The following is a 61,048-nucleotide window of genomic DNA, read 5'->3' on the forward strand; positions in this document are numbered from 1 at the left end:
TTCTATTAGTAAATATAGTACTCTTATATATATATAAGTATATAGGGAATTATTTTCTAATCTAAAAAACTAAAAAGAAAATAATTAGAGATAATTAGAATAAAGTTTAATAAACTTATTAAATTTTTTAGTATTTAGAGATTAAATTACTAACCCCCTTTAAGAAATAAGAAGTTAGCTTAATTATTATTATTAACTTTTATAGATTAAGAGGAGAATTTACTTATTTTTTAGTAGATTTTTAAGCTTTTTATTTTATTCTTTTTATTTTAGATCTATAAAATAAATAAGAAGTCCTTTCTTTTTTTTTTTTTAAAATTATAAACCTTAAAACTATAGAGTTATATAGCTATAGTAGCTCTATACACCCTTAGGCGCGTATACGCCGCTGCGTTATATAGCTCTCGGCCACCGGGCCTACGACCATTTCAGTATTCTACTGAGAGGACCATGGGGGGCTCAAGTTAGACAGCCAGGGGTCTGACTTCATATCGCCGCAGGACCCAGTTGATCACTCCAACTGAAAACGGCTGAAAGGGAGCAAGGCGTTAGATGAGCGGGTGAGAGTCCTACCCCTGGCCTTGGAGTCTGGCATACTCGACACAGCCTCCCAGACTGGGATCGCCATCGTCCATCTCGGACTTGTCATCATCATGAGATAGGATGGAGTTGATGTCCACGTTACTCTCTTCGCGCTCATGCGCAAGCTCGCCACCGGGAAGCTCGCCCGCCCCGTCGAGTTCTTCGTTGTGAGTCACCAGTGACAGGGCTGTCTCCATGCTTTTCCATAATGTCGGCCGTTGGCGCGCCATAATCATCAGTGAATGAATCTTCGGGTCGTAAAGTGGTGACGATTGTATCAGAATGAATTCGAGCCAACTTCAATCTCTCCGCACCAAAGATCGTCCTGTCCACAACCTTGTAGCCGCTGCTACCATCCCGAGTCTCCATGCAACCAGAAGCCTCGAGTTGACCTTTCTGATGGGTCAGATAGTGTTAGGCAACGGTCAGGAGCTGCTCAATGGGCGCCAATGAGCGGTAAAGGGGTGGGAGATGGCTGAGGGGGGCAAAGTGACGTTCAACCCCCACCAACATTTGCTGCGGCAGCGGCTGCTACTTCGCAATGAGTTGCGCCGTCTCCTCCCTCTGCTCGATCCGCAGAGTATCCACCTAAGCGTTGAAGCTACCGGCAACTTGAGATGATGGAGCAGCCCATCATCGCCAAACAGAGCTGGCGCCATCGACCACGTTACCTGGCGAGACGGAATCCGAGTGACGAAGTCGCTTGTCGGCGTACTCCCCGGCGAAAGACTTGACGAAAGCTCGCCCTTACGAGTCGACGGAAGCGAAAGCATTGTCGCAGCTTGAAGTATCGGGACGACGCGCGGATTTGACTGGCTAATCTGTCGAACAACCCGCGGAGCCCTGTCCTGGCTGACCTGTACGGAAATCTCAAGCTACTGGTGACCTTCCGGACCAGTATTCTCGAGGACTCACAGCGGACTATCGCATGTTCCTAGATATAAAGCCTGTAGCTCGGAGGTGGAGGGGGGCGCGAGTTCCGGAACGCGCTGGAATTGTGCTCACCGGGGGGATCTCTGCGGCGCCCATGCGCTTCATTCGGCGCGATGTCAGCTTCCTAGACTTATATCAAACAGCCCGGTCCGATCGTGGAAATTCACTCTTTCAATCAAGCTCTCCGTTCCGTTGGGTGAATCTGCCAAGCCGCATCCACATTGTACGATCCTCAACGCCGCGGTTCGTGTCCTTCTCGACGAGGGCGAGTTTCAACACGAGCGGGTCAAGAATCCGAGCCCATCCGAATTCTCCTTAAATCGCTGCCATCCCACTAGACATGATGCGCGAAAAAGCTGCGCCAAGTGTGACCGTTAGACAGGTTGCCAGATAGACCATTAAACGGGAGGGATGGAGATACTTGCCAAGTCGCCGATGGCTTTGGGGCCAACGTCAACCCATCTCTCCGACTCAACCCGCATGCCACCGAGGACCTCTTGCGTCATCTGAGCATATTCTCTCGCGAAGTTTGACGAACAGAGAGGAGTTGGTGCATCGGAAAGGATAAGTGTTCGAGACCGAATTAGAAGGCGAAGAGCTGAAAAGAACAGGTGGTTAATCACACAGCGGACACTAAGCTGCGACATGAGTGTTTCTTCGCTTCTGGGTGATCATGTAGGCTAATGAGCCGTGCCAGTCGAGTTCTGATTGTCCGTTTCACCCACATCATCGTCGTCGGCGGTGGCCTGGTCCGGGATGTCGTCGTGGCGCATCTCATGCAGGACAACGTTCATTTGCCGATCCTCAAAGGTGACAGCAATACAGGGCCCTCAAGGAGTATCTAAAGGTTTGCACAACGAGTCTTCCTGAAAGATTTTCGTATACTTTGCTTATTCTGGAGGGTCTTGGCCATGTCGGTGACATACTTGCTCTCGTTTCCGGTAACTTCGCGCTTTTGACGCACTGGGTCTCCTTATGCTCGGCAGGAACCATTTGCGGGGTGTTGCTGGGGCCATCTTAAGCAGCTGTGATTCTATTGGTGGCGACCTGCGCAAGGCCGAGACATTGGAGGTAAGCACGTTTGTGTGACACTGGGATGGTTGACAACATCTGGGATTGACACCTAGGCGATGGTTCAAGGTTCAATACAGTTGGAAAATTCGAGTGAAATTGAAGCGTCGAGGACTGCGGTTTCCACTAGAGCAGCAAAGGGCAAGTACAACGCCGAAGAGTTTTGAGCAGTCCTAGCGTCTGGTGTTGTGAGCTGCACGAGAGGGTCCGCATTCGGCTGAAGAGCGATGTCGGCGATGCTCTCAGGCTGCGTGTGTATTCCGGATCCCATGGCTGTCGAGCACGCGGCAAGGCCATAGGGCGCCAATAGAGATGCTGGTCAGATATTGAACCGAAATTAGGAGAACTCGTCGCAAAGTTTAATGGGCACTGGTCGTTACTGTCTGGAGCTCAAGAAAGACGGTTCGGAGACCTTGCAGACTTTGCAGACGCAGCGAGAGACACCAACATAGTTTCGCATATGCTGTAACAACATTTTGCTGATACCTGTGCCTTTCAATTTTTGAGACTTTTACCCCAGACCGCAGATATCCTAAGCTCTGTACGCTGACTACAACTCCAGCTCCGCACGCCAGAACCCACCCTTGGTTGCAAGCATGAGGACACTTGTGTAATGTCTTTTATGAGAGAGAGTTCCTCTAATGATCAACCATGTCGCGAGATAGTCATACCATACGATCAGCGCTCAATCCGCGTCAGCATGACGAGCTTGCTGTCTAGATCTTCTCCCCGGCCAGCACATGGGTTTTCGAGCCCTCGCGTCTCCGAAGTTCACAGGACTAAGTTGAAGCTGCCAGCCAACGGATGGTCATGAGGGAGAAGGAGCATAATGGTATTGTGGAAGAATATCGGGGGTGCGAGGACATAAATAGGTGAATGAGCCTTGCTGATTATCTACTGAAGGGAACGCTACAAATAGGGGCACTCTATCTTTCCCGTCAGGTGCCGTCCTTGTTCATGTTCAATTTTACCTCTACTTTCACTTTTCCTTCGAACTTTTCCTTTTACTTTTACCTCCACCTTCACCCTCAAGTTCATACTAAACTGTCTGTTACACTTATCCTTTTTTTGATCTCGTTTGTACCCTCCACATCTTCTGACTTGGAGGGAAAATGAACTCTGCTCACCAAACAGATAAGCTGCCGCCTGCAGCTGTCAAGTAAACTCCTCCGGCTGCAGAGCTGGAGTCTTGGTGTAAGTACCACAATGGCCGATCACGGACGAACCTTTGGAGGGAGCCAGCCACCTCGTCTCAGCTGCCGGCGCCTGCTGATTTGGAGCTACGGGCGAGAGCTTCCGATTCTGTGTTGCGAGCGCTCCGCAACCAGTCACTCGAACAACAGTTCCCCTGCATATAACAACGCAGACAAATGCGACGACGATATGGACAGCATGAACGTGAAACACCGCTCCCTTGCCTCAAACATCATGAAGGCGGCTGGAAATCTCGATGAAGACAGCACGGTAGAGGGTCCTAGCGACAATGACGGTGCAGAACATGCTGGAGATGACGGTTAGTAGCAATTCCCTTAAGTGACAGACGACCGACTCTAACAAGGAACCATAGAAGTACTCAATCCAGACCTATGCAGACCCGCAGACTCCGGATTGATTCGGCAGAAGTAGATCATACACTGCCCCCGGTGTGCTTCTATCGACGGGAGCAAGTTGCTTGCCGTCCTTGACTCCAAAGGTTCCATCGCCATTCCCAAGAACGTACCTTTCTTCGAACTCCCAATCGATAACAGAATCGCGCAGCCCCGAGAAAGAGGAGATCAGGTCTACCATTGTGGTTGCCCAGTCGCCTAATGAACCCTCTGAAGCGAGAGACCCAGGAGACCCGCCGCATCGCGTACGCCATGTGCAGAGCAGTTTGCGACTACTGTCGGAACTCGAATAGCTCTAGGCCCACTTGCGCGCTCTTCATACGGCATAGATTGACCAACGTACGCCTTCACCTTGGAGATCCTGAAGGTCCTGCATTGCGACAATTGCGGCATTGGAGTTCGCAGCGTGCAATCTTATTCAATGAGTTTTCAAACCTCAAAAACACCGTCCCGCGGCCACTGCATCTCTTTGACATGCATAAGGCTGAAGCGCCTTGGTCGTTGAGAAGCAGCTGATGGGCCGGCCTGACGAAGTAGATGAATCACCCTAAAAAACGCGAACAGATCAGCAAACTCGCAGCGCTGCGCTCCATCGACCCTGCCGGGTTTTTCAAAGGATTTCTCGCATTCAATAAAGCCATGAATCACATTTACTCTGGCGTTGGATATTTTATGGACGAGCCGCAGGAGTCCTGGGAGTTGCTGGCGTGGACATTTCCGATCCGCAAGACAGGGAGCAACTTCGCCCACATGCAACTCGACACACAAGTCACCTTGTACAAGGGAACGGCAAAGGATGTTAGATATGGTCAACCACTCTTACCCACTGACTACATCCGCTACTCCTGTATCAACAGAGATTGGGTTTGCCGAGGCGCGCACACGAAAACCCTTCGATGGCGCATACTGCCCATGTTATAGCTGTAGGCAAGGATTACCAAGAAGGCTTCAGCAGATGCGAGCGGCGCGATGCAGCAGTCTTAGTTCATGAAGCACTTCAACACTCCGACCTCCGCATCTCGGGACAGCGTTTCTCGCATCCACCCCGAAGGCGGCTCGGTGCGTCCCACTTTTCCGTAGCTCCAAGCTTGTCATCCGATAACAAGATGTTTGTATCCCAGAGGATCTATCATCCACATTGTGATCGACACTGCTTTACTTTGTGATGAAGGTCCATGAGGATCCTTCCGCAAGAGACGAAATTGGGAGTATGGCTTCCAAAATGGCCGTCGCCTCCAGGCGGCAAACTGCGAAGAAAAAGCTAGAAGGGAAGAAAGACTCATGGCCGTCAACGGATCATCGGCAGCAGAACGTCTCAAGGCCATGAAGAATGTGAGGAACTTCAGAAAGTACGAGTCGCGCTTGAATTTACAGGATGAAGAGACCATTTGGGTTTTTGAACGGGTTGCCTAGTATCTTTCGCAACCCGTTTTGACTCCCTTTTGTCATATCCATTCAGTGCATGGTCAGCTTGGACTTGAGCCATACGTGCCGACGTCTTTGCCACGATGTGTTATGGGGCCGGTCTGCAACACGTCCGATCTTCATTTGCGCAGTCTCCATGGCCTTGGATTGCATCGCAACGCTTTCCGGTCGACCATGGGTGTGTACCTTATACCCGCTGGTGTGACACTCTCTGATCGGGGAAGCCGAATAAATATCTTGTTATTAGACCTCGGCCCGCACGGCTGAAGGCGAGTGACGTATCGGAGACTCTCGTCACCATGTAAGGCCTTGACGCGGGGTTTTGAGTTCGTCGTCTATTTTCAAGATGGATTCCTTTGTATCCCGTCGCGGTGCTGACCGGCGACAGGGTTCATCAGTCTGAAACCTACGGTGAAAGCCCCAAAACAATAGGCCTCATCGGTTCTGTTTCATTGAATCATGGCCTCAAACACGACAGCTTAACCCACCATCAAAGTTCTCAACTTCAATATCGTTGCTCATGGCCTCTACCATCGGCTATCAATGCAAGAGATGGATTTATGTGACACATTGACGAGTACGGCCTTGCTTTTCAGCTTGTGGACGTCTCACCGACTTTCTCTCCATCTTGACAGCTACACGCCGGCAAACCATCCAAAAGGGTCCATCATTGTGCCAATCCTGTCACACTCATGAGGAACCGCAGATTACTTGGACGATCACATGCTGGAAGAGGAAGTGAAGCGGGTGCTCGGCTGTGTTGCCTTTCGAGAGCATGCCGACTATGATTCACAGCCAGTCGTCGACTTCGTCATGGTTGCATGTGCCAAACCGGCAAAGAGCGACAGCATGATCATAGGCGGACAAATCAGCGCGTATGAAAGATGATGCAATTACAGACTTTCGATGAAGCTGCGCTATCGTATGTGACACATCCCTTCCAAGACCCGCCGTTTGCTCTCCAGGCGGCGCGAGAGAAATTCGCAGGATACTTCGACCAGCAGTAGTAGTCAAACCCTTCATAATATCTCACTTTGGACCGGCTGTCACATACGACCATACCCATTGGAAAACTCGGGATCCCGTCCGCCCTCCCATAGATAAGCCAATGAGGGCTGGAGTAGTAGTCGGGTCGGTGACGACCGGCGAATGCCCGGTGTTGTATGTTACTTTTTGGCCTTTTTTGGGTCCTTCTGGCTCGTAAACAGGGGCCTTCGCCATGGCGTCTCGACGACCTTGCTTGCCTATTGTTATGCCCTGCCAGGATTGGCGTCGTGATTCTCATTGCCCCGCAGTATCTATCGGGGTTTTCGCAGCCCATCTGTGATTGGCCACCCCCGACAGCTCACTGCTGCAACAGCCATGCGATCAACAGTGCCCGGCCGCTTTGAGGCGGTGACGATCCACATCACCTGGCTTCCGGACAGCACTGGCATCGGCCCGGACTGAGACTACACCAAGCCGCACATCATCAATCTTGGCATGAAGGCCGTTCATTGGTCCTAACTTTTCTTTCGTCACTGGATGTTATACGACCGTGCCGTACAGTTGCCGGGCTGCTCACTAGCTATTTCCGAGTTTGTCCGGGGACGGAGCGGAGCCGAACTTTGCACTAGCCGGAGAGTTTGTCGCGGCCCACGTGGGTCGGCGGTGACTCGTCCTGATGCAAGTCTGAGGCCTTCGAAACCTTCGGTCTATCCGTTTTTAGGACGACTTCAAAGACCTTTTGAATTGCTTCAGTCACTTCTGGAGGGTCCGTTATGCATGTGAGGGTGTGTCGTGTGCTTGATGAGCGAATGATTTGGTCGCACAGGGACAACCGTCTACGGGCTTCTACCAAGGCAATCATGTGAATATTGATGACGGTCAGGTAAGATGTATCGGTGATATTTTCTTGCACACCCTGGGGGACGAGACATTCATTTCCGCTGTCATTGCCAATGTCCCGATCTTCTCTGCGACGGCGGTCCTGTGATATCTCGCATCTGCGCCATCCAGCCTGGGTATCTGGTTGACTGTGCATGGTGTCAATGATAAGGAGGCTGACGAGGAGGATGACAAGGTGGCCATTGTACATCCCAGTGAGTACATAGACCCACTTCTTGGTTGTGGCTTGGGTGATGGGTTATCAGAAGTTGAAACGTCTTGTCAATGGAGCTGCTGCTATACAACCAATTGACGTCTGTAGAAATAAGGTTTGCGCCGTCGGTAGGAGGACTAGGATGGCAATCACTCATAATGGTTGTGACTGCGTCCCCGATATAATACTTGATCGCCTTCAGAGGGTGCAGAGCTTGCGATGGTTCTCGGGTCGTTTGGTGAGGACCTTGATGTTCCTACAGTCCAGACTCTCAGCGACGGTGCGCTCTTCGCCAACGATATGGACGCTTCAGCTGTCCCAGGCCCCTCAAGGTTACAATCGAAGTTTATTAGTCTTCTTCATGATGACATTCTGGATCTTCATCACCTTACAGGACTCCGGAGATGTCGTGGAGAGTGTAGTATTCTAGAAGCACAAAGCCGGAGAATTACAACCAGCCGTTCTGATCTCCACAGGACGCCGGGAAGTCTTGAGGTAGCAGTAATAAGTGAGTATGGAAAGAGCCTACCCTGATTTGGTGCGCCGTAATAACCGCCTTCGCGTTGCTGAAAGCCTACCTGCTCACTACGAGTGGCCTAGCCCTGAAACTGTCTCGCCCTTCTATCACGCGGGGGTCAAGGCAATGGAATGGGGGACCACACAGGGTGCGATCCGACTGACCTGATGGGCCTGGAGTCCATAGACTGAAATAGCAAAAGCAATGCGATAGACATATCAGCATCTTGCAAAGGTGGTTACACGGGTACCAGAATACACAAGAACCCGGTTAGTCGCTCGGCGTTTCTGAGCGCTTCACTGCACTATAATAAGTTTCAAGAAGTGGACCAATGTACACCGCGGTTTACCCCAAGTATTAGCACATTCACCCACTTATCCAGAAGCTGGGGCCGATCAAAGCTCCCACGGAGGCAGCCGAGGGCGCAGCCATTCCCTCAAGGTAGGAATTTCAAGGTAAGGCAGGTAAGGTGCAACCTATCGGAGATGGTTCGTTTGGGACTCACCTGATAGCAAAGGAGATCCACCAATTCAAATCCTTCGGTCTTTCCGGCATCGACCTTCGGCGCTGGTTGAACTTTTCGTCTTCAGTAAGGCGAGAAGAAGCTTCAGGGCAAAGTAAATATAATGTATAGATAAGCCCGCTTGCATATTTGTATCCATTGCGCACAATGCTGAACTCTATTGCGGTCACTTTCCGTACCAAGTGATGTTGGGGCGAATTTATCATACACCAGGGGGACAGAAAGGTTATGTTCGGTGGGAGAAGGTTTAAGACTTAAATCAACGTAGATGATAATCAACCCACATTTCGTTTTCCCCCAGTCTTTTCTTTGAACAACTCTTCTTCTGCTCCCGTTTCCAACATTTACAAAGCTCTTGAATACTTTGCCCTTGTTGTTTTACTCATTGTGGTATTCGATTCAAAAGTAAACATGGGTCGGTCAAACAAAGACATGAAGAGCACAGATGATACATCTTCTTCTATTTCGCAAAATCGCAAGGGTAACAGAGCAAACCCATCAAAACTTGCACCTTCGCCAATGGAGCGTCCAGCTGCATTTCGCACTACACCTGGGCTTCTGAGGCCTGAAGTCGACGCATCGCTCTCAAAAAACCCTGATTTGAAGAATGGCTTAGCCAGCTATCGACAAAGCTATAACGATAAAAAGCGATCGTTTAGTGAAATGGCGGGTGTAGAGAACACTGCAGACAAGAAAGCAAGATTTGAAGCAGCAACTGAGACGATTGACTCTTTTGTGAATCTGAAAGAAGCTGAGCTGGAGTGTGCGAGAGAGAGGTCGTCAGTGTTGAGAAAGAGTTGGAACGAAGGAAGTCTCGAAATTCCTAACGGAAAATACTACGAACTCCTAGAGGAATCTGAGCGGGATCTGAACTCAATCCTTGGAGAAGTGGCGACGTTGCGTTCTGAGAAGAACAAGATTGTTGGTGAACTTACCGACATATCTTTATTCCAACAAGAAGTTCAAGCTGCCCGCAGTCGGGACTGGAGTTATATCGATCTCCTGATCTCAAGATATTTGCCTGTTCACGGCGCTATTAAATCGGTAAAACCCACAAATTCCGATGCTCGCCGGCCTCAGTTCAGAAAAGCTCTTATAGAAGCATCAGGCTCTCTTTCGTCCGATGGGAAATCACTTTGGTGCCCAATTTCAAAAGCCTTTTGGCCAGCAATTGCATTGACCGCCGGACATATTGTTAAAGTCAACGTTGGTGACAATGTCGCATTCGCCCTGTTCGGAACGCCAGAATATGAGAAAAGCCACATTTGGTCCAAGAAGAACGGTATCCTGATGCTCGAGGAGTACGAGGAAGCCTGGGATGCTGGAAGATTTGTCATAGTACCGAAGCTCAGAGACGATGGCTCAGAAGACGAGACACTCAAGATTGTGGTCCTTGACAGAAGTCTACTGGATGAGAAAGCCGCGATTAACAGGCCCTGGGGCAAGGCACTAGACGGCCTAGAACTACAGTTCAAGACAAGTCTTCGGCCTTTAAAACGATACTTGTATTTCAAATTTGTCATGACCATGCTGCGGCGCCAGCGTGGGGAAGCTCCTGGAGCAGCTCAAGACAGACATAAGGCTGGAGATATCGCAAAAAGACTTTGGATGAGCCCGGGAGGTTACTTAAAGGACTCGACTTTGTATGCCTTATCCCGACAGGCTGGGGTAATGGAGGATGAAAAGGCAATTGAGTTTTGGAATCTTATGTCCAAGCCAGAGCCGGTGTCTGAGCTAGCTGAAGAGGTGTCTAAAACCCTCGCACTAACGGCGGAGCTTGGTATGTCACTGCCAGACGAGAAGGGAAAGGGCAGAGAGATCGCCAGTGGTAATTTGGATGATGAGGAGATTGACGAATAGAGGATGAATCCGAGAAGACCCCTGCCACATTTTTGTTGGGACGCGACCAGACGTCTAGCAAGTATGTATTACATTAGCAGAGATTGGTTTCATAAGTCTACAACGAACAAGAGAGTTCTGTCCTTTCCGAATCTTTGCATATACCTATGTGAATACAGTTATTCATTTATTTTCTCACGTCAGATTGACGAAGGGACTGAAACTTGACTGCTCTCGCCCCGTGCTCACTCCTTGTCTCGAAGTCATCAAAAACGTGCACAGCAAGTTGTTCCGTCATCGTCCTGGTGATTCCGAGACAACCTTTCGCACCTTCACCACATTTGCCCGCGCCTGGGACAGACGGGAAGTTGAGAGCCCCAATGGAGCGCATGCCTTGCTTCGGACCAATTGACTACTCAAGTCTGATGAAGAACCGACGGAGCGCATATCACACATCACTCTCCATGGTGGCTGTGCTCCACAGAAGCAGAGGACTTCTGGGCTCGGCCTGTACGTGGTGACATTGGACCTGAAAGTAGCAAAAGGAACTGCCTCGAGGCTGTCATTTGAGACAGTTCTATGGACTTAGGCCTACATGGATACAAGACGGATCTCTCAGAGGGCGAAGAGATGAAAGATTTGCCGACTGAAGTGGACAGGTCGTCAACAGCATGTATCTGAAACCCTCGTACCATGCAGTTCCCACAGAGTTACGCAGACACTTCATGGTTAATGCTGATAGAATAAGTAATATGGTGGACGAGACTGGTTCCACTGGTGTGGCAACAAAGTGTCACCTCCGAGGCCTGCGTACCAGGGCGGATCTTACCACGGCAGTTGAAGTAGTCGACGCAAGAAAGAGTGATATACTGGCCGCTTTACATTTGGTTTCCAACTCGCGTGTACGCCAGAAGTGGGTGTGGCACTGTTCAGCTCAACCATGGACCACGTCTGTCTCGAAATCGACGCTGTAATCCTTCGAGAGGTGAGGGGAAATCAAGAGACCACATGTCTTATGAAGCCTTTGCAGTGGTATGCAAGCTTTCACGATAAGCTGGCCTCTCAGCTCGAAGACTTCCTGTACTCTTTTATCGGTGGTCTCTCAATGATCAGCGGGGCGAAGTTAGCTTCCTCCAATGCAAAACATGCAATTTGATCCAAGCTTCAAAATGAACGGCATTCATCTGGAAACCTCAGTACTTGCTCGTTTGAGCGCCAATGAGCTACCTGTAGAAGCGTCGACTAGTGATATGCTGATACCACAGCGTATTTGGGCTAGCCTCACGGGCGTTGTGATGTCTTATGCAACCGCGGTCGTGTTGTGTGTCCACTTAGAACACCATGGACGAGTTGACTAAGTCACTTAATTCCACCTGGTGAGGGGCGTGCCGTCTGATTCTGACGCCGGGAGTATGTTCTCTGCGAGAACTGTCGCAGCAGCCCGCAAAAGAAGACCTAACCCATTCGGGATTCTCGGGGCCACGAGTGAGGACCCAAACACCATCATGGATGTGACACTGCTCAATAGCATGTCCACTATTGGAGTACTTGTGGCCGAAGTGTGCAGCCCGGTTGCAAAGTCCAGCGTTCCGAGGGGCGGGGCTGTAGGTATCTCCATCTGTTTTCGAGATGAAGGCTGAAGCAAGACTACTCGAGGGGCAGGGCAGAAACAATGCAACAGTTTTCGTAGCCTGCAACCCTCCACTTCAATGACGCCTCGTTGAAAGAAGCAGAAGAGTGCGCAATTCCCCATTGCGTTGAAGGTTTTCTTTATCATACGGCTTGAGATGTGAGCAGGAATTCTACGTATTCCATGTGCATGACAAAATGTACCACGGAATCGGGGTCTCAACTCTTGATGGTCTTGTAGATGAACGCGGCGAAAGCTCTTCTGGCGCTGGCACAAGGTGCCTTTGTATGCGCCAGACGATATGACATAAAAAAGAGGCAAATGTACGAGCTATGTCGCTCGATGCTCTGGAGACCCAGAATTTGTACATGTGTCTCACTCGGGCTTTGGATATGCGCACAATTACCTTGACGACGTCGGACCATTCTCTGAGCTTGGATCAAGCTCGTCAACTTAGGTGGAGACGTGTCTGGGGCCAACATGAAGGTTCACATCACTCAAGCTCTTCCATTGTGATCAGAGTAATACCTTCTATAACTTCGGAAACGAGGGGGAAAGTGGAATTCGTTGGAATTTGAAGTTACGACGTAGTTCTCCCTGGGAGAGGACTGCGACAAATTCGTCCAGTGCGCGGGTATTGCGCTCTTGCTGCCGAGAAAGGTAGTACGGAAGCTTCATTTGGAGGTCGTACGGTCGAACGCGGGCCCTGATCAAATTGATCGGCGAAATGGTAATAGCGCCGGCGGCGGCGGCGGAACGGCATGGGGAAATAGCGGGACCGGGTCCGATTCCATCGGGGCTGATCGCAATGAATGCTAAGGGCCCGACCGTAATGGGTGTGGCTGAATCAAATTAGCGGGGCCGATCACACTAGGGTCGACCATGAAACTGAGGTCGTCGTGAAGACATGAGGCTGTGGATTAAATGAGCGAATGCCCCTGGTGTCATAGAGATGCCCCTGGTGTCATAGAGATGGTCTCTTGTAGAAAATCAGGGATATTCTCAAAAAGTCCCCACGAAACTGGGGACATTCTTCCTGTGGCTACAACCTTGGTTACTTCCAACGCCACCAGCCATGTCGATGCCTGCAGTGAATGCCCGTCTGAGGTTTATTGGTGCCCCAGTCACCCATCATCGCCGCAAGCACCCATGATTGATTCTCCCGCCTCGCCTGTGAAATCTTTCCGCCACCTCGGGGCCCTCCTGAGCAGCTACCCAATCCCCGCCTATCCGCAGCAGCGAACACGGCGATTTCACGACCACGCTTCGCATGGACCCTCGCCTAATTGGGACAGCTTGCCTAGGTAGCAAATTGAGGGGGCTACATAGATGGTCAAATATAACCTTTCTTTTGAAAAGCATAACGGAAACTTCCTAATCTAAGAGATAAGTTTGATATAATAATCTAACTTACTACATTTATCCTACAGATTCCAGCTACTCACTGGGACAATTTAAGAATAGCTGTCAATATATTCCCCAATCTCCATTCTGCCTGAAGTCAGACACCCTTTCACCTCGCCTCTCCATTTCAAGTTCAGACTTCATACTCCAAGGTTGCCAAGTAAATCCTACCGGGAGGTTTCCGTCAGTGAAGCTGGAACCGCTTTTGACATGTGAATACGCTTCGGCGAACTTTGAGGTCGCATACGACTCCGCATTGTGCGTCCAGATCCACTTCCCAAGACTCATAGGCTGCCTGTCGTCCATCTCTTGTACTGTTGCTTCCAAACCCCCTTCACGGTGCAGTTCGCCGCGGTTCACGAAGCCGAGCCTCTGCAAGACTGATACGCGGCGGATCCTTCAAAACAAGTAACAATTAGCGATCAAGGATTCGGGAATAAAATGTGCACTCGGCGGCGGACTTACCTCAATAATTCATGTACTTTGACACCCGCTCGAGGGTCTCCACCGGCCATGCGAAGACACTCCGCTAGAGAAAGAGCATCTTCAAGGGCGGTTGTGACGCCTGAACCTGACGTAGGAATGAACGCATGGGCGCTATCTCCTGCTTGGATAATGCGGCCGTTGGATGTAGTCCACTTTGCCTGCGGCTCTCGGAAACAAAGCTGCCACTCGATAACATTGTTTCCTGGAATGCTTCGGACTGCTTCTCTCATCAACGGGTCCCACCTATCCATATCGGGTAGTCTGGAAATGAGGTCTCCAACGGACACAGTGGAGGACCACTGTTCCTGGGGCGTTGTTCCAGCTTGCTGTTCAATGTCAGTAAGTTGTAGTCCTACCAATTTGGATGGCAAGGGACTCACGGGAAGAGTAATTCCCAGCAAAACGTGATCCGTGCTCGCACTGACAAGACAATGAAAGTCGCGGCTGTACAATGGCCGATGTTAGCTTTGCACTGGGATGGTTGGGGTGCGGACGAATCCGTAAGCTCACCCTGAGTATAGACGCAAATCAGGACGTGATGGTGTCAAATGCTTTGAGAGATTCGGGCTTTTCTCAGGATCAGGACGGTAAAATGAGCGAAAGACCACGGATCCAGTAGGCAAAGCTCTGACGCTCTCACCAATGATGACTTTATGCGACTTGGTGCCTAAACCATCTGCGGCCACGATAATGTCTGCGGTAAATGTACGGCCATCGTCTGTAATCGCAAAACCGGCATCCCCATTTTCGGTGTAATCAACAACGTTGGCTCCAAACGTGATCGGGATTCCTAGCCTACGGCACTGGTCGTGCAGCATGTTCGTGAAGTCTGCTCGGCTCACCATGGCTTTCACTCTCAGCGGCCAGGCTGCATGAGGTGGAACGTCGTTTCTGTTGTACTCCAACTCCTGAGGGGGCATAAGGGGAGCACCATCGAGCCGGCGAAAGGATAAGAAGTTGTCCCAGGCAATCTTCCCGTCATGATATTCTTGCAGCATGCTGGGGTAGCATTTTAGAGTTGCCAAGCCCGATGGTCCGACAAGAAACGAGTCTCCTGTCACTTCTGTTAGTTTTGCGATCCCCAAGTTGACATAGCCCAGTGTAAACTTGCCAACCACCGTAATCTTGTCAGCCTTCTCGACGACACGGACATCGAGACCCTTTCTCCAGCATTCGAGAGCTGTCATATAACCGCAAGGCCCACCCCCAACCACCAATACACTAGTACCAACTGGAGGATAACGCAGGACACCATCCACCACCTCACATCTGTGACAGACCTCAGGCGTGGCAAACTCAGGGACGGACATATTGTGAAGATTTTGCGGTGCTGAGGAATCAGGGGAATCGACGCGAAGGATTTATTTTTACTTAGCTATGACACAAGAAATCGAGCTAAGAATACTCAACCATCTTTCCGGTCTTATATTAAAATTACCGGCAGCATCTAGCAGTAGGTAAGTCTACGATTGTGGGTTCCGGGTACTCACAAGCCACCGAACCTGCGATGGTTCGGGAAATATTCATCCAAATGTGTAGCTAAGTCTGCGAATGTGGGGCTCGGATACTCACAAGCCGCCGAACCTGCGATGGTTCGGGAAATACTTACCCAATTGTCCATGTACATAACTCAACAATCGCATACAATTAAGCAACCACCTTTTTCTCTTGTTCATTATGGATATTTGAGGAAGTAACACGGACGAATTATGCTCTGCTGCGCGCTTGCTCTCCAGCTCGGGGTTGTTAGATTGCAAGGCTTAAATTGGGCGCTTCTTGACCGTAAGGGGCCGCCCCGAATAACCAGATAATCCACCCGAAGACAACTGCGGGCCCTTCGCGATATATTACAGCCGTCTTTACTATTGTCTGCAGCATTGATCATGATAATTATACGGTCTTGCTTCGTTAATTGCCCGCTTTAGGCCTCAGGCGTCGTCCTTTCGAGACCATCCCTGATTTTCTCGGCTTGTGTCATCTTTACTGAAACAATAGGTGTCTTCAACGCTGAGTTCACTATTAATCAACCCTTCCCCTAGAGTCTATTCTCTACACGTAATCCCCGTTAATATTAGAGTATCATCGCCATGAGATCCTAGATCCCTTGTTAGCCTGTCCCGTGAATCTATCGCCCACAGACTGCGCCGCCAATGATTAATGTCTCCTCGGTTTCTCTGTAATGCCACGAATCCCAGACGATAGCCACAATCTGATTCACCAAATATTGTTGTTGCAGAATTGCGAGGAAATGGAACACCTTCCTACATACTCGATGTGGAGCGGTCGTTGATTGATCGACAGCTCACCAGCCAACTCGTCGTCGAAGCCGCCAGGCTCCAGACCAGCAGGTAAGAGGCGACGCAGCAGCCCTTTCAGCAGGGGAATTTGATCCAGAACAGGGTCAGTTTACATTTAGTGGGACCGTCCCTCCGAAGCATCTCATCTCGACGATCGCCACTTACGTCCATGTTGAAAAGCCCATTTGGGACATGATGAAGGCAACCCAGATGTGCGTCGAGGTGGAGGCCCACCGCGTCAGACGCAAGTCAGCACCCGTGTATCAGCAAGATGCACAGACTCTACAACTTCTGAATGAATATCATTGTAGCCCCGAGCACTAACAGGAGTCCGCTGGAAGACAGTAAATCTTTGGCCTTGTTCAGCCACCGGGCCACGCTCTAGTTCAAGGCTCGGTCCACAAAGAGCTTTGCGGCAACCCGAGAGGAGGCCGACGGCTTGAAAACAAGTGTATCCGATCAATGTCTACCAGCGGAGTGGTGGTCAAATAGGTCCGCAGCTTGGCGCGGGAGAAAGATGGGGAATATGCGTGGAAGAGCTTCGGAATCCGAATGAGCTTTCAAGGAACCATTTCCTCGTTTTCTTATGCGTCAGCCGTTCATTCTCCTTCCTTCAGGATGGCAAACATGCCGGCATGACTACAAGCCATGTGTGAGATCTCAAGCTAATTGAACACTTGCGCAGAGCTGCCAATGACAGACACCCAGCCCAAATGCTATTTGAGTTCGCCATCGGGACAGATGCGATCCTGAGGAGCTCGGACGTGGCGCTAGAGTTGGGTATAATTGAGGTGGTGGTGTTGTCATCTTGACAGTACAACGGCAGACACTGTAGCTATCCATGTCGGCATATCGTTTCCAGCCTTGATCTCATCTACCACGTGGATCATGTCCAAATTCCATGCGATTTCGCCCGCAAGAAGCCGGCGCCAACAGTCCATGTCTGGGGTACGCTTCATATTGACGGGGACGTCAGAGTTTCCGTGGGTCCCGTAGATAGTGGTGATGGAGACATTGGCATTGGCGAGTTTCCGGTTGTCGAGAGTCATGACACTTTGGATACCTTGGCCTCAGCTTTGCGGGAATTGATGTGAGCTTTGAGATCCCCCCACACAGCGGTACTTCTCCGTGCATTTGACGATGACAACGAGCCTTTTCGGGTACTCGATGTTCCTTGACTACGGACTCGAAGGTGTCTCGGCGTTAAGTCCGATAGTCTGCATTCCAAGCCGGCGGTGGTGATACGCCAACATGATGGAGGAATGGCTGATGGTACATAGACTCCTCGGAAGTCGGATGGTCAAAAATGCTGTATTTAGCGGAGGCAATGCCAATGATATGAGACACGAGAAGCTTCGGACGAGCCATGTAATTTGGCTGAAGGCAATGGTTGCGCCAACAAAGAAGGAAATGGAAGGAAGGAAGGTCGGTCGCTGAAAGTTTGGTTGAATCGACGAAAGCTTGGTCCCTATCCGTTGGGCTGAAGGCTGTGTGAGGTATCGACAGGCAAAGAGCAGAATCCACGATGAGAAGGGTTTTCCTCAGAGTGCTTCAATGGGCACAATTTTTCCGTTTCTGGTCGACGGTTCATCCACAGTCTGTCATCGTCCGGTCGCACTGGTCAACACCAAGAATAAATCCTGCCATTGACGGTGACCTGCTCCTCGAACACGCCCCTCACATGTTCACCGCGCAATTCGCAGTTACTGCAAATCGCCACGTTTGTACTGAGTGGTCCGTCCGGCATCATCATCCATCGAAATTATGACTACAGCAATCTCAAGCTAATGAAGATCCAACCCGTCGCCACAGATCAGTCATGCGCGGACTACCGGTACTAATGGGCTGCCTGACGATGTTGTTGCATCGATGCAAAAGCTGTCCACCCGTGGATACAGACAATGTGCTAACATGCAGAATGCAGCCACAACAATTGGTATGCTCAAAATGGAGCCCTTCAAGGCTGCAATCATGCGTGCATAAGGTCCCCGACGATCTCAACATCGAACAAGTACGCAAACGTCATTAGTTGGCAAGATGAAGTGGAAAATGGAGTTTCTCATCATCAGTTGCAGGGTTGAATGAACTGAATTTCAAGGCCATAAATTGAGCAGGTGAACTTGCTGTGTTCCGCCCAGGCGCTGCTTTTGTAGACACAACTTGGACAGCGGCCTCCTTGTCTCAACTCTTTATTGTTTCTAGGTCTCCACATCAGGCAGAGAAATTCAAGGAGCAAAGACCAGACCTGAGATGATCGGGTTCCATGGAATATGACATTGGTTAAGTTACCATTCTGTTGCCGATAGCCCTCGCTCTGGCAATCTCTCGGAGTCCCTGTCTGTCCAGGGCTGGACGGTAGCATCAGCATGCAGCTCATTACATCAAGTATCACGAAACGAGTCCCCCGACCTCAGGTGTTGAGAATCTGAGGTGTTCTGGCTGTCTTCCTTGCGGAATATGGCCGGAAGGTGGCCGTAGGCTACCCGAATCAGGCATTACTCGCAGTCGAGATGTTGATGGCCGAAGCGTAGCTTGACGCAGTGCTACATCACTGCGAGGCAACATTTCAGCCTGGGCTCAGACCCATCTGCAGATAAATTGGCAAACAGAGCCAGAATTGGGCCCAGCCGCACCATTGTGGTAGGCATTGAGCCCATTCAAGCACGCAAGGCGAGGTAGCCGATCCAGAATGTGACGTTGTCCCTGTCGAGGCCGAAGTCAATGCGCCTTTCGTGGATAACGTCCAGGTCGGCGCGTCTGTCCTTCTCAGGTCGGTCATGCCCGCCTTTCACTAATCTCTGCAAAAGCACCAGAGGGCGGTATTTTGCTGCAACATCTATGCGGTTAGGTTCTCACATGGCTCTCGTAATCGGAAAGGCAGATATATATCCGAGGTCTCCATGATGTTTGGCGACCATGCGTGGATCCTCTTTTTGGGCCCTGCCGGTAATTTCGGACGAGCCATCCTGAGCATATGTAAACTCGACGACGCGATGACCGTCACGCCTTGGTTCCACACCGACATGTTATTCTCTTGCCAAATTCCCACTCGGGGAGGCGCGATAATGCGTTTCTTTGACGCAAGCCTCCCAAGCAATCTCGTCGCCCATCTCCATGTGTACTCCGGTTTGCATGTCGGCTGGTAGAAGTTGTTGCCCGCCTGCTTGCAATCGACATAGAGCCGGGTGGAGATGGGGTTTGTGGCGTGCACTCGGTGATTCGTGATTTTGCTCGTCTCCTCCTGCTTCGAACCTAAGTCATTGGGGTTGAATGAGATCGTCTTGTGCGTATCTGTGGACAGCAAGTCAGCGGACGGAATGCATAATCCGAAAGTGTTGGAGGCTGGAGATGCTGATTTACCGGGATGACTTTTGTGATGGTCTCGTGCCATGACAGGCAACAATGTTGGGACGACGGTCGACAATTCGGATGCTCTGGATGCAGAGAATCTTTCGAGTACGAGATTTGCGACAGAAGAGGGTTGAGAGCCTTGTCGGCCATCAGTCTCCGGTAGAGATCATCAGCTGGCGCTGCTGGTGTTGATCGAGGAGGAGAAAGACTTGAGTCAGCAGGGGCTTTGTCGCGCTCGATTCGGGCCCAGGGGTCCAGGAAAAGCAACGGCGCTGGTGACCTGACGGGGAGGGAGGGATCTTTGGGCGAGAGTATAAGCGGATGGATGACAACGGTCGGTTGAGTTGTTGATTTTGGTGCCGTGGTGCGGTACAGTGCTGAGCCAAAGGCGAAGGAGGGGTTTTCATCCCGGAGATGCACAGACGGAGGGACGCAGTTGAATGTGCTATGGAAGAATAGCTAGTACCTTTGACGTCGGCTGTTGACGAGAATTGCGAGTGCAAGCGCCCTTATCCTCGGTCAGAATATCTGGCAGGTGCTTTGGCGTACCACAGTGTGATGGAACAGCCGGACAGTGAACGCGACCTTGGTGGTCTGGCGAAGAAAAAGCCAGAACGCTCCGGTGACGTAGTGTTCTGGCCCGAAAAATGCCAGAACGGCCCCGTGACGTAGTGATCTGGCAGTGCGGCTACCTTGGTGGCTCAATGCCGACTTTTGGGCCGCACGAAAGCCCGCACGCGGCGGCCATCGCTCCAGTGTCCCGTCCTCGCCGGGGTGGATGCTGGGCACGGTTTGTTTGCCTGTCGATCGAAAATGCAAGCCGCGCTTTTTTCTGAACCGGGTTGAATCATCCGTTGGTGTCATGAAAGATAATTGTTATGTGCGGTCGCAGGTGCAGGTCGCAGAATTCTACGCTCTCGGGTGGTGGTTCAGGTTCGGCCTTGACGAGCAGAGTCGGACCTGTCGAGAAGCTGCCGGAATTGGAACAGCCAATGTCACGGAGCCCACCATCTTGGGAGCAATCGTCAATGGATGGATTGAGTGATGGAACGGACGCGGCAAGAGCGACATGAGCCTCGTGAGACGTTAATGTCCTGGGGAAAGTCCATTCTCCCAGCATGGGCAGGCGCCTCGCAACTCAATCGATTGCGTGGAGATACGTACTGTTTTGGCGGCCCGGGCGGTCTAATCCAGAAGGTCCAGTGGCGGGCATCTGGGCTGGAAGGTCCGAACCGAGATCCCACACTTCAATGGAGCGGCCAATCAAACCTGGTCGTTCTCCCTCTTTCGGACAGCACGCGCATGGGGGCGCCAGTGCCAGAACATTATTCTGACCACACACCTCGCAAAGTGCATCCGCTCTTTCACTGAGAGGGGCATTACTGGAATTGCGCAGATAAGAAACCCAACCTGGCAGAGCCACCAGTAACATTTTTAAGCAGGCGTAGACAATTGAAGTGGAATCATACAATGAACCAAGGCCGACCCGGAAATCCGGGTGGGATAGTGGAGAGAGGCTGATTGCTATCACCATGTGTGCATGAGGGCAAGGCTGGATGCACAAGTGCGTGGCAGAAGACATCACATCACTTCATGTCGTTAAAAAGTTAACATCTTCACCGCGCCTGTCTTCGCCTCACTATATGTGCACTTGAGCTGGTATTGAGATCCCATGAGTATAGACTAACTGCCGAATTTCTTGCAATCTGCTGCTTTTCCGACCTGCTAAATTTCGGCCCCGTTAACTATTCGAACCGATTAAGTATTCGGCCTCATTAGTTTCTCGACCTTCTGAATTTCTCGACCTTCCGCCGATTTCTCGATCTGGTTAACTTCTCGACTTCCCACTAATTTCTCGACCTGTTAACATTTCGACCTCTTGCTAATTTTACTACCTGCAAAAGTTTAGGATGGGTATTGTTAGGTACAGACCATTCCCACTACTATGAACGAGCAAGCATAGGCTTCAACAGCACCTCGTCTACTTATTTCCCGTCGTCGAACTCTCAGTTGCAGTACCTGCTTTCTCGAATGAAGCACCCTGGTTTTGCCCACACTGGTTATACAGGAGTACCTCGTGCGATTTGTGCATTGCCGCCGTTAATGACCCTCCGCCTCTCCCACCGATATGATCCAAACATGTCACATCATGAATTATTTCAGAACCCCGGCAATAGCCTTGACAAACTCCCTCGTATGGTGCAGTCTCCGAAGTCCGAAATCATCGGGATTAAGCAATAGATTGCGACCGTTCTTGATTTTCGGTATGTGAGCGTGCGCGACACCACCGCTTTATTATTTGCTTTTGAACTTTCAAATTACTGAGAGGGTTGATCTGCAGACGCGCAGTACTCGGGAAAACTCCTTGACGACAGCCATCATCCTACCATCGAGGCGAAGCACATGCACGAGGAGATATACCGATGGCGTTGAGCCAAAGCACGCCAAGACTACCACATGCACGCATAATTATCACGTTTTTTTTATCGCGCTTCGAAAAGCTCGCCGGCCTTTCGCCTCAGGCAGGAGCGACTGGTCCGGACCCCACTGTTCAAGTGGGCAGAGCGTGAGGCGATGCTGTTCACCCCTTCCTTCCGTTCCGAGGTGCCTGCCACAGTGCAGTCGCCAGCACTTGCTTGATCATTACGGGACATGACGTAGTGTTCTGGCTTTTTTTCCGCCATAACACTACGTCACTAGAGCGTTCTGGCTTTTTTCTTTTTTTTCGCCAGCTCCCTGGTGACAAACAGCTTTGCATCGCCCCCTCACTGTCACCCTTCTGACTCCTGGACCGGTCACCAGTGGTCTCCACCAGCCGTTTCTTGGTCCTCGCCCTCGCCCTCGCCCTCGACCTCGACCCGTCTGCGCTTCGACGTCCAGGGCGCACAACACGATCAATTCCACAAGCTCCGATGCTCCCCTCTGTCCCGCTATCGACATTGTCAAGAACGCCGACGCGCGATGGCTTCCCACAGCCCCGTCGGGTTTCTTCCCCAATATCCAAATTCAAACGCTGCGCATCGACAAGTACACTACAAACTCGGCCGATGAGCTAGCTAGGGACAACGGGCACCACAGCAAGGGCAGGCGATACGGTAACAAGAGAGATACATAGAGGTCGTGGACAGGATATCAGGGACGATGCCGGCGGACTGGCTGCTTGGTCATCACCGGCAAGAATCCCAGCCGATGTGTCTCAAGCTTCCGCCACCGCCCATCACCCACAGATAAGGGAACGACGGTATTGCTACTACCTCGCAGCCTGCGCCTTGTGTGATGTAGTTCCCAAGGATGCAGGTCAGAATTGAATATTCTCGCATCTGTTTCAACCGAACCGCTGCAGCGGCGATACCCCTACCATGTGGGTGGCCCTCGATTCGAATACCACCGAACTTTTGGTCACAATAGCCTTCAATTACAATGGTTTTAGCAAGACAGGTCAGTATCAATCCGCCTCGAGACCTCTTTCAACATGGCTTGCCATCAGGGTCTTCTAATGGTCTGCGGAGTCTTTGACAAGGCTTCCAGTTGCCATCCAAGATACCTTGCCGCTCCGTGCGACGTCAAATGCTTTGCGAAGTACTGAACAAGGCCACCGGGACGTCTGCTCGATTGACCGTGCTCCGCATCCGATGCTGATCACCGCTGATACCACAATCACCGAGTGTAACATCGCGGTAACCTTTCTCGACGTGGGCTATCTTCTTGTTGACACCTTGGCCTTGCGAGCCCTCGACTTCAACGGATTCGAAAGTGCATTCATGCATTTGGTCAACCCTTTGCGCAGTCCTCAGCCCCACTCGCTGCTGGCTCCAAGGCCCCTCGAAGATGTCCCTGACGCGGTTCGACGTTTGTGGTGCCCTTGGACGCTCCTCGTGACAACATACTCCCGTCTTCCTCGGTCGTATATAGATGGTTCCCTCGGCAGTATTCTTCGAGTATGGTGCAGTCCATGACGGTTGCCAACAAAACCACCGGGCTGCCTTGCTGAAGCAGGCTGCAGCGAGGAATGGCACCAAGACGACGCTCAAGTCCGAGACTCCTGTTGTGGCCGCGTGCAAGCTGCAGCGCTGTCATTCGTAGCTATGAGAATGGTGGCGATTATTTCCTTCCTTTTCGAGATTCCAAGGCGCTCACGGCAGTGTCGTTCATCTAATTGGGGTCCGTCCGGGCTGTTCTATGATTCGGACCAAGGCTGCAGTCGCCGACACAGACTTGGCACGCTGAACTTCTTTGGGACCCAAATACAATGCTGGCAGGTTTCCCGGGCCGGTGGAGCCTGTCGTGTGAATGAGGACGTCAGTGCCCAGGCTGTACCACACTATCTTCCCCACAAGCAGGACTTTCCCCAAGTGCAATGTCGTTCTTCCCACATCTGCGACTCAGCCAAGAAACTTGGGGCGGGCAATAACATGCCAGAGCCCAGAAACACTCTGCTGGGCTCGTTCTTCACAATGGATGTACTGCTGTCCGACGCTTGCGTCATCTAACTATCAGTAAGTTGCACGCAGTTGCCTACTCGGTGGCTTCGTGTGGCTGCTCCTGAATGTTCTCCTGCCTCCATGGCGGCACGCTTGCAGACGAGAGCCGTGGATGGCCGTGAGATCGAAGGCAAGCTTGCGGACGGCGTCACAAGCTCTGTCGAGGGCGCTCTGAGGACGCTGCTAGAGGTTGCACTGGTTGACGACGGGCTTGGAATGCTTGGCATTGCGGGTGCCGGTCAAAGTTTGTGGTGTTCGATGTGCACACTCGCAGCCAATTCGGCTGGGGCCGCAACTCCATCCATGCCTTGCTGTTCAGATGGTGAACATTCGTGATGTCAAGATCCCGAGATTCTCGCCATCACTGCCCGACCCAAGTACGCTTGCACCATCCAGCAGAGCGGTAAAAAGACCAAGACCTGCTCCCTGCCATCGGACTCCTTCGCTGCCGTCAATGTCCGCGGGGATTGACGACTCTCGAGACACCAAGCATCAGAGCTGTGTCGACGCACCCCGCCTGTAGCGGTACGTACCCTTCAGTGGGTAGGGGCACTGTAGCTAAGCATTTTAGCTGTGGGTAGCGCACGTACGGCTACCCACACCGCTGGGTAGCGCATTTGCGGCTACCCACGCCTCAGCAGCCAGAGGCCTACAATCCTGACGATGATGACAACCATGCAGGCGACTACCATTCGCCAGCGAGAGCACTGGATACCCGACGTTTATGGGGAGAGGTTCTCTGAGATTTGGCGACGAATTTTGAACTCTGGGCGGCGTTTTTCAGGTGTTGGTACGGCGCAGTCTTCCAACCACCAGCTGCGGGGACTGGGATTGTGCTGTCTCTCCAAAGACCTCCCGTCTTTTCGTGACTACCATATGTTCGAACGGATCTCCACGCATTTGATTGGATTTTTCTATGGACATCGTTGTTGTGATTGTGCAAAAAGGCCAACCGTCTCGTCGTGTCGTCGCCGTCTTTGCAAGGCCACTGCTGCAGAGGGGGCTACAGTAGGGTTGGTGGCTTCATGTGGATTTGGCGATGGCGAGGCGAAGAAATCAGCATGCAGCCACTGAACAGGCTTCGTGCCGGCACCTCGGTCTGTGCATTCGCCTCGTGGCTGGCTGCTGCTAGAATCTGGTGGAGCCCGCGGGTGCTGTTGAGTTGGTACCTCCCGATTTTATTAGTATAAATCGGGAGGTATCTACTAAAAGCACTGTACTTACAGAGGGTACCTCCCGATTTTATCAGTATAAATCGGGAGGTATCCACTAAAAGCACTGTACCTACAGAGGGTACCTCCCGATTTTATCACTACAATCGGGAGATACCCTCCAGCCTTTCCAAGCAAGGTACTGTACCTCAGGTATGAAGCCCCCCCTCACCCGCCATTCGCAAAACCACGCAGTGTAATTGGCGCGTCCAATGCACCGTGGCTCCTTTGCGTCGCATGACGTCTGGTGCCTTGATTTGTGTGCAGACTTGTCGGTCTCTTCTCGAGTCGCACGCCTCGATGTGATGGAGACACGGAGCGATGCCGCTTCATGGGGTGGAAAGAGACTTGCAGGGTTGTCCACAGGCATTGAACTGCATTGCAAGCTGGCAGAGCCTCACTTGACGATGAAGGACAAGTCGGGATGCGGCTTCGGTCTTTCCAATGTTTCCAATGGGCACCGTACCTAGGTAGGTACTGCAGTGCGATACCCACCAAAAGATTTTCACGAAGGAGCCGACGAGCTGCGCCGTCCAACTTGGCAAGAAAAAAGGCAGCTGCTGCCTCCCCAAGGGAAGCAAGAGACAATCCAGGTTGCACCAACTGCCGTTTCAGCAACTGCTGATTTAGCAACTGCCGCTTCAGCACCGCGCCCCTGCTCCAAAGGCAAGGCCGTTGACCAAGGCGGTACGTGCCTTCCGCTGGTGCACTTCGCTGTTGCAAAAGCCGGAGCAACGACCATTTCTGCCCTCGATCACCCACCCGCATCCAAGTCCCATCGATGCGGCCGAGTTCTGACGGACGCAGACCTTTCCTGGCAGCTCCAGGACGGACATGACACCCTAAAATAACCCCGACAAAAGAAGAAAGCTGCCAGAACGAAAGCAGCTGTCTGATGAGTCCCCGCATCTGCCAAAACGTCGGTTCTGGACCTCAATCTTTCGAAGCGGCTGCCGAAGCACAACAACCACGTTTCAACGTTCAAAGTTCGCACAATCCTGGGCCGAACATTCGCATTGGTAATTCCTTTCCTCCAAAAGCCTGAGAGCATATTCGTGTCTTCCGCCGGATACTTACCACCCTGAGCAGAGAGCCTCCCCCAACAGAACGCCAGACGAGACAGCGCCATGGCTCCACATGGCATCGCCGTCAATCCGACACTCGCGGAACGTCGCACCGCGGAGCAGCTCACCACCAGCCCTGCCAACGATACCAGCGCCGACGCCCAAGCCGATGGGGACGTTGATAAGGATGGCGTGACAAAGAGACGATGGCGAATATTTGGTATCGCGCACCACCGACCGGACCCCGAAGATGCAACGCGTCTTCAACTATTGTGCTGCCGGCACAACGACCTGCATGGACCGAGCGGAGCAGCATCTTCGCCATGCGCGACAGACGACATGGGCGATGGTACCCATACGTGGGAACCCGAAGCTGTGATCCAGATGGATGCTCCGTCATACTGGAGAGACTATGTCAACCGGGAGGCACCACGACGCGATCTCCACAACCCCGATCTGTGGCATGTCCTGCAGATTAACCGACACTGGAAGCGCCCAGCACAAAAATTCGATTTCGAGGTGCTCTAGGAAGGGTCGCTCGAAACGAGTCGTGTGTCAGAAGCCTTTCTCTTTGACAACCACCCAGTCCTCTTAGAGGCCTACTGGAATGCCCATGGTGGGCGCGAAAAGCATATCAATCAGCCGAAGAAGCAGAGACGGGCAAGTTGGGGTGAAGACGAGTTCCAGGCGTGACTCTTTCTACACAGATCCAGCGGCTGGCAGGAGGAGTGCGGTTTGGAGAGAGTTTACGGAAAGGAAGCTTGCCCGGTGTCGACACCACAAGACAGAGGCGCCTTATCAATCTTAAACATGGCAAAAGGCCCATCTTATGCTGCAAAACCGATGTGACGCTTCGTGGTGAAGGGCTTTGGAGGCCCACATGAGTGGTGACCCGACATCAGCAGTTTAGCTTCCCAGCATCTTCCGATGAGCTGGCTTGTCGTTCTAGACTCAACACAGTGGCGATTTGCCTACGCGTACCCTCCTTCCATCGAGAGATACCTCCAGACAGCTGGGGCTGGAGATGTTGTTTCAGACTTTCCCGGCTTGACGGACCGTCAACGCCGGACCGTATCTACCGTGATGCCTTCAACGCGCAACACGGAAGTTGCGCAGACTCTTTGCCCGCTCGTGGTCGGTCTCGCCTCTCACTGGCCACCAGATTAATTCAGCCATTCACGCACATGTTGAGTCACCATATTTGCCATTCGGGACCGACAGGCATTGCTGGCAAATGAGCGTTCTCGCGGAATTTGACATGGCAGCGAGCATAACGGTCTTCGCGACTGGGCATAAACGGAGCGATAATTACCAGCCTGCTTCTCGCAAGCTCTCTTCTGTCCACCGGAGGCCACCGAAAAGGACAGAAAACGAAGAGAGGTGGGAAGTAAGACCCTAGCACCTTCGAGACACCGACACGGCCGGCAGGACGGACTCACGCCCTACGCCAGTCCATGACGAGGAAACGGAGTTCAGCCAGTTGGTGTGACCGAGCATAGCTTCTGGTCTTTCTCTCTTGGTGGAACGTGGTCCAGCTGCATGTACTCGACGCTGATGGGGCGACGGACATTGTGAGCGTCGGCGTTGCGGACTCTTTAGAAGCTCCAAACTAACGTCAAGGGAGCAAGGCCCTGACTGTTTGTTCACATGGTCTAGATCAATCACCAGTCCTCTATTTATTCGATGCCTTGACCTGTAAGTGTATCCGGTGCCGTAGGAAGAACCGCATTGTGTAATGACGATGGCCGCGACGATGCCATGTTCTTGGCGGAGCGTATCCTTCACTGCAGACCGATTTGCCACTCCAGCAAGGTTGGCAGGGTGTCTTCGCGCGGGTGTTCTCCTTTTTACTGCCGGGAATATCGGTGGCCGCATGGCCTCTTTCAACGAGGCAGGACGGCATCGAGTTAGCTGAGCTGCTAGAGGTACGGGTTCCGTCCTCGACAAGTGGAGTGAATAAACACATCTCGCCTCGGCACTAAGAGCCAGTGTCCAAAATCAGTACTTTCTTTAAGTACCGTGCCGCAGATGCACTCGACAGTGAGAAGAGTGGCGATACCTCGTTATTTGGGTGGTGGTCTTCCATTGAGCCATCTACCAGGATGGTCCTGGCTGGTTAAGGGGATGACCGCCGGCGGAATGGCGTCAACAGTTCAATGCATTCAAAAGAGAGGAACCCAGCAATGTTCCTGTCATCATCAGACTCGAAGTCCGCACCACATAAAAGGGGAATCATGCAACACCAACACTACGATCCTGCAAAGAGTTGAGTATAATCCAACGAGAAAGTCACAATACAGGGAATTGTATAGGACGTGCACCTAAATCGAAGAAAGCAAAACTTGTAGTCCATCCCAGCGACTGATTGAAGTGACGAGCATCCAGGTAGCAGACACAAGAACCAAGGAAGTCATTTGATGGGCATATTCAGCGCGGCACTCGTTGTCGCCAACTTACGCCTCATAGAGACCAAGAAATGGACCGGAGGAGAATCACTATCAGGCTTCGGGTAGCCTTTTGGTGAGGAGCATAAACTGCCTTCCGAGGGAATCTGATACTAAAGTTGGCAGGTGGTTCCGTCATGTTGAACCTTTGACGTTGCCACCTGAACGTCAAGTACCGAGGCGGTGATGAAGGTGACATGAGAGTGTCTGAATAGATAGAAAGTTCGAGTTCGGTGATTTATCTGCTAGATTAGGCATGATCTTGGTGGAACTTGTCATAGCCTAGGAGTGAAGGTGGAAACACTGAGATGGTAACCGACTTTCAATCACCGAACGACGCTCCGGGACGCTGGTGACTTTTCCTACTGTGAGCTGTGCAGTGGATTAAACGGGCATGTACAGGACGTCAACAATATGAGGTATGTAAGGGAACATGAATCATGCAAGATGAGCCAGAAGCTGCGAGTGCTGCAGTAGGTCCTCACGAAGACTATGAAATGGAGCAGGCTCTCCGCAACGTCATAAGAGAGCAAACCCATGGGGAACATCGAGAGGAGGAGCTAGAAAGGCTGGTCAACAGCATCATATGATTTCCAACTGATCCATGAGCGTGATGATGACTGTAAAGCGGCGGAGAGATGACTGGGTCTTGACATATACGGATGGCTGCCCACGAAAGCCTCTGATGACGAACAGGTGGAATTCGATGAAGGGGAAAAAGAATTTCTCGATACGAAACTGAAGCCGGAGAGGCTTGATCGGCATGACGGGCATGATCCAAATTACCGCCATGCATGGAGGTCCGCAGGGATCACCAGTAGTAAATTGTATATGGAGAGAAAGTAGGCAGAAATTGTTTTGTAGATTTGCACATTTCACACAAATATGAAAACTGGATAAAAGCTACTGATGTTCACCGTTAAATAAGTGCTACTTTGAGCAAAGGTTTGTGCCTATCGCAGCAATGGGGTCTTCGGAGTTTGACGACAGTTCTCGCAAGGACCTTCGGACACTTCAGTGGAACAGCAACCATGCCAGCCCCTCTGCGTAAGTCTGATAACACCAGGACGATGCATAAAACTGCTATCCTAGTGGTGAAGCCGTTATGCGAAATATTGCTTCGCAAACAAAAACGATAATCGAAGAAGCCCTGGCTGTTGATGTTAGCAGAATTTCGAGGGGCCGGCAAGATCGTCGACAAGCGCATTCTTACGTGGCGCGCACTTGAAATTCCTCATGTTGAACTGCTTCTAAGGACACATTTCGCCACTGTAAATCTGCAGCTTGAATTCTTTGTTGATGGAGACGGATGGAGGGTTCGTTCATTGAGGCATCAGCATTATCATCCTTCTCGCGGTGATATCAAGATGCTTGACGCCGATCATGTTGTAAATGCAGGGCAGAGTGAGCAGGGCAGAGTGGTTCAAGTAATGTAGCAAAACACCGCCAAGTATGCTGACGCTGAGAAGCTAGAGAAGAGGATCGATTAACGGAGAGGGTGGCTTGCTCGGTTGCAAGCGATAATGCGACGGTCGATCCGGAGGTAAAGCTTTGCTTGAAGCATATTGATGGACGCACAGGGGATTCTCATTTGCGACATGTCAGTGATTTTTATCTCTGATCAGTTCTGGCAGTGTCAATGATTGGTTTTAGAGGTGACAGAACACACGTAGACCACATTTTTCAAGATGAACCCAGCTGGAACAGAAAGTTCACTCTTTAGAGAGTACACATGGCGTTCTGGTATGGTGTTATGAAAACATGTTGACAGATACGGTCGTTCTGTAACCCATTTGGTCATTCCACCTTCCCCAGAATCACATGCAAAGAAGATGCTGTCGACACTCCAATGATTGAGAAGCCAATTGGTGGCTGAAAGATGCATCAAAGTAGTGAGAGTTTCTGGTAAGTTGTGGCTTTCCATCCGTGAGGAAAGCTCCCCTAAATATTGCAGCTAGTAAAGTGTTCCTCGTCAATTAGATCCGCGAGGCTTCGGGTGGGGATGGCCTTTTTGCACACTCCGAGTTGCCTTTCGCCCAGTATCCTGGGGACTCTGCCATTGATCTGATAAAGCTTGAGCAGTAGCGGTTTTCCTAAATTACAGCATTCATTCAAGAGGCCACAGAGATTCTTTTCATCAACGCTCGACATGATAGAATCGTCTTCTGTACAATCAAATGTGTCAGGTTTAGAATCATAGAATGAAAATGCGTGCCTGGCATATCTACGACAAGATCCGACAATATGTCTGTTACCAGCAACTGTGCTCATCTGGATGATCAGGAGTAGATGACAAGAACGGCAAAATGCTAGGCGTTTTCCTGCTACGAATCCATCCGGGTGAATTCTCACCATTTGATTTCCACTACAACAAGTAGAACAATTCACCAACTCGCAAAACAGATAGATGGATGCTGGCTTCAACGAATCCAACAGATGCTGGGTCCATCTCATGCTGGGCCTGTCGCTTGATCCGTACGGCAACCATATGGCCTGCTCGCTGTCCGAAGTGGCGGCAGATCGCCTCAGGACAGCGATATGGTCCAAGAGCGTTGCGCCGATTTGAGCGTGTCCCTCTTGAGCGGTGAGATTGCCCCATAATATGGCGATGGGCTATGAAGAATGAGATTCTGCGTGCCCAAAACGATCGAAAAGGATCAGAGACTCCTGCCATCACGAGATGGACCTTTGGCATCAGTGATGAAAATCACCGCTAAAGCTTGAAAATAGAGATGAACTTAGGAGTGGACTGCAGCCTTAGTATATGGGGTTGACACCCAGCCCGCATAACGCGGAATGGCCAAAGCCTTTCAGTCGAGTGACCGGGAAGGTGCGGCAAAATCTGAATGACCCCGCTGCAGCGCGAAAGGGCTTTGCGTGTGGCTGAGGTCTGCTGTGTAGCTAATGATAGAGAAAGGATACGATTGGAGCGCAGGACCTTCAACCGACCTCCTGTATGAAGCACAAAAGTGAAGATTCAACTTATGATAAGTTCTAATATAGATCCTAAATGGGCTTAGGATTGAAAGCCTTCCGAGCTTTTGTAACGATCACTCTGTTTACAATGAACCGATGAACCCTAGACTAAAGAAGCCCAATGGAGCTTCTCAGTTCCTTACGAGGTTCTACTACATGCACCTGGGAAGCTACTGTGACTTGCCGTCCAGTTAGTACACCCAGGCCTTGTTAGGCACCAATGTCCCCTGAATGAGATTCTCCCACGCTCCTTCAACCCCACCAGATCCAGAAACTCCACTGCCTTTGACCAACTCAATGTCGCCAAGATACTTCTCCTCAACTGCCCTATTAAAAGCCTTCTCATTCTCCTCAAAGAACTTCTGTCCGCCCTCAGTAGCGATTCCGATATCGATGACGAATGTCGTGTTGAGCTCAACAGTAGAGCGAGACTGCCGCTTCGACCCTAGGAGAGAGACCAATTCATCGGCAGTCCCCATCTTCGGTTCAACTCCGATCATGACTAGCGTAGTTTGCGTCTCAGGCAGTGCCTCTGAAAGTGCCTCAACGAACCGCTCGGTAGTAGCTAGCGGTGCGCCGTGATCAAGAACCACGACACGCTTCGGCTTGAACTTTTCGATCCACGCAACGGTCTCCCCAGCCGCCAGGCCATCGTAGCTAACGGAACTAACCTCGAACGGGGCCTGTGGCGCAGGCTCCAGAGCTTTGGGCGACGACGTCGCGCACAGAAGGGCAAGCGGGCCATTAACGCCCGGCTTGCGGTTCCGCGTGAAGTTCCAGGTGGAGCTCCTCCCGGTTCTGCTCGACGCTGAGAGGTTCACAAGCACAGCGGCGCTAAGGTCCCCGTCGCTATCCGTCCATTCTCCGCCGTGTACGCCGAACGGATGGGCTGGCTTGTACTCCGTCGGGTAGCAGTAGCGGTTGAGCACGTAGCCAGCGTTCCAGATGGAATAGGCGTTGGCGAAGAGGGCCCTGGAGTCGTCGGACCGCGTTGTCTCGTCGATAAGGCTATACTCGTTGTACATGCTCCCGAGTGCTTGCCGGTGCTCGCTTAACTCATGGAAGCGAGTCTTGTTGGTCGCTAGCTTTAGGTCAACTATATGGGACGAGGCGGGCCAGAAGCCGTACAGGAGGCTGCCGGCCGGGAGAGAGTCGACGTTAGACTTAAGCACCCTGCCGAAGCCCCACGCTGGGACAATACCCCACTCGTCCTTGTTGTTATATGGGGCTGGGGTATCAGCAGGGATGGGCTAGGTAGACCACTAGTGCACGAAGTCTCTAAGCTTAGCGTAGGTGAGGTTATTTGATGTTATTGCGATGAGGGACGACTGGGCTTGGATAGAGGAAGGTGCTAGTGCTGGAAGGGAGATATTGACTGGAACGACCTCATGCTGGGCGAGGTCCTTCTTAGATATGATGTGGATTGCAGTTGCTATGTTGAAATTTCTTTGAGAGTGATTGATGCGCTAGTTTGAATCTGGAGTACAGGCTAACTTCTGAATCTAATGGGGGGAAAGATGTGAATTATACGCGTTTCAATTGAGGCTTGAGGAGTATGGGTCCCTGTCTGCGGGCTGCTGACTGCTAGGGCAATTGAGATAGTCAGTCGTACAGTCAGTGGGGCCAATTATCAATCAACTGCTGGAGGCTTAAACTCCTCAACCCGTTTTCGCTTGGTAATCATCCTTCTCGATGAGGCGGGTTAAACTGCCTGTCTCCGTACAGTTCAACTATTCCAGCTGCGTGAGGCCTTCAGCCCTGAAACGAAGCCATCCGATCAGCAGGATGTTTGTTTATCCATGTTGCAGCGCTTCAATCAGGCAGGCGATGCAGGGCTTTTGTGACGACGCATACGGAGATCGCCGCAAGCGCTAAGCTTTTCACAACGCCACTGACTAAGACGCCTGTGTTGGATATGGCGTCTGTGCTGCGTAATGATTAGACACTCTGATGTTCGTGAAATGACGGTTGTGCTTGCATCGGGATTCGGGTTTTCGGGGTCGAGACCCGTTTGTGTTGCGGTCCGGCCCGCAACGAAGACGCCGGCCAACGCCGATTTGTAATCAAACATCAACTCCACGGCACGAAGCCGTCAGACGATCTAGCCTCTGTGACGTGTTTCTGGTGAGGGAAAACAAACGACGAACTTGGGGAGATAGGTAAATATTAACCATTGACCATCACCTATTTCACTGTTGCTCTGGTCTTCTCTTCGAACCATCTTCTTTTTGGCGGCATCCACACTAAAGTAATCGTTTTCACCACGATCTACAATGGCCGCGAAACAGTGTCAGGCTCTTGTTACTGAAGTCCTGAGTACAGGACTGCCGACTATCGTTAAGAAGGCGATTCCCGTACCTCAGCCGGCGTCCAATCAGGCCTTGGTGAAAGTTTCATACGTCGCCCAGAACCCGACCGACGGTTAGATATCCTGCACCTCAATTATCACGCTTTGCTTGAAATATTGACGAGAGCAACAGTTCAAGCGCTTGACAGAAATGCCTTTGGCGAAGGCGCAGTCCTTGGCTGTGACTTCGTCGGCACGGTTGAGGAAACTGGCGATCAGGCGCGAAAGCTCAACAAAGGGGATTTGATAGCCGGTTTCATCTGGGGCGGTAGGTTGGTGTCAATCCTACGATCGGAGTTGGGCTGACATTGTTTTCACCACAGGCGAGATCAAAGGCCTCGGAGGTTACAGCGAGTACACTCTGGCGGACAACAATATTAGTTTCCGCCTTCCCAAGAACATTACCCCCGAAGAAGCTGCTACACTGCCTCTGGCATCGATGACGGCTTGGCTTGCCCTCTTCTCCAAAGATTGCCTGGCTATTCCCAGAGTCAGCGGTAAAAAGGCGTCAGTTTTGATCTGGGGTGGAAGCTGTAGGTGATCTCGGAATTCGGCAATAACGACCTGCACTGACTGGTTTTGTAGCAAGCGTCGGCCTGTATGCGATCCAGATCGCGGCTCTGCATGGCTTCGAGGTGGTCACAACTTGCAGCGCCCGTCACTTTGATCTGGTGAAGCGTCTGGGTGTTACGCACGCATTTGACTATCACGATGATGACGTTATAGACTTTATTAAGAAGGCGGTACCAGGTATCAAGTATGCATTCGACACCATCGGGAACAAGACTTCGTCTGGTCTAACCTCGCGGGCTATCGACGAGGATGGCAGTGGTTTGTGTACTGTGAGGCCGGGGAAGGCAAACATCGACGGAGTCACAAAGCAGACAAAGGTGTCTGATGTGTTTGTCTTCACTGCTTTCCTGAAAGAACACCGCTATGGGAAGTTTCACTGGCCTGTAGGTTATCATTATTATTGCTTCCGCGATCTAGATAATGTCATTAACTGTGATTAGGCACATGAGGAGGACCACAGGCTTGGAACTGAGTTCTTTGAGAAGCTTCCTGGCTGGGTTGAGGATGGGAAGATTAGGCCCTCTAAGCCTACTCTTGTTCCTGGTGGTCTTGACGGCGTGATGAAAGGATTCCAGGAGTACCGAGATGGAAATGTCTCGGCTACTAAGCTCGTCTATAAGCTGAACTAAGCATTCTTTCAGAAGATTTTCAGACTTTATTAGGTTGAATATAGTATGTTCTGTCTGGAAAGGCTGGCTGTTGAAATATTAGGCGTAATGTGTTTCATTGGCGCGCTCTGCAGACGAGCGAGTTGCGCACCTCATCACAGCTACGTCACAGATGGAGCCAAAAAGAAACACCAGAAACACCAGATTAATTGAAATTTACCACCTGAACATCAACGAGACCAAGGCAGCTGCCGCGGCTTAGGATTACAGCTGCGTTCGCAAGAGTGTCTCATACAGCACCGACGCCGGAAGCTGGGCTTCGTTACAGGTTTCTCGGTGATCTCCAATAACAATAAAGCAGACGCCTCAGTCATTCTATCAATTCAATCAATAAGCCCACGACGCCGTCTCATGCATCGCCACCTCGCCAGCCTCAGTGTCACACCTTACGTGATCTTTTACGCCGAGAGCAACTTCTACACCATCAGTAATACGCCGATCACGGGCACCACTAGGAACCGCGTTCCGGATGCCTCTTCTCAGCAATTCACATGTCTAGGACAGTTTTCGATGCTGTGCCCAAGTAGAGCAGCATCTGGTAGAAGAAAGAAGATATGCCAACGTTCATGGCCCCCTGGTTTAGTAATGACGTCGCCCGTGATGCTTGTTACCTCATGGACGCGTGTACTCCGAAGGATGATACTGTCGAAGGGTCTCAGTTTGCGTACGGCTACGGAAAAATCGCCTGAATACGAAAGCCTGAGACGCAGCATTGCGTTTCAGCTGCTCACTTGTGCATATCGCGTTGCGCAGCGGATGGCACAGCCGGACCAGAGATGCGAGAAAGGAGCCAGTGAGCGGGCTGGGAATGGAGAGAAGGATGAGGAACTGCACAACTGAGCTTCACTAGGCTTGTGTACGCACGATGGCGTTTTGGAATTGGATGTCCCGAAGATCAACACAATCGTAGATGAACCAAGTATATTACTATGAACCCTCAGCGTCGCCGAGTCATCATGTCTCTCCGGGAAAGCTCTTAGTTGAGGAGACCGCTGCCAGCCGTCAAGTTCAGTCCCACGGACAGGTTGCCAAGAACCGAAGTGCCGAGCCAGTTGCCAATGTGGGAGTTCACGGCGTCGATCGATTCCCACATCACAAAGTGGCCTCCGGTTACCGAGTGGCGGGTGAGGCTGTCGAAGTACGTCTCCATTCCCTCCGACAGCGCGGGAGGTAAGGCCGGATCCTGCAAGCCACCGACGAACAGGGCCGGCTGCGGGAACTTGGCCGTCCACGTAGTATTAGTAGTCGGGAACAGCACCAACTCATCCTTCCAGTTAGGCTCACTAATACGATACCAGTTGAGCGTCCTGTTGAACGGGTCGGCGGAGTAGTTCTCAACGTAGAAGGCCATCTCCTCAGGGGTCAGGAACGGCGAGTCCTCGGTGACCTGGTCGAGCAGATCGAACTCAAGCCCATCACCAGTTATATTAAAGGCCGATACCCCGCTAGGCAAAGTGACACCATAAGCGGTGTTGAGGATCTGGCGCACGCGCGTGGCGTTCTGTGGTAGACCAATGTATTCCTGGACCACGTCGGTACGGAATTGCAGCTGGTAGCGCAGCGAGGGCAGCGTAGCGGCTTCGTCGACATAAGTAAGGCTCGGCGGGGTGAAGGTTGTACTGAGAACGAAGAAGGCTGAGATCAACTCAGGGTGCCAGAGAGCGGCACGGTAAGCAACAGCACCTCCCCAGTCGTGTCCGCCAAGAACAATGCGGGAGAGGCCGAGGTGCTTTGCAAGGGCAGCAACATCGTCGGCAGCACGCTTATAGGTACTGGATCAGAAGAGTAAGCATCAACGTCTCAACAAGCGAGGCCTCGAACTCACTAGAACTCAATCTCTTCCGGGGCATCAGTGCCGCCATAGCCCATCATATCAGGAGCCACGACCCGAAGGCCCTTTGAGAGAAGGAGCGGAATCTGGTTACGCCATCCCAAGGACAAATCAGGCCAACCGTGGAGGAGGAAGATCGTGCCAAAACATCGTGACCCAAAGCCGGCTCTGCGACAAGGTAGTTGTACGTAACGCCGTTTAACTTAGCGGTATGGTATTTAACCACAGGGTTTTTGCGAATTGTTACAGCGGGCATCGTGGCGGACTTGCAAAGAGAGTGTGGGCGTAATAGTTGTGACTGCGATGTCGACTACAGACGAAACAAGCCAACTTCGGACGAGGGTTTCCTGTGCACTATGTATAAAGACCACCAGGCAGGCCACTGTGATTTCTCAGCTGACTTCTTTTTGCATTTGTAACAAGGCTCAGCTGAAAAACATGACACTTCGATCGCGTCTATGGATACTCTGGGCCAAAAATTCCGTTTTTTTCAAGATTGCCAAGATATTGCCCCTTTTCTGTTGTGCTACTTGTGAAGTGACATGGCAGGAAGAACGTTTTTACTCAATACCCAGAAGCACTACGGCAACAGGGCGAAGACAGCCCGGGCCAATTATGGCAGGGCTTGTCCTGTCGTTCCCCATGTTTGACGTCCCACGGGACCAATCACTAGCAGCGCTCACACTGTTGCAATTAGCACCGTTACTACTCAAAAGTAGCTTGATTACTACATCGCAAGCCAATTCTTAACCCAAATCGTACTGACTAATATTAGATTGGTAAACGTATCTCTTGGTTGAGGCCATCCAGGCCTCCACGGCACTGCGCGCTGGGGTCAGTAGGCGAGGGGAAGGGCCCGGGCCCGGGCACAAGTGGGTTTTCACCGCAGGGCCCACAGGGCGTTTAGGACCAAGTCAAGGTTTACAGAGCCATATCCGTACAAGGGCCGTGCTTACGTTTAGTGCACACGTGGCACCTGGCGCGGACCAGTTCTTTACACACTTCAACTTGCTCAATCTTTCCTTGATCTCGTACAGGCTTCAGTAAGGCAGCACTTTGCTATTCCACCAGCGAACTCTAGCCTGCAGAGGCCTTGGCAGGTGGATGCTACTGCCCCAGGCTAGGAACACTGACCGGAACCAATTTGATCCCCGTCTGGTATGCTTTGCAACTAAGAAAATTTGTAAGCAACCGAATCTGTGGGCTGTGAAGGTGGGAGTGTTTTCCGTGGCGAGGCGCGATGTCGATCGGCAGCCTGCCGACAGGCTGAAGACCTTGGGCATGGAGCCATGTGCGTTCAAATTCCGGTCGTCCGGACTGATACTGAATCCTGTAGGTTAAACTCCAGAAGCATACAGTGGGAACACAAGCTTTCACAAAATCTAGCAACGTGGCAGCAATGAGGAACCCATACAGGCACAGGTCACAGCATTAGAAATATGCAATTTAATAAGCAGCCCTATCTATTCTTTCCCGACCAGTTACAACATTGACGTCACATTTTGCAATGGTCCATGGTAATGGAATTTCTTTGTATTGCAGCACGTGGCGCAGTTAAGATGAACTCCTATCAATTGCAGTGTTCTTAGTAAGCTCCGGCTGAATAGGATCAAGTCCGGCAACTGGTCTCTGTCGTATCTGTCCCAGGATATAAGTAGGTTGGGCTGCATCCGTACTCAGTTCCAGTTGGTGACACATCAACGAAATCTAGACGCAATACTCCATTAAAGTCCCACCCATTACCCCGTCTCAATCCGACATCATGCGCGCCTCCTTACTATTCGCCTTGGCCGCTGCCTTGACCGCAAGCGCCGAAAGCCTTGTCCCTTGTCAGGAATCGTCAACCCCCTACTGCCCGCCTCGCTCCGCAACCCCAGAGGAGCAGAGGGCGATCCTCAATGAATTCATCCGAGCCTTCTACAAAGAGAGGAATGCCAGGAAAGCTATGCTCGGCCACGTTGCGGAAGACTACATCCAACATAACCCTGATATCCTCTCTGGCCGTCAGAACTCTCTCGACGCTCTCTCTCAGTTTCTATCACCCAGTAACGTTAACTACACAATCATAAATACGGGCCTCGACGATAATATCGCCTATATTCATTACCGAATGGACGTTGTTGGAGCTTCGGAACCTTCCGCTGTCATTGATGTCTTCAGATTTGACGGCACTTGTATCATGGAACACTGGGATGTGGCACAGCAGCGGCCTGCAAACGCCACCAATCCCATCGCAATGTTTTGATTCTGAGCGCGAAGCGTACTGGTTGTGACGCCGCGGACGGTGTCCGGCCAACGCGGGCGTACGTTACAGATGCGCGGCGCATGGGGCTGAATGCGAGTTCACTGGCCGCAAAAGCATAATCGCGTCATGTACGAGGAAATGCTACATGGTATATTTAGAGGGGCTGCTACTGCTGTACGTAGGCCTTTACAATGGAAACGTGAGCCCATTATATCATTACCCTCCCTTGTGACGCCGTTATGCAGTTGGTATTCATGGGCTGTAGAATGTCTGGACCCGCGCTGCTCTGTCGGTCATCGCATTTGACCGTATGATGCGCACCAACCGCGCGGCAGACTGTTTTCAGCGCGCTGCTGATGAGCCCATTGTTAGATTCGGAAGACGACTCTAACGCCACGGAAATGCGTGTGAGATAGCTACGAAGGAGCATGTTGCGAGGTTTTTAGCGCCTGAAGCGACGACGCAAGCGCAAAATGGGTAGGTAGCAAGGCTGCGTGGGCCTGGGGGTGGCGATACCGTTGCCTGTTGAAGTGGTGACGGTGGGCGGGCTCTAGGTGAACGTGGCAACGCTGATGATCCCGACGCAAGCGTACGCGTTGACCCAGAGTCCCGCGCAGGTGCTGCCGGCGGACGGGTTCCATTCCAGGAACTGAGCGAGCTTAATGCTATCGGAGCTGACCACGCTGGAGCACGACTCGCCCGACTGCACAAAGTAGAACTTATTACAGTTATTGACGATCTGCGCCTGCGCCACTTGAGGCGTGGATACGCCGTTTTCGGTCGACGTCGTCGTCGGCGGGGTTGTCGTGGTCGACGTGGTCTTGATGGCAGATGTCGTGGATGACCGGCAGTGCTGACGGGCGACTCAAAGAAGGCCTCAACGCAGTACGAGTGGCCTGTCTGCAGGACGCATGTGTCTGTGATGGACGGGTTCTGGCGAGTATTGTTAGTTTACTTTGAGCATTTCACGAGGGAAACTTGAGGGTCTCACCAATCTTGAGAAAGAAACCAAGTCGAAAGCATTCTAACTCAATAGAATGCTGCAGCTCTTGGCCGTGGTCAGGTCAACCCACCAGGTGCAGTACGAGGTGGTGTTGGGATCATATGTCAACGAAGAGGACGAGCCATCGCAGCGAACATGAGCCACGCCGGCCAGAGCCACGTCGACGAAGCCGCCTGCGAGCAGGAGTGATGGCAGCACGTAAGACAGTATGGTGTTCTTGGTTTTGTCAGTTGATGGTGGTGACACTGATGCCATTATCTTGCGTGTTGGTAATGATTGAATCTTGAGAGCCGATCGACCATATGGTCATCTGCCCGACGATCTATATATGCGTAACCCTTTTGTTTTTGCCTACCAAGGCATTGCGTCGTTTTGGCACAATCCCTTTCGCCCGGCTAGAGTGGAAGAACACCGGTCTGGACAATTAGGCAGACGGCTGCCCAGAACTGCTGATCGGTCAGTCTTGCTGATGACCCGAGTTGGAGGACACTATCGCCACAAGCGTTTCTCATTTCCTCAACCGGCGTCACGGGGCATCACGAGGTCCGCACTGTCGAATTCAACTATATCGCTCATGCTTCGATCACACGACCCCAACTACTAGCTGTGAAGTTTGAGCAAATTTGATATTGCTACCCGACGTAGCATCGTCTTTATTCGAAGGTTTATTGTTAACTGGGGGAGCATTCCTTCGTCACTGACATCCCCGGAGCGGCTGATTTCGAAGGTGTCATTGTTTTAAAGATCTAGGCCTGGAGTCTTTTCGTTGACTTCAGAATCATTCAAAAAATGCAGAAATGGATCCCAATGTTTAGGAGGCTGAGCAGCGCATGGATAAGTCCAGGTGCTTTCGAAGCTAGTCAGCATGTACCATGCGGCACAAGCCGCTCGGCAAGCCACCCGGATATTCCTTCAGAAGAAGTAAATGAAGGTTTCGGCCCTCCTACGGTGGACAAGACCAAACCGGAAATGAGAGCCGGAAGCAGGACTTTGGAGTTGTGAGACTTTGGTGGTTTTCTGGCGACTGCAGTGAGCTGCGAAAATGTGAGAGTTTCTATTTTGATCGCTTTCGCTTTCAAGGTCAACTGGGCTCCTCACAATTATCACGGGAATAACATCACGCTCGCGGACCATAAGTTGGCAAGATGGATAGACTATGGTACTTGGGGACACTATTCAGCTGTGCATGTTCATGTTCAGTGCATATGTTTAATGTACATGTTCACGTTTGATATATCCCCGACAAATTGATTACATGAATAGGTTTTTGTCCCCCTAACCTTTCATAGTGCATGCGAAACGTCCGCAGAGACATTTGAAGGAGGAAAAGTTGTCAACTAGTCGTGACCCCAACCGCATCTAATGAAAATTGAAACGTCCAAACTTAGGCAAAGACATTGGCAGCCTCAGCGATAACGCCAATGCCAGCAAGCATCCACATGTCCGTTCTTTTCACCAACCCAGCTGTGTTCGTTGTGCTGCTCGTCGTCCCAGTGACCGCCGTGCCGGGGTCGGTAGACGATCCGGAAGAACCGGTGGTGGTGCTGACGTGGGGTAAGTCGTCCAGCACGCAGCTGGCGTAGGCGATGGTCTGGTTCAGCCAAGCGTGTTTGAGCTCGCCTAACCGATGCGCACTCGACCAACAAGCAGCTCACGCTCTCGCTGTTGCTGCGCCAGAAGGAGGCGGCGGCGCTCTCGTACGATGCAAAGGCCATTGTGAGCGCGGAAGTTCCCAACCGGAAGGCGGTGAAGCCGCACAGCTGCGACAATTCAGTCACGCGGCAGTTGAATAGGTCAGCCCCCGTGACCGTCTCGAGGCAGGGCTCCATGAGCTCGTCGACGTACATGTTGATGGCCCCGCCCAGCGTGCCCGAGGGCTTGGGCACGTCGAAGTATCAAGACAGGTTCTGCGTTGCGCATTGCCATGGGTCGCGGAGCGTCGATGAAGGCTCCAGCGTTGGCAAAGGCGGCGAAGTCATAGAGGCGGATGAGGGCGGCGCGGTTGTCGCCTGCCGGGCATAAAGGGCGATGGTAGAGTCCGGGACGGCTGCCACGGAGGCACCTTGGATGGCGAGGACGGCCAGCTTCATCATTGCGTCCAGACTTGGAGTCTGGTATGATACGATGATTGCTGAACAGCGCTGGTAATAGTATTGAAAAGTGACAGAGGAGGAAGTTTGTGGCAGCAAAGAGCGAAGAGTCAAGACAGGAGAGAAAAATCAAGACGAGGTGAGAGGAGCTCAACGAAGACGCAAGTGACGCAGAGTCACAACATGTTAGTGCCGCGTTGGCAGCCTCGCGCCTATATCAACTGCGGCCATAATCATCAGCAGATAACCTGCGTGTATGAGAGCAAAGGTGATTGAACAAGCGGAGCACAGCAAGTTGGGTTTGCCTCGTGCTGCATATGCCGATTAGGCGGCGGAATTCTCAACTGCAGTTCGCCAAGCAGGATGAGAGCCACCAGAAACAATTCACGGCGAGCATGATCATGGATGTAAGCTTAATCTCCCTGTAGCCAGTCTTGTTCTTAACAGGCGTTTGTTAATTCCCCGCAAGATTATGTTCCGTCGAGTGTTACATGGCGTCAGTTAATGCTAAAGTTGTCCAATTTTCTCTAAGTGGACTCTGTTTTGGGGATCCTTCATTCGCGGAAAGATGCGGCCATCTTTCAGAGTAGCGTCTGATTCACTATTCCCCCGCATACATTTTGTTTGCCTCGTGCTGTGCCGCACGCGATGGGACAGATCTGTTGATAAGAGCCTCTGTCAAAATGCTATGTGAAGAAACAAGCTTCTCGCCTCTGTAAGAATACCAAAACTGCTGAGCACGCCAAGCAGGCAACCGAACACACTAATTCACATCAACTCTAAGCGCCCTCTTCATCTCTCCCCTCCTCATCCCCTCCCTGCTCTGTTGCATCCATGACGGCCTTTGTCTCCTCGAGGCACTCCTCCTTGCGATAGTGTGGCGAATTCGGCCAGCCGTGGCGGCGGAAGACATCCTGGAGCGCCGGGATGGGATTCCTCGACGTGATCTCTGAATCCAAGACCTCATACTCGTTCCAAGGCACCCAGCGCAGGGTGCGGTACTGAGCCTTGAGCATCTTGAAGAAGTCGGCGACAGACCAGGCAGCGCCGTCGGCCCGCCACTCAGCATCCTCGTCATCGTCGCAGTAGTCGTACGGGTCGTCCTCGATGCAGCGGGGCCCGTCGCGGAGGCGGCCAGGGCATTCGGGCCAGTAGACGACGCCGAGTTCCGTGTCGAGCAGAAAGACGTGGTGCTCGCTCATCGTCAGCCCGACGACGTGCCCGGGCACGTTCTCCGTAATTGCGGGGCCTTCGCTGATGGTGCGAAGCTCGTCGATGTCGCTGCCGCCCTCGCGCACCCAGATACCGGACGCGTGCCAGTCGATCCAGCGGCCGCTGGGAGTAACTTCCGGTATCTCGCCCTCGTTGACATCATTGCCTTGACGGACGTACGGAAGGTGTGCGAGCAGGCTCAGCACCTCGTCCGACTTGCCCAGCTCCTGCAGATCAGAGGCCAACGTGGGCCATCCTCCTGGCGGCGGGTGCACGATGGCTGACTCGGGAAGGTACATTTTGGTCAAGAAGGCGTAGAAATCGGTCACGGCGGCGACCGTGGCCGCCTCGGAGTACTCGACTTGGTCAAGCGTGACTGGCATCTCGTCAATAGGTCTTGTGGTCCAGGTCTCGGATTCCTAGCGGCGTGTCCGATATCGCTTCGGCTTTGTGGGGTTGTGAAGGGAAGGAGTTGGTTGTATTAAAGCTACATTTGCTGATGGACAGTTGAGAGAGCAGTGATTGTAAAAAAGATGAAGAGCGAAGGCGAAAAACAGGCCTGATGAGGCACAGCGGCAAGGGGCTTTTGTGCCACACTTCTTAGGTAAGCCGCTTGACCAGAAGCGGTTCTTATTGTGACCTTGCGCCTATCCTTCCCCCGGTCTGGTCTGTAAAACATGATCCTTCTGCGCGACCCTGTGTTAGTCGACATGATTCTTCCGTGCGACCCTGCGCTAGGCTCATGAGGAGATGACTGTATGAACGGTGTCATTGGCGGACGGCTCACCCTTGAAGTGTGCCAAATTACGGAGATAGAATCTGCATGATCGCTCACGGCTACAAACCCATCGCCAACCTTCACAACGCTGGAACGGAAAGGCTTTTTAAGCTTACTTCCAGAGGCCATGTCTGAATTGAGGTTTGTATCTGTACATGAGCGATATACTCGCCAGGTTGCCGAGGCAGAAAATTCGCTGCTTCGGTAGAGAGGAGGCTTCGGAAGGATTCGGCCTGAGTCGGGCGTTGCAGATTCTTCAATGTCGATGATCAGGGATAGCCAACTCAAACACCAGACGACAACTTAGCAGTCTTATCGACGGCTTCATAAGCAGGCAGAACGGTCTGGTTCGATTCAGCCCTGGCCATGTGCATTGTATTATATAAGCTTTTCAACATGACATGTTCGCGCCGCAGAGTCGCAGGTGATTGTGAAATGAAACTGCAACTTAAGAAGACCAGAAAAGTACCGTGATCTATCACATATCAAAGGAGCAACTCAGGGGCTGATCCTACGAAAGTGCCAAAATGTCTCGATATAGAGAAGTGAGTCGGGGGAAAGACTCGGTACGCAGCTCAGGCTAACCACCCGCTCAAATCCATAAGCTAAAGGCGTATGGAGATCCTAGGCCCTGTGAATGTGGACGCCCCGGAAAAGAAATCTTGATAATACCCGAGGCATTTAGAGAGGTGCAAGCAGGGGAGAAGATGGAGCCATACATGTCAGCTGCCAACGAGATACAAAGCATTCTAGAGTCGCTGGGTCTCCTGAACATATCGCTAGAGTCCATATCTTCAATGCCCTCTCTGTGGCCCTCTCTGATAACATAGTGACTACACAGTCGGTGCCGCTCATTACTTGCTCACTCACTGGGTGGTCGACGACGTAAACGACGACAAAGTTCATCACCGCTTCCCTCATCTTGGGGGCAAGTGTCGTGCAATGTGCCGTCAACCCTAACGGCGCCAGGGTCGTCGTACCCGTGGGAGACGACGGAGCCTCGCCTATTGCCGACATCAAAACCTACGACCCGGACCGGCATGACTGCCCACTTCCTTGTGCTCACCTCGATAATGTGCACACTTGGGTCACCTACCTCTCTGTCGACCGGCTCCGTCGATGCCAGCAGCCCACGCCGCTGCAACTCTCGGCCACACAACGGCTGAGCGGAGACATGCTCATCCGCGTCTGCACGTTCGGAGGCGCCGGCGGTGGGGAGCCCATCATCACATCAAACACCAACTTGACTTGTACGATCACTGAGGCTTCCAAGGTGGCCAACTAGATTGCCGCCGACGTGGAGAATTGGAACAAGTCCGACACGTTGTTCCAGCCTTCTCTGAACCGGGCGCCGGCGTGCGGCGTACTTCCGGGCGGGGAGGTGATGAAGACTCTCCCGGTTTCAACTAACAGCAGTGCCGATGGCGACGGGGCCGACAACGTAGGCGACGCAACGCGTCTGCTCGAGGCTATGAGTGCGTATTTTAGCGCAACCGACAGCTGCAACGAGATGTTGTTATTCGGCTACCATAAGCAGACCGTTGCTGGAGTCTTTATTAGGGCTGGTCTGCGCAAGGTCACTCACTGTTGGTGCGACCGTAGATTCTCTGGGCGCACGCCTCCAGATTGACGGCCGCGTGCCCAACCGCTTGGTGATGCAGCTCTGCAAGGCCGACAAGCCATCATCAGGCGTGTTCGGTGGTGTTGTAGAGAACAAGGGCGACCTCGCCGCCGTCAAACAAACAGCTGCAGACTGGCAAGCCGGGATGTGCGCCGCCGGTGACAGCCTTGTGCCGTCGGGCGAGCTGAAGGATGAGGCCGTTTTGGACATTGTCGAACTCCACAACAAGAACGGCACTCTGAGCAACAACGCAATATTGTTCAGCAACACCATACTGGCTAGGAAATGCATGGCAATCCTGCCGCGCCAGAATAAGTTACAAGGAAGCGACTTTGGCTCCTACATCCAGGTACTGGGCGGCGACACATGCACATCGCTGGCGTTCCGGTGCGGCATCGGGGGCTCCCAGTTTACGACGCACAACCCAAATGCCCTGCAGCCAAACCAGTATGTCTGCTGCTCCGCAGGCGACCTGGGAGGCTGAAAGCCCGCGCCAGGCGACGGAGGGACGTGTGTGACGCATCTTATGGCCTCGGGCGACACGTGCAGCTTCCTGGGCCTTCAATACGATCTGACGGAGGAGGAGATCGAAGGCTTCAACAAGGGCAAGACGTGGGCGTGAACCCAGTGCAAGGACGTGCTGATTGACTGCAATATGTGTCTTAGCCCCGGAAACCCGCCGCTGCTGCCGCCACAAGAGGGAGCGCAGTGCGGGCCACTGGTGCCGGGAACGACGCAGCCAACGGACGGCACATCAATGGTGGACCTGAACCCATGCCCGCTCAAGGCATGCTGCAGCAACTGGGGCTTCTGCGGACCGTTCCCGGAGCACTGTGACATCCACGCGCCGGAAGGCGGAAGCCCCGGGACCAAGCTGCCCGGCTTGCAGAGCACGTGTATCTCCAACTGCGGCAACGAGATCAAGCAGAACTCAGGTCCACCGGCTGCCTTCTCGCTTGTCGGTTACTATGAGTCGTGGAACATGGGCCGCCACTGTCTCTGGTTGCGGGCCGACAAGGCCAACACCGACGGAACTTACACGCACTGGGGTTTCGCTGAGATTGACCCAAACACTTGGAAGCCCGTCATCACTAACCCGCACAGCCAGTGGGACGCGTTCAAGAAGCTGGAGCTCAAGCGCATCCTGTCGTTCCGCGGCTGGGCCTACTCGACCGAGCCAGCCACGTACAACATCATCCGGCGGAGACTTTTGCGACCAATCTTGCCCAGTTCGGCAAGGATGAGGGCATTGATGGTATTGACATTGACTGGCAGTACCCGGGCGCCCCCGACATCATGGTCGACGGGAAGGCGATCGGGCAGACCGGGGACGGCGTGGCGTACCTGCGCTTCCTAACGTCGCTGAAGCAGAAGCTTGGCACCGACAAGTCGGTCTCTATCGCAGCGCCTGCGTCCCACTGGTATCTTAAGGCCTTTCCCATTGACCGCATCTCGGCCGTGATCGACTACAACGTGTACATGACGTACGATCTGCACGGCCAGTGGGATTATGGTAATGTCAACGCCTTCAACTCGTGTCCGTCGGGGAAGTGCATCCGTAGCCATGTCAACCTGACCGAGACGCGCAACACGCTGTCCATCATGACCAAGGCGGACGTCGCGAACAACAAGGTCATGGTCGGTGAGTCCGACTACGGCCGCTCGTTTCATATGGCCGTCGACGGCTGCTGGAGCCCTCTATGCGTGTTCATGGGGACGCGCACCGAGTCGGACGCGAACCCCGGGAGATGTACCGCGACCAAGGGGTACATCTCCAATGCCGAGATCAACGAGCTTATCACCCAGGGGTCATATTCGCTGCTGTTCCACGACGGCGACTCCAACACGGACGTGCTTCTGTACAAGGGCGACTATGTGAGTTACATGACGCAGGTGACGAAGCTGACACGACGAGACGAGTGGAAGACGCTCAACTTTGGCGGGAGCATCGATTCGGCCGTCGACCTGCAGACGTTTGGTGATGATGACATGAAGGTGCCGATCAATCGCGGCGGCGACACGGGCGACGAGGGCTGCGTGTCGGGCGAGGACAAGACGGCGAACTCGGGCGACCTGTGCAAGTTTACCTTTTGCCTCGGTTTCTGTCCGGAATCGCTGTGTGAATGCGTCACGAGGGGCGAGATGCTCACGATTCCGCCGGAGAACCCAGTCGAGGGGGACATTATCGCGTGGAACGAGGTCGACATCGACTTAAACCGGCTGTGTCGCTTCGCATGCTCGCACGGCTACTGCCCGTATGAGGTGTGCGCGACGGCCGTGGTCGACAAGGACGAGGACGACGGCATCATCGAAGCCGGCTGGAGCCCCGAGAACCCCAACTATTTCAACTACACCGAGGCGAGACTGGCCAACGCCAACAGGTGCCTCATCTACCAGAATGCCCGACTGAGGGACGAGGCGCAGTTCCAGTGCGACCCATACTGCAAGCCGACGCTAGACGAAGCCAAAGAGAAAGGCCGGACATCTAATTATGATCGTGTTGGCTTCTTCTCGACCAAGGAGTATCTGGACGGCATCACGTGGGACAAGTACCCAGGCACGTCATACTACGTGGCGCCGGGCACCTGCTCGTGCGACAACATGCTCATCAACGAGATCGCGGACACGGTGCTCGAGGCGCTGCCCATCATCGCGCAGATTGGGTGTTATGTGCTCATGTCGTCACTGAGGCTGGTGCTGGATGTGGGCGCTAGTTTGATCCTCGGCGTGGGCAAGATCCTCGACGCCGGGCTCGACATTGCGACGACGGCAGCGCAGATGGCGGCGTATTCATATCCCGAAGAGGAAGATCCCGGAGGCGCTTCTCTTGGTGGCTCAGCCCGTGCGGCGGGACGGACCTGGTGCCGGAGGAGATCAAGGAGATCTTTGGAATTCTGAGTAGTGTTGCCGACGGCGTGTCGAGCTTCGTGAAGCCCGAGGCGTCCAAGGGCAGCGGCCAAAAGGGCGACGACGCAAAACCCACAGACCGATCCAAGCACAAGGTAGGCACCGGCAGTGGTCCCAACGTGATGGGCAAAACGCAGCCGGGCAGCGGCGGCATCCGCAAGAAGTGCAACGTACCCAAGTCTCAGTCGACGCTGCGGCTGGAGGCGGCCAAGAACACGATGCGTCGGCAGTCGTGGATTGCCAGCAAGACGCAGAAGGAAGAGCTCATCATCACGTCGCTGACGTATGGTGCTCGCGCGACACAGGTCCAAGCCACTTGTTATGCTCAATGGTCGCAGACCTGCTACCATTACAGTAGCGTCATCCGCAACAACCAGGCGTGGGCGACCATCACATGTCCCCAAGCTGCTGCCACCACCGCTCATCGACAGGGTGCCCAGGCGACGGCGACTTGGAGCAGCCAGCACCGCGGATTCGGCTGGACGCGCAACTTAAACGGCCAGTGGAAGGCCTGCGACCGCGACGAGTATCCGCCCGCCGATCTGTTAGCCGCCAGCAGCCCGGCTGTTATCAACTCAGGAATCGACCGGACCGGCCAGCTGGTGCGATACATCCCGGACAAGGACGATCGCAAGGCCGGCCAGATGTGGAAGGGCGCCTATTTCGCCAGCACTCTCAAGGAGTTATCCGGTGCCGACTTTGACACTGCCGTGAGCCAGGCCCCGAACAGCGTCAAGTCGGTCAACCGCCCCAAGACAGGGCTGCTGCGTACGTATGTCGGTGTCGGCGTCAACACGCACCCCGAGTTCACCATCTCGTCTCACGGCCACTCGGGCAATCCTCCGGCGAACGATGGTCTTAATGACAACAAGTGCTGGCCCAGTGGCATTGCTGTCCCAGACACGGGCTTTGCCCTGCTGATGTACGATCCCTACTACGACACCCACCCTATGCCGTAAAAGTACGATCGGGCGTACGTGCAGGGTTCGAGTGGATTGTGATCTTGTGTTCTTTTGTTGTTGTATATAAGTCTAGTGTGGCATTTGCGGTTAAGCAATGAAGTTAGTACTAATATAAGGAATATACCTTTTCGTTCTGGAAATTCTCGATGGTCAAGCATGGAGCGGGCGCTTCTGCTTGGCGAGAGTTAGCGATGAAGTCCTCAAGGTGAAAAGTCAGACTGACCTGTCACCATGTGGAGGCGGAGAGACTCTGGCCATGACCCGGGAGAAGGGGTCAACTGGTCTTGGTGTTCCCAAGACTTGATAGATAGAATCTATAGTAGGTTTGGATGATGGACGAGATGGATGCGCTTCGAGGCTTTCGTAGGGCACTCAGAGGGCTCCTTCCTTTGGGGCGCGAGATTGGTATCCTTCGGCAGTTGGCTCAAACTCGGCTGACCAGCTCGATAACATAGTCGCGAAAGGTCAGGCATTCAGATAGTCACCCAGTTGGCTTTCCATGGTGATCTGGCCCAGCGTCGCCTTTGGTATCGTATTCGTGGTGATTGACGCCAAACAGCCGTCCCCAACAGGCAATCTCTTGTTGACGTTGTCGGCGGATGACCAGGTCTTGCAGGAAAGCCTCTCGGATGGATGTTTCCGAAGGTTCCAGGCGGGCCATGTGGACGAAGTCGTCTACGTCTCCGAATCTCTTTGCTTCTTCTGGGCTCACGTACGCGGGAATCTGAGAGGAGCGTTCGATTTGGTCGATAGTGAGCTCAGCCCGTCATTAGCCTTTTGTCTCTATGCAGGTGATTTGCAAAAGAGAGTGGAATGCCGCCGAGTGGCTACTTGCCAGGCACGGTCGGGTATCGATATTCGGGGGAGATTTTCCCGCAATGGGTGGTGCGTGGAGGCATCACGGCCCTTTCGGCATTGAAGCTGTGTGGTGGCACACGAGGTGCGGTTTTGCCGCCGACCTCCATGGAAAAAAAAGAAAAAAAAAAGGGAAGAAAAACGTCGCGATGCGTCGAGGTTCGCACGTGACGGAATGGTCCAGGACTGAGGACTGGGCACGGAAAGCAGGAATTGAGGGCAAGAAAGTGCATAGAGTAGGAGCAACAAGTCTGGCAGGAGCGGTCGGGTAAAAGTGAAAGGATGCCGCACTGGTCCTGCCTCGTGGAGAGCGGGTGACGCAAAGGCAGCCACAGAACCCCCAAAAAAAAAACCTGGGTCATGCCTCAGCTGATGCTCAGTCAAAAAGTTTGAGAAAGAGTTACTACTTCGTCAGAGTACGAGGCACGGTGGAGAAACATCAACAGCGGGAAACGTCGTGGTGCAGTCGAGACACCCGGTGGCCGTTGATGAAGTTAGATGCGTGGGTGGCACACGCCAAAATACAGTTTTCGGTGGTGCTCAGAAGGGTCGGAAAACTCCCTGTCACCTGGCTGTGGCTGAGGTGTGGCTCAACAATTCCCTCCGCCGCAGGTTCTGAGCGCTCCACTTTCCGCACTGCTTTCACCGGAGGTAGAAGACCTCAGGAGTGGGCCGTTGTACCACATACTCTATTTCACATGGGTGAACCGTGTGCCTGGTGTGCCTTGGGCACTCACGTAAGAATTCCCCGACGCACTCACTACCTTAAGGTACGGAGTAGACTCCAGCCACAACACAACCGCTGCCCAATTGAGAATGTCCGAGCCGACCGACCAACCTACCGACCCAGTGACCGATGTCTTTTGTGTACTTACTTTCCATGCCGGATCGTGAAATCATTTCAACAAGTTTGTCAATGAAGCAATGTTATGCATCAAGGTAGAGCTTGAAAAATGGATGCACGCCTGGCGGCCGGCACCACAAAGAACCTGGGCTGGTACCCAACCTTCGATGATTTGCGCGGTTCTATTGGCCAGTCAGCCTGGGCGCAAGCTGCACCATAAATTGACGATTTTGCCTGCAATTAACGACTTGCGCGAGCATTTTGTTGGCGCCGTTGACGACCTCAATGTTTGAAAATTTCGCGCGCAGTTGACGACTGACACGACTTGCGCAACTTGCGTCATGACGAGGCCTGGGCAAAGTGACGTTGCAATTGGCTGTGCGATTGAACAAAATGGTGGGGTATCCGCTCAGGCACGCATCATGTCATCACCGATGAGCTGGACTCGCTGAAGTGGCACTTGAACATCGAGAAATCAGCTGTCCTGTGTTGCTTGAATTTTGCCTCGTTCCCTTAGGCAAAAACATCGCCGACGGTTCTTCAATGGAACCGGACCCAATTCCAATCATTTCCACCCTGACACCTTCCCACGCCCTGCCGACACAAATACGACGGCCAGTCATCATCAGCGCGATGCCATCAATCTTGGCACTCCGACGCCTCCGATGCAGTCGCATCCTTTCATTACATTGAGTTATGCTCTCCGGGCGGATCCTGAATTGAAGCCAAATGCGCAGTCCCATCAATCAGAGCAGTCCGCACGGGATGTATTTCGCGCAATTTGACAATGCTGCGATCAAGGATCGACACTTTGATTAATTAGCGACGTAGAAATCGACGAAGTACAAGTAATCGAAAAGTTTGCGCATTGGACGTCATACATGTAGTACTGTGTAGTCTCGCGGCTGATTGTGCGTGGAGCGGCCTGATGGATTCGGCTGTGAGGGCCGGTCCAAGTGGTGTGGATCCTTTGCGGAAAGACGGGATTTGGGCCGGCATGCTGGCCTCGGCCCCGGGACCGAGTTGCGGTAAGAGTGGGGTCTCTGCCCGGACATCAAAACCCACCTCACCAAGATTGATCACCCATCACGTCGAAATTACAAAGCGTTCGATGGAGGCGGAGGGTACTATATATGGGCAAAAGTCAAATTACTCCGGATGATGAGGCATAAGATGGATAATATAATGAAGAAATTCAACATCCTTTAAGTTCCTCGGTCCCTCAGAAGACTGTGGTCGGCGTTCCTAGGTGTTTTGAGGCTAAAGTCGCCAAACGATTTCAGTTCGACCTTCATCCATAAAGAAACCTGAAAATCGAACTCGGCAGCGCCTGAATCTCTCGTCAGTCATCATCCTGACCCTTCGCACAATCACTCTCAATCAATCCAAGTCGTTTGGAGTGAGTCGTTCGCTTCTTTCGAAGGTCCATTGATCAATCAAACACATTGCCCAGATGAATGATACAACAGCAGGATCTTTCAGGGGGAGATGCTTTTCAATGGAACTACCAGCAGATTTTGAACGAGTCACCCACATCATCGACAACATCCCTTTGGCCCACGTTGTAGCATTTACTCCCTGGTATAACGTCCAGCTCGGAAGTGTGAGAAACAGCAGCTATTGGATGATGGTCCTACTTACCACTGCGAGAGTGCCGTACGTAATTGGGGGCGACCTGTATACCTTTCGTCGCGCTTATTTCTGCTTGCGTGAAAGCCAGAGAAAGGCTCCGAGGGAACCTGCTTTCTTCACGCAGAGGTTCCCTTGAGTTACCGAATGCATTCTTTTCATCTGGGCTGGTTCCACTGAAGCACAGCCTGACTCAAATAGGGAGGAGGTGTCGTCAGGAAACGTCTCATATATCAATTTGTTCTCAGCGAATTTCACATCGAATCGTGACATCAGCATAGATGTTGCTAGGCACCAGAGAAAAAGCTCATCAGGCATGTCTGTAGGCTTCAAGAGATACTTTCCTTTGAGATAAATCATCACTTGAAGGAACCTGCCGCGAATAATTGATACGAGATGTGGACTGCCGGCTTCATGGCTAGGGTCTGCGCAGCTACATGAATCCTATAGGTTGTTTCGGCATTGCGCGCAGGAGATTTGTCCAGTCGGTGCGAATGTTGAGACTACCATTAACACAGCCAGGCCCATTCTGAGATGTGTGCATAATGGCTACAACTTTACAATACTCAGTGGCAATAAACACTGTTATCCACTCGACCGCATAGCATGTCCTTCCAGCGGATATCAAGGATAGTGACCGCCTAGTGATGTCCGGATCGTCACGAAACACAATAAATGTTGCACGGCGCGGCAAGTTTCTAATGTAACCCAGTGCCAGTTTCATGGAGACTCATGCACCTGCGGTCGAGTCGGTGACAACGGAGCTGTGCTCAGCGTGAGATAATTCCCGTGGGACGGAGATCTGCCAAAGTTACGGTGGCATGATCCTTGGGGAAAGACATTAGATGCTGCCGAGGCGGCCAACTCGCCAGACGAGGCAATGATGGGCTCAACTCCAATTTTTTGATGTGCATTATTTATCCAACCGAAAGTGTGCTGGATGTTGGTGTTGTAAGAAGAAGAGAATTGCAAACGGACAACACCGTTGTGCGTCCACCCATCAGGGAGCATCTTGATCTCATAAGCTGTGTGTATATTGGTCTAAAGCATGGTCACCTAAGCCATCCAGGTCGACAAAGAGGTTCAGCTAGTAGGCAACTTGGGGGAAAAGAATCGACGGCAAACAGAATCAAAGGGATGCATACTGCACGATATTCCCTTTGACGACTTTCAAAGGAATAAGAGCACTTCCACCAGGAACGTTTCTAAGTCTTTCATGACGGCCTTTGGGACGGCTGTGGATTTAGTAGATGATATGGATAAGGGCTCTGCGTCGGCGTGTGTAAAGTAGCAACAAACCAAGCTGAGAAAATCCTTAATATCGTGATGAGATCGGCCGAGATCTAAATTCTGGCGAAGGTGGAGCGTAGGCCTTGGCTAACGTCCATGCCTCCATTTCCAGGTGCGACTGGGGACACTGGAGAGGAAAGTCCAAGTCTACCAAGAGGAAAGCCATCGGGCAAGGGACATGTATTGGGCCATTGCTGTCTTACTTTCTCATTGGCAGGAAGATGGTCAACCCTGCCTGACCTGACACTGTTGCCCCATCATTCCAGGTAGGTGCTTTCCCAGCGGAATGGTGGTTGCTTCGATATTGCCCACGCTCCTTCCCACCCACAGGCGAATAAAGCAGAAGGCAAGCATCACCCGTGCTATTCCAGAGACACGGAAAGGGCACAGAAACAAGCGGAGTCATGAGAGCTGCATGACGTCTTCATTTGATTCGACGACAATCCGCCCGGCAGCCATCATCATCGACTCAATTGTGCATATCACGGTATATGTCACATTCAGCTGTGCTCGACCCCAACTACTTCTGGCACAGCGGCACCCTCACCTGGCGTCCAAATTTACAAGAACCAACCACCAGCCGCTCGTATGGCTGCGCGAGAGTGTCAGCCACCGCCGTCGATGCTGCAGCCGAGGTCTCGCGCATCTGTGTCGGGAAGCCGACACAGAATTTCGACGCTGCATGCGATTGATTCCATCTTGGCTAGCATTCGTCCCCTCCGCCGACCGACGAAAAGTTCTCCAAAAGGAAGCTGACGATTTGCACATCGTCGTCGATGGGTTGCACGACCATCTCCGGCGACAGATTCAAGATAATGACCGGCGTGGTGGCATTTTAAATTCGTGACGAGGCGCGCGCGTCAAAAGAATTGCTTCAAGACCTTCTGGCTCCTTTTGTTTGGCTGTTCGCCTTGTTTCTTTCGTTTCTTTCCACTTGATCTTTCGCCACACACGCCCCGATCCGCTGACGACACCCGACCGACGGCACTGCGCATGCCCACTCCGATTGATGAAGCCACTTCACGCAAAATCAGATGCCGACTGCGTGGTCAACAGCCTTTTACGTACCCGGCGAAAGCAAGATTTGACATCCACGAACACCCACAACAGCTGGGCGACATGGAAGCGGCTTGCTCGTGGGACTAAAAAGTCCTAGTCCACCGCGTTATGATAGATAATGAAGTCATCCCCTGCACGTTGTGCGGCAGGATCATGCGGAAGGATCTGCGGGATCCTGTTCCATCGTCCTGCCATTGTGACAAACACGTGACAGGACCTCGTCGAAAATTGCGAGGTCCTGTCACGTGTAGCCACTTCTGCGAGGCGGAAGGCCAAGCCGGGGCCCAAGGCCTGAATTTCGACTTTGTGGAAGGGGTTAGCCACGTCACTGCCACTTCACGCACCTTCCACACCAACTGTCTTGCAATCTGGCGTGCCACACACCTGGCCCACGGTCAAGACAAATCCTCAGGCCCTTCTGGTTTGCAGGTTATGAACGATGTCGTCACGCCAAACGAGCGCTGTGCTCACCTTGGATGCGCAATTGCGTCGACCGACGGCCTACATCTTCCACGCCGCCTCGCATCGCTTTGCTACTTCCCACCCCACAGTCCATTCACTCCATGAACACAGGCCTCGACGACTACTCCTTGATTAAACACACACAGTTCGGAACCAACCATTGTGGTCCATCGAATTCCCAATAGATGGGCAATATCGCATAGTCTACGGCGATGGAACTCTCTGCGCGATTGTTGAGAACTTGGCCCATCTCATCTTGGCGATACTGGTCCACAAATGTATCGAAGGAAAGGCTCATGATGCTCGATCAGTCGATCAAGTTCTGTTCCATCTTGGTCGAATCCCTGAGAAGCAGGGGTGCGAGAAGGGTGTTTTGTGCGTCCTATCCACAACTTCTCGATCGGGAGTTCACCCCGAGCACGGCGCGCTGATGATGTACACAATCCGCGACTCCGATACTCATAATAGCAACAAGGGAACATGAGAGCTGGCCAAGCGCGTTACCCCGGATATCATCAGGCCGTACTGGGACAAGGTTACGGTCACAGACGGCCTCGCGGAGCTCCCCTCGCTCTCCTACTTGCGATTCCAGTGCCGAGGATACATGCAATGTGGTTGAATTAATGTACTCCCTTGATACTGTGAGCCCCTTCCTGCCAATGCAATGACACGACGAGGCAAGCACAGACAGATATCTTATTTACTCACACATTGCCCACCTACTCTTTGTCCTCGTCCACAATCCACTCAATCGCAAAACCTGGTGGGTTCAAGAAGAGTGGTTTCTTAGCAAGTCTCACGCTCAAAACAGGGTCTCGGCTTGCAGAAAGACTCGGTCGTTTGGACCGGTCCGGATCGAATGACTTAAATCCACGGCTAATTGCGGTGAGTGCGTTCACTTCGCTGGCGTCAGACTCCTAGGAATTCGACATGCTATCAGTGTCCCCTGAGCCAGAGGTTCGGAAGGTACGAATCGCTTTACGAATGTATCATTTTTCAATCTCGCCGATCCATTATTTAAGTAATGAAAATGTGGGATAGTGGCTTCTTTGCGTTATTATTTGGATTGCTGAACGATGACTGCAGAATCCAGTCGGACACGTTTGGCTTTACTATTGCCCCCGACCAATTAGTTTCGACTGTTTTCATAAGAATCAGACCTTCCGGCCGGTTTCATCCGGTCCTCCGGAGAAACCTTCCGGGATCCCTCATCCTCGTCACTGAAACGGCTGTCCTGAGTATGTATTGATGGTACAGCATGGCTGGGGAAGTTGAGAATGTGAAGAAATTGTGCCTGGGGGACTCTTGCTACTCTTACCCATAGTATTCAGTCCCAAACTGCCATCACAGCGAGTCGAACCTTGGATGACTTGTCTGGCTGTGTTGTACTGACGTTGAGCAAAGGAGTCTACTTCATGGAAAGGTTTGTGATGCGTCCGAGATTGTATAAAAGATATGCAGCTGTGGGACGCATGACGAACTGGAATCGTAAACGCTGTCCGGATTGCTTGGGCTGCTATCAAGGTCTCGGCGATGAACAATTGTTATGAAGGGCATGGTCATTCTCCTCATTCCATGTATCAAATGCCTTTTCGTCTTTAGGTTTTGGCATCACTCAAGACACGCATTTCGCCACGGTCAACATACTACAGCATCTTATATCGACTATCGTAGCCTTGGAAGGCGATGAAGATGCCTCTGCTGGCCCGCATACGGCGGCTGCAGCTGAGTCCTACAAGGCCGTTTCGCCCTCGTTAAATCGCCATCGCATTGCCGAGATCACCAAGAGGGTTGGTCAGATGGCTGCCGCCGCTACCGCTCTCCAGAAAGGTGCATCGATCGGGCCGTTGACGATCCATACCTACGCAGTCCGGAAAGAGACCGATCTGTTTCAATTAAATGCAGGAATTAACATGTCAAACTACTGGGCTCAGCTATATGTCGAGCTTTAATTTATCTCGCACAAGTACCGCATCGTTTTGGTGAATGTGCTATAGTTGTCACCACAGGCGGTCGCAAGCATACGGAAACGTCCATTTTGGAAGAGAAAACACAAAGTCCGGTAAGTCAAGCTTTCCGCAAAGAGACCATAACTTTAGGCACGGGCGGTGGTTCGCCGGCTTCAATCCGAAGGCCAACTGTCACACGCAGTGCCGGCGCGCGCGCGAAGTCCAGTGGGGCATCCGGCCAGGCTGGGGTGGAACCCGGAGGCTTCAGCCAGCCAGAGTACCCAACACGCCCGGCTGATATGTCGCAGGATCGAAAGCGGCTGGATGAAAGCCCAGCACTTTGTATAGCAAAAGTGCAGCGATATGTAGCGAGACGACATGGTTTCTTAACTCTTTTTGTGTCCTTCTTGAAACGGAGTAATCTTGACCATTGAAGATGAGTCATCAACCGGAGATTCGTCGGTGAAACTTTGAAGTGGTCCGTGCAGAGTCTCCCGGTGCCCGGCAACGGCACACGCCACGCTAATGCGGCGTGAGTTGGCGATGGCGTTGTTGACTTGCTTCAATCGAACTTCCCGCGCAATTACTTCAGCTATCGACCTCATCAGATTCGACGCCAATAACCATCCCACCGCCTCGGTTCAGGTCGACATCCTGCGCGCCACGCATGGAACTCCACGAGAGGATTTTTCGCTGGATCTCGCTACTCCCACCACCTGTTCCTTGCCCAGCAGATTTCGATCGCAACGTCGGCGGCACCAACTCGCGAAAACGTAAACTCCCACAAGACGAACCAATTGAGCATCCCCGCTTGCCCTCCCCGCCGACGAGCACAAAATCGCTATTACGGGAGCAGCTTCAACACATGGCCGATCAGGCCCGTCCGGATGCTTCGAACGCCCAGCGCGATGGGACACCGACAAGCCCAAACCCGAAGCGACCCCGCGTCGACCCCGGAATCGATCCCGATGCAACACCTCGTGGACTTCGCACGCAGCCCATCAATGCCGAAAACGAGACCGAGTCAGCAGCATCTTCAGATACAGGGAGGGTCTCGAATCGCGCTCTCAGTATTTGTAGTCAAACATCCCTAGCGAAGAGCAGCGGCAGCAAAAAGAGATCGCGTCAATCGAGCCCGCGGAAGCAGGCTGCGCTGATGGAGATTGAAGATGTCGCCGAAACGATGACCTTCACGGGCCGTGCCGCCCCTCCAGAGCAGCTTAAAGCCCTCAATTCTCGCCTAGATAGATTGAACAGGACGGGCAAAGGCATCCTCTCTAAATCCTCCAAGGTCCGTTCTCCTACGGCATCCATCCCTGCTGTTCGTCCCCGGCACCCGTTCTCCATATCCACCGTCTGCACTCGCCGTCCATCCCGCCGATGCCCCACCAGTCGCTGCTCCTGACTGACGTGATTCGCATATTCTAGGCATCGATACAAGAAGCAAAAGAGAACACAGACACCCAAAATTTATTTGAAAATGTCACAGACGACTTTTTCGAGCCCGATCAAACCCCATCCCAGTCCAGTATTGCATCGGTCATCACACGCACCGCGGACGAGCTGGGTCCCACACCCAGTGTACCCGACGTAATGTTAATATGGTCCAATGCCGAAGATTGCAGGCACTTCAACCATTTCGAAAGCCAGTGGAATTGCGCCGTTCATCACCTGGTCCTCCACGCCGCCTTCCGGGATTCCAGACATTTGGGCTTTTGCAGCATGTGAGTTTTGTCAGTGTCCGTCATCATTTCAAGCATCTGACAACTTCCAGAACTGGGGCACAGATCCATCCTGACTACAGCCAAAGTGGGAAGAGGTCGCACTACAACAAAAGAGTCGATTTCTGCGTCTTCCTCAAGCAAGACACCCCCGCGCTTCGGGACGCCGCCAAGAAGTCACCAATCAAATCCGTTAACCATACTGACTATCCTGCGCTTCTATCGCGACCAATCTTCTTCAGCATCGAGACTAAGGATTCGGGCGACAAATGGACGGACGCGGTCAACCAGATGACAGTTTGGCTTGTTGCACATTGGGACTTCCTCGATGATCAGGTCCTCCGGGCACAGGGCGTCGACACCTCTGGAGGATCCAGACCAAAGACCTCAGCAGCAGCCCTCTCTGGGCTTGTTTTTCTGCCCGGCATCATCGTGCAAGGGCACGATTGGCACTTTGTTGCGGTGACAAGATCGGCGGACGGACGGACGCAATATTGGGACAAGACACAGATCGGGACTACGCAAAGTATCGAAGGGATCTACAAGGTTGTGGCCGCATTGCGAATGCTGGGATGCTGGGCGCAAGAGATGTATTTGCCATGGTTGCAGCGTGCTGTGCTCTGCAAAGCAGATGAAACTAGTGAACCAGTTATGCAGCAGTCCCCTGACGCTGCTCAGCATCATACTCAGCAGGGGACTGCTTAAGTAGGAATCTCAGAAGAAGGATGAGCACGTTTTCTGTTACCTTTGATGTCGGCAGATACTCACTAGACACTACGGATGCTGATCCTAGCGGCCGGTAAGACTCCTAGAGCGAGCACTGCTGATACTACTACTGCTGCCTTCAATCTAAGTATTTCCTTCTTTAAATGTTCCTACTAATAGTATTTCTGCTTATAGTTTTATTATAATCTTATGGAATTTATAACCTACTGTTCTTAAATTTCTTTTCAAGATATATATTCAAACTATATATTTATTCTGTATATATATTCAAACTATATATTTATTCTATATATTTATTCTATATATTTATTCTATATATTTATTCTATATATTTATTCTATATATTTATTCTATA

General features: G+C 52.3%; 8 protein-coding genes and 1 pseudogene across 9 annotated transcripts; 4 read left to right on the top strand and 5 right to left on the bottom strand.

Moving 5' to 3' along the window:
• Positions 1-13,674: 13,674 nt before the first annotated feature.
• Positions 13,675-15,407, bottom strand: GCG54_00015596 (FAD-dependent monooxygenase fsr3; the record flags this gene model as incomplete). Its single annotated transcript, XM_045415376.1, has 3 exons — positions 13,675-14,008; positions 14,077-14,541; positions 14,608-15,407. 3 exons carry the CDS (start codon positions 15,405-15,407, stop codon positions 13,675-13,677), a joined length of 1,599 nt encoding a protein of 532 aa, XP_045262103.1.
• A 16,705-nt stretch (positions 15,408-32,112) lies between these two features.
• Positions 32,113-32,946, bottom strand: GCG54_00015597 (uncharacterized protein; the record flags this gene model as incomplete). The annotated part of the gene is made up of 1 exon (XM_045415377.1): positions 32,113-32,946. One exon carries the CDS (start codon positions 32,944-32,946, stop codon positions 32,113-32,115), a length of 834 nt encoding a protein of 277 aa, XP_045262104.1.
• A 1,248-nt stretch (positions 32,947-34,194) lies between these two features.
• On the top strand, positions 34,195-35,470 carry GCG54_00015598 (Dehydrogenase azaJ; the record flags this gene model as incomplete). Its single annotated transcript, XM_045415378.1, has 5 exons — positions 34,195-34,342; positions 34,402-34,536; positions 34,592-34,801; positions 34,854-35,224; positions 35,282-35,470. 5 exons carry the CDS (start codon positions 34,195-34,197, stop codon positions 35,468-35,470), a joined length of 1,053 nt encoding a protein of 350 aa, XP_045262105.1.
• Positions 35,471-36,485: 1,015 nt separating this feature from the next.
• Positions 36,486-37,596, bottom strand: GCG54_00015599 (uncharacterized protein; the record flags this gene model as incomplete). Its single annotated transcript, XM_045415379.1, has 3 exons — positions 36,486-37,281; positions 37,335-37,405; positions 37,462-37,596. 3 exons carry the CDS (start codon positions 37,594-37,596, stop codon positions 36,486-36,488), a joined length of 1,002 nt encoding a protein of 333 aa, XP_045262106.1.
• A 1,506-nt stretch (positions 37,597-39,102) lies between these two features.
• Positions 39,103-39,585, top strand: GCG54_00015600 (uncharacterized protein; the record flags this gene model as incomplete). The annotated part of the gene is made up of 1 exon (XM_045415380.1): positions 39,103-39,585. One exon carries the CDS (start codon positions 39,103-39,105, stop codon positions 39,583-39,585), a length of 483 nt encoding a protein of 160 aa, XP_045262107.1.
• A 550-nt stretch (positions 39,586-40,135) lies between these two features.
• On the bottom strand, positions 40,136-40,843 carry GCG54_00015601 (annotated as a pseudogene). Its single transcript has 2 exons — positions 40,615-40,843; positions 40,136-40,502 (listed from the first exon to the last, which is right to left on the bottom strand). Coding segments are annotated over exons 1-2 (596 nt in total).
• Positions 40,844-43,457: 2,614 nt separating this feature from the next.
• GCG54_00015602 (uncharacterized protein) lies at positions 43,458-44,273 on the bottom strand (the record flags this gene model as incomplete). Its single annotated transcript, XM_045415381.1, has 1 exon — positions 43,458-44,273. The coding sequence occupies one exon, from the start codon at positions 44,271-44,273 to the stop codon at positions 43,458-43,460; it is 816 nt and encodes a 271-aa protein (XP_045262108.1).
• A 922-nt stretch (positions 44,274-45,195) lies between these two features.
• Positions 45,196-50,155, top strand: GCG54_00015603 (Killer toxin subunits alpha/beta; the record flags this gene model as incomplete). Its single annotated transcript, XM_045415382.1, has 8 exons — positions 45,196-45,213; positions 45,570-45,941; positions 46,002-46,244; positions 46,294-46,736; positions 46,839-46,901; positions 46,956-47,544; positions 47,565-49,075; positions 49,129-50,155. 8 exons carry the CDS (start codon positions 45,196-45,198, stop codon positions 50,153-50,155), a joined length of 4,266 nt encoding a protein of 1,421 aa, XP_045262109.1.
• Positions 50,156-59,111: 8,956 nt separating this feature from the next.
• On the top strand, positions 59,112-60,672 carry GCG54_00015604 (uncharacterized protein; the record flags this gene model as incomplete). The annotated part of the gene is made up of 3 exons (XM_045415383.1): positions 59,112-59,567; positions 59,675-59,970; positions 60,021-60,672. 3 exons carry the CDS (start codon positions 59,112-59,114, stop codon positions 60,670-60,672), a joined length of 1,404 nt encoding a protein of 467 aa, XP_045262110.1.
• Positions 60,673-61,048: the final 376 nt, after the last annotated feature.

Source organism: Colletotrichum gloeosporioides, assembly GCF_011800055.1.
Source record: "Colletotrichum gloeosporioides strain Lc1 chromosome Unknown consensus_58, whole genome shotgun sequence".
Taxonomy (NCBI): Eukaryota; Fungi; Ascomycota; class Sordariomycetes; order Glomerellales; family Glomerellaceae; genus Colletotrichum; species Colletotrichum gloeosporioides.